General features: G+C 41.3%; 2 protein-coding genes across 5 annotated transcripts; both read right to left on the minus strand.

The window, feature by feature from the left end:
* Positions 1-5,659: 5,659 nt before the first annotated feature.
* kctd1 (potassium channel tetramerization domain containing 1) lies at positions 5,660-22,350 on the minus strand. Of its 3 annotated transcripts, none has more exons than XM_078173376.1 (5): positions 22,208-22,350; positions 14,067-14,245; positions 12,938-13,082; positions 10,258-10,563; positions 5,660-6,874 (listed from the first exon to the last, which is right to left on the minus strand). In XM_078173376.1, the coding sequence occupies exons 1-5, from the start codon at positions 22,229-22,231 to the stop codon at positions 6,713-6,715; spliced, it is 816 nt and encodes a 271-aa protein (XP_078029502.1). In that variant the 5' UTR covers positions 22,232-22,350; the 3' UTR covers positions 5,660-6,712. The 3 variants fall into 3 exon arrangements, with proteins under 3 accessions (XP_078029502.1, XP_033492133.1, XP_033492132.2); XM_033636242.2 differs by lacking the exon at positions 22,208-22,350 and adding an exon at positions 19,867-20,335; XM_033636241.2 differs by lacking the exon at positions 22,208-22,350 and adding an exon at positions 15,056-15,809.
* Positions 22,351-27,794: 5,444 nt separating this feature from the next.
* On the minus strand, positions 27,795-33,220 carry LOC117263252 (aquaporin-4-like). 2 transcript variants are annotated; one of them, XM_033636476.2, is made up of 5 exons: positions 33,092-33,220; positions 32,071-32,488; positions 31,819-31,983; positions 31,037-31,117; positions 27,795-28,935 (listed from the first exon to the last, which is right to left on the minus strand). In XM_033636476.2, exons 1-5 carry the CDS (start codon positions 33,181-33,183, stop codon positions 28,684-28,686), a joined length of 1,008 nt encoding a protein of 335 aa, XP_033492367.1. In that variant the 5' UTR covers positions 33,184-33,220; the 3' UTR covers positions 27,795-28,683. The 2 variants fall into 2 exon arrangements, with proteins under 2 accessions (XP_033492367.1, XP_033492368.1); XM_033636477.2 differs by lacking the exon at positions 33,092-33,220 and adding an exon at positions 32,945-33,085.
* Between the last annotated feature and the right edge of the window lie 38,869 nt (positions 33,221-72,089).

The following is a 72,089-nucleotide window of genomic DNA, read 5'->3' on the forward strand; positions in this document are numbered from 1 at the left end:
TCAGAGATCCAGTGTTTTTGGGGCTCAACCCTCACAAAAGACTAAAAGTTAGGTGATCTCAGGTTCTGCTGCATCAATTTTGACAACAACCTTCTTTTTTAACAACACATTCTCGCTCCAACCTCGTCACATATTGGCGTTTGGCCATGGACTTTCCACATCCACTTATGGTGTGCAAGGTACCCTGGGTGTGTTGGTTGTTGCCGTGTAAAGTTCTGCCTATTACATGCATCGTCTTCTTTCTAAAAACACTTACATTTTCACAGGAAATTTACCGTTACATACAGTCTCTTTCAAAATAAACACACTACGTCAGTACAGCAGTGCAAATTAACATTTTATTTTTCAAACAACGAACGCACATGGTTGGGTTTAGGAAAAAAGGAACAGGGTTTGGCTTTATAATTTTACATGAGGTGAACACTGCTCTTCCAGGTCACCCCAACTTTCGTTCTTGTCCAGCCGTGTTTGCCCCTGACGCCACCAAGCGGCGTTTAACTATAACAGCGACCGGCCTCTTATCATGCCAACATTAAAGGACGCATTTTCCGTCAGTGTCTGACACCACAAGTCACTGCCCAGGCACTGGATTTTGACAACTTTGGAGTGAGACCGGGTTGTTTTTAAATATGTGAAAGTGCAGCACTTAATCTCTTGACTACTCATTTAAAATTTACATTATTAAAAGTGTTGCGGTGGTCAGACTTTTGAGTCACAGAAACTATATTTCAGAATTAGGCATACATGCACTTGTGAATGATATAAGGTTATTTTTGGCTTTTGTCACGAGCCATCCACCTCCATCGTTGCTTCACTGTCCAAGAAACTGCATTGCTGCCAGGGTATCTCGAATGGCCGAACTGACAAAACCACCACGGACGTTATCAAAGCTTGCTGGGTTACAATCTGTTATACATTAAAAGTGGATTATTACAAGTTGCCTTGGGCTCCTACAGAATAGAAAACTTGGGGGATGTTAAGGATTATGCGTTAATGTGGTGCTGCAGAAACAAAAGGAGCAGGGGTTTCACTTTTGCATGCAGCTTTCCTCTCCAACAAGTTCAAGCCAAAGAACCCATCAACGCAGGTGCTGAGCTCCACTTTTTTGTATTTAGATTTGCTCCATTTTACATTAAGACTTGAATTTCTATAACTCAAGCAAAGCCACTGTGACATATTATTACACTAGCGAGTGTCCATTTGAGATATTATCCTACCAGCGATTGTCCATCTAAGAACATTTAAAGCCCCAAAGACTGTGCAGGCATTCATCACACAGATGAACTAATTTCTCCAGTAGAAATAATGGCTAGAAATATGTGGCCATTATATTATAATAAAGGTATTTATGAGCCTTCAATCTCGCAGCCTCACTATGAGATATCTTTGAAAATTTGAAATCAGCTCCCGAGGCTTCAGGAGGGGGAGGAGAGAAGGGAGAGAGGGTGAGAGAGGGAGAGAAAGAGAGAGAAACGGCAAGGGAGAGATGTGGGAGTTGTGTTTTGCTTTTTCGCCACGGGTTACATTTATAATTATCTTGCTGGCATAAAATGGCCAAGGGGCTTTTTCAATAAAGGTAGGAGGCACCTACAGTACAGAATATTACCTACAGATCAACACAGAACAAGAGACAGGACTGCGGATAGAATAAGACTGAATCAAGAGTACAAAGTACATCATCTAATAAGTGTATTTAGTCAGGACATTCATTAGGAACAGTAGCCACTGCTTGCATGGCGCCATAGAAGTGAGCACTGTGAGGGCTGATGATTTGAAGACGAGGTGAATGAGTCCATCCACTGACCTTCACTTGTAGTGAGTAAGCAGAGCCTGCGGAGTGAGGGAAAGATGGCCACGGCCACTTTCTCCAGGCCCTACTCTGCCTTTTGATGACTGGAAATAATCACTAGAGAGAAAGCGAGTGAGAGAGACATGATCACAGACTCAACACAGAAGAGAGGAGGATCTCAAATTGCTTTATTCTCCTCAAAACCCCCTGTCCTCTAAAGGACTGGAAGACAGCTTCTTAATACCATTCATCTTTTCTCCAACCGACTGTGTCCGGAGAGGAGGATATCTCTAATTCCTTTTCAAGTCAGTCTGAATCCAGGAAGTGAGAAAAGATAGGGCTGGACGGGGTCTCATTATACTCAGGCTGCCCCACAGGTAACAAACTTAAAAATCACATGGGGTGCATAAAAAGTACAGCTGGATTTCAAACTGAACACATGTTCAGTCTCTGTCTTACAGCAGCCAAATAGTATTTTATTTTGGGAGAACAATGACTGTTTTTTTACTCATCCATTGAAGTTGAGTCATAGACCGTAAAAATAATGAACGTAGCCACCGTGACATCACCCACTGGTTTGTGGACTCGAGTTTTGCACGCACAAGTTTGGCATTTTGGCTGTAGTGTGACGCCCCTCCCACTGTCTTTGAGAATGTTCCAGCCAGCCTCATCAGGCAGTTGGCTGACATGGGAGGGTCGTTGCCTTGATTAGGCTCACCTGGGCTTTCAGGCTATAAAAGCTGCCTCATGTGTTCACTTGGCCTGACATCCACTGGGCATCATTGCTTTTGGTTTGCACCTTCAGCACCTCCACAGCACACCTGACACACACCCATGCATGGCTTCCATAACTGACTTTGCTGACCTACACACTCCATTGGTTATTTAAGTTAGTTTTAGTTTAATAAATTCTGCTTGTTTTAACTAAATCTGTTGTGTGGACTCCCTACCTGTCACATTCACTGAGACAGTTTGTGAGAGTAGCCATCTTGGAGCAACAAATGACCATAATTGGACGAGAGGGTGAAGCTGTGGCGGAGTGAGGGATGTATATACACGACTCGCGGCAGTATTTTGAATTTGAGTGCAGTAACCATTTTGGCCACATTCTTACATACAGCGCCTTTAAGCCTTAATAATATTTAAACAGTTGAGTTATGTAAAAATTCACCCCTCTTGCAGTTGTAACGAATGCTAAAATTAGCTAAAAGGACCAAAACTATTTTTGGCACCAGGCTGTAAACATGTTTATTTCCGTTTTAAAGGCACTGTATGTAAGAATGTGGCCAAAACAGTTACTGCACTCAAATTCAAAATACTGCAGCGAGTCGTGTCTGCCCCCCCTCCCCTACAGATTCAAGGTTGCTGGACAGCGGCACGCTGGAGACTGATTTGTTACTTTAACTGATGCTGAGACTCTACTGACTGTGTGACTGGTAGACGGCGGTGGGTGGCGCAACAGGCCAAAACACAAATTCAAAACATAAACATGATTTGCGGACCGTAAAATATTTTTTTAAATGCGAATATTCTGGCCATACTATTGTTGTCGGTGAGATCAGTATGCTATATTAACATTATTCCTTAGTCTCTGTGACATATTAGGATAATTTTATGACTGTTTGCTTTAGATTTCTTACATATAGCTCCTTTAAAGTTGGGCATTTTAAAATAATGGTCTATGGGGACTGACGCTGTTTTGGAGCCAGCCTCAAGTGGCCAGTTGAGGAACTACAGTTTTTGGCACTTGTTCCTTGGCTTCATTTTTCAGGCCCAGACGTAGCTGCTTGGGTTCATGCAGCTAAACCAACTTTCTACCCAGGTATACTACATTCGTACCTTAAGCATTTAATTCTTAAAATCTTAATGATATACATAATAGGAAGTGTTTTACATCTTAGGAGATGAGCTTAGGCCTAATTGCATACTTGCCAAGAGCTGAGGAGATAAGAGGTTTGTTATCACTGTACAATAAATACAAAGCCAGTAGCCTGTTAGCTTAGCTTAGCACAAAGACCTTAAACAAGGGGAAACAGCTAGCCTGTCTCTGTCCAAAGTTAACAACACCTACCTACCAGCACCTATAAAGCTCACTTGTTATGCACAAAAACCAAAGTGTTAAATGACAGACTTTGGTTTTACAGTATTTGTGCTAAGCTAAGCTAACAGGCTGCTGACTGTGGCTATTTTTTGTACAGAAACACTTTGCAAGAAAATGAATGAGGTTTTTTTCCATATTTGTGGCAGCATAGCTCAAAAAAATCAAGACAACTGTTCAGTTTATGATAAAAGCACCAAATTTGGTACATGTATACCTTATTGCACGTAGAAGACACCTGGATACTGGGGCATCATGGCGGCAAATTCAAATATGACCACCACCTGAAAACAGTTTTGGCCATAACTCTTGAACCAGTTGAGCTATAAGCTTGGTGTTTATTTCATGTTTTTTGACCACAAGAAATACATTGGAATGCTTATTTTTATGATTGGATGCATCTGGACCACTAATTTGCATATTTCCAAGATGGCGGCCATCTAAAATAAGCTTTTTAAAAAAAATGCTTTTAGCAAACTTGGTGTCTATTTAATATTTTTAACATTAGAAACACAATGGAATACTCAGATTCATGAGTTATTTTTAAATCACATTATATTTTATTTATGCTCTCTTATTTGCATAATGCCAATATGGCCACTATCCCACACACATTTTCACCCAGATTCAGTTGTAAGGATGATTTTTTTCCATATTGTGATTCCATGCCCCCTGCTGTGCCAAACAGCATTGGAAAAACTCAGATTTTTAACATGAAACTGCTTTATTCAGTGTTTTTACTGGCTTTAATCACCTGGTTGGTCTGTTATGGCAAAGAGGACACCTCTGTGGATAATTCGGCTTTCCCTAAAAACCTCCTGAGCAGTTAATGCTGAAGGAATCCTATATGTAAGAAACTGACTGCAATGATGGCATTGCTCCGTCTTTACTTTTTGATTGAGAGAGCAGGAAATTACATAATGACAGTGACATGTTTTAAACGTTTATCGGGTTGTATTTTCCTCATTTGAAATGATCAACAGGCTGCTGAGAATTTGCTGAAAGTCTGAAGAAATGGCTGATGATGTTGTATAGATTGAATATTAGAATTGTGTTTCAATTTTTTTTTAAATCGATCCATCAGTTATATTTATCGCCTCTAGCACTTGAATGCTGAGTTGAACTTTTATCTTAAGTCTGGTAACTGTAATAGTTTTAGCAGAGCGTTGATGTGTTTGATGCCTGCTCCATGAATAATTTGATTTTATGATTGAAAGCAAAGCATTGCTGTGTACCACTCACAGTTGCACCTCTAGCCTATGAGAATAACAGTCAGTCAAAAGGGAATCTAGGGCAAAGAGGCCTTGAAGGGGACACATATAGCATAAACCGTAGATAGCCAAAGAAAGTGGAGATTCTGCCAAAAGGGATGAAGACAAGACGACAGGGCTCCGTGTGGGATTTCACTTTGGATTTTGGCCCTGCAGGGATATGTGGAAGCACAACTGACAGGACTTGCGTGGAGAAGTCGGCTCCATTCAATATAACTAAGTAAAGAATGCCCCATGTAGTCACTGATGCACCAGCATAAATCCTCCAAGGTACAATATTGCCTTGGCAAAGTTAGCTTCACCTCTCTGGTTGTAGAGAGCTAAAACACTACATAATGTAAAAGATTCTTGTTTGCCTCTGAACACACACAGGATGCTGGAGAGAATCTTAAGAGGTAGGATAGATGCAGTAAATTCAAATTTAAGGAATTACCATTTAGCTGTGCAGACGTGTGAAGCCAGTCCCTACAGCCATGTAAAAACAGCGAACAGACACCATGACAACTTTAGTTGAGATTTATTTCACATGTTTTGCTACATTCCTCTTTACTCAAATCTAGGGAGCGTAGGTGGGTCAGTCATCTTAGAAATACTTTATATCCAACTTCATATCAATATGTGCTACAAGTAAAAGTGATCTTGGAGTGGGTAGTACAATAAGCCTTAATCTGTTCAGTCATGTCTGAGGCAACAAATTTGCTTTAAAAAGATTCAATGTAAAAAACACAAACACATATACAATGAAAAAATTTACAGGTCATGACTCAGAGGAATATTATGATCCAATTAAATAATTCCCAAGGTAGCACACAGGGGTTAGTAGTTCATACTCCCTGATGAAGCAAATGTGACATAATAATTTACTAAATTATTTTCTGTACTGCTGCATATAGGATGGCCTTTGATGCTTAATTTTGATGAGACTAATAATGTCAACTATATGTCATGGCATAATCCAATAAAATAACTTCCATTAAAGTAAAAAACACTTCATTGGTATCACAATATTCAACATCATGTGAAAAAAGATGCTTTGTTGAAACTAACTGTTTATGACAACTGAGACATTCTGTACTGTAAGCAACACATTAGTGACCTTTTTACAGCAAGGGACTAAAAACAGACTGCCAATTTGCCAGTGAGACATCAAAATCAAATCACTGGTGACAAGCTATGCAACATACTACATGAGCTATATTTGTTTTTAATTTATATGGGTATAGTAGAAATCATATTCAACCTAATGTAGGCTCCAAGTTTTAAAACAAACTTTGCTTGGGGATCCAGCGTATATAAATCCTTTTTTAATTGTTTTACGGGGGCTAGACATTCACAAATGTCCTTGCAATCTCAAACTTATCAAATGTCTTGTATCTTCTTATGGCAAAAAAATCTCCTGTTGCACCTCATTTTTATTCTCTAGATGGTTCTCAAGTTTAAGAAAACAAAAACATCAACAAGGAAACGAAGAAAAACAGAGTCCACAGAGCTCTGCAGCATCGAGCGTTTGGCTGCCACAGAAAAGTCTAGCACCTCCTGCTGCTCGGGAGGTTTCTAGTCCAGCTGCTCCTGCTTTATCCTGTTTGAATTGGATCCTCGCTGACTCGTCCTCCTCAGTTCCCTCCTCAGGACGTACTCGCTGAATTGGGATGAGTCCACGCCTCCGCCGCAGGAGCCGGCGATCTCGAAGCCGCGTTGTTGGAGGCGCTCTAGAACCTGGAAGGGGTGGAACGGGATAGAAGGAGGAAGATGTCAGTGGCAAAACAGGACATCAGTCACAGAGGGGAAACCATCATTAGCATTCTTTACCAGCAGGCAATGCTCACTCATACAGTATATCTTTCATAGTCAGTGCCAACCTGGTCAAGATGCCTGATAAATCATTCCTGGAGGTCTACCAGTCCCCATGAGTTATGATGCTAAAACATTAATGTGACCTTTAACCTTTTGTTTACTGCTGCAAAACCTGAAAGCACATCATCGTCCGAAACTCTTCTAGTTACATGCTGCCGAGTTAGTGCTAGGTCTGGCATTGGAAACAGCTCTGGGAGTAAGCTGCAACATACGGCCTGTGACGGGAATTTGGATGAGACTTTCACAAGACTTTCACAAAACCAAGAGCCTCTCGTTTTGCCTCATGCCTCATTTTCATTGTTTTCTGGTGTACATGTGTGTTTGCCTGCATGTGTGTGTAGCTGTTCCTGATCACGCAGCCTTGCAGACATCTACAGACCGTGTCCAGGGGGGCTGTAGGATCACATTCCATCGAAGAGGCCCCAGGGAGCTGTGAGGCTTTCTCTCTGCCACTTGGCTCAGTGCGGGCTGCTCAGCAAAACCCCCTCTCCCCATTTCTCCCCCAGCCCCCAGGCCCAAGCCTCCGCCAAAACTACAAAGGTCCCCCTACTGCTGGCAGCTCTCTCTGCCCCCCTTCCTTCTCTCAAAACCCCCGCCCTGCCTCCATTAGCCGCAGATACAGCATCCACCGCCGGCGTGCTTTAATAACCAAACAGGATTATGGGCCCTGCCTGGGGACAACCTGCCAGGGAGCATGCTCACTCTCTTGCTTGCTCTCCACGACTCACACACTTCAGAGACGGGTTTGTTTGTGTGTTTTTTGGGAGGGAGATGGAGATTTGACTTCCTCAGATGGAGACACAGTCCAAATCATTGTGAAATCTTTTCAAATATGCCTCTCCTCCATCCTTTATTGATGCGTATCTGAGGATTTTGCCATCAATGAATTAGTGGAATATCAATATATAATCAGGGAAATACAATATTGCCAAATACATGCTGAATATAAAAGAGGATTTTAACACATTTTTCAGTGTGTAGAAGTTTTCTTTTAAAGTCTTGTTTTACTCTTACAATATGGTTTTGCTTAGAACTTATTATGCTTCAGAATGGATCACAAATCTTTCTATACAGTATATAAAAGGACATCTTTGCAGTGGCGCCCCCAGGAAATTTTTATAAGGTTGGCCAAGAGGGGCCACTGAAAATCTAGGAGCGGCACACCAAAACCAAAAACAATAACTGACTTTCAGGAATTCTATTACTCTGTTGAAGTTGTTGGAAACTTTGCCAATATAAGAGTAAAGGAATCGCATACTGATATACATTGGTTTCTTACTTTAAAGTTAATGTTACTAACTATCTCATGTGCAAAGACTAATGTCAGTACAGTTAACATTTTGAGTTGCGCAAAACTCCTGTGGTAATGTGCTATCTCTACAACTCATTGTTTATCAAATAGGCTGGTTGTCCTTTTCCTTAAAATATACAGCTTTAGTTTGAAGGAGTACATTGACTATACAGAACATTTATTGTGAAAAGGCCTTCTCAAGTTTAGGGCTTACTCGTGGTTACCCATAGAACCTATTTTGAAAACCATGCCTGTTGTTCCCTGGCCAAAATTTGACCCAATTTTGGAGCATTTTTTAGCCCCCTTCCCAACAAGTTATACCGACAAAGTTGGTACCAATGGATGCCTTAGTTTGTCTAGTTTCACCTGATACCACTACCTTGACACCTAGAAAATAATTGCGCCACAGACTCTTAAAGGAAATGACCACTTTAGAATGAAAATACAGACAGTACTTACTCACCCTCATGGCGACAAGAAGTCCAGTGTAGTTTTTTAATCCACAAAACTCGTTCAGGGTATCGGAGGATAACAGCTAGCCGAGAACAAGAACATCTCTGAACATTCTTAAGTCTCGCGCGAGTTGCCATGTAAACACAGCATGCCTGCAGGCTAACTGACCACGGTGAGAAATGATGCTATAAAAGTGGAGTAAATTACGTCTTTTCAAGTCAGTTTTGCGTGCCGCGGCTTCAGGACACTTGGATTATGACGGACGAGCCGTTCTGACGTTTTTGAAATGCATTAGCGGAGTTTTATTACATTTTTTAAATTACTTTGGACGTGGGTTCCATGCACTGCAAGTGTATGGAAAAATCCGGCTAGCTGTTATCCTCCGATACTCCGAACGAGTTGTGTGGATTAAAAAACTACACTGGACTTCTTGTATGTACTGTCTGTATTTTCATTCTAAAGTGGTCATTTCCACTGTATCTTTGGATAACTAAATTTCAAGTCATAGTTTTGCTCCCCTTGAACTCTTCCAACACCTTAAAGATGTCAAAGTACGTCTTTAAACAACAGAAAAAGTCTTGTGGGTTTGCAGAACTACTATTTGGTAAGAAACCGTACTAAAGCTGTGTTCTACTTATTTGTTTCTTGGACACTACAGACCAAAATGTGTAGCTGCTTGGCTTTATTTTATTTTAAATTGAGCATTGATCCAACAATCGCCTAAGACACTCTGGGGAATCATCTTATGTCTGCTTAAGTGTTTCACTGCATTCTGAATTGCCCACTTCCTCTTTCTGTCTGCCAGTTTCCCCCCAGTTTGCACATTCATGTGAGTCTCCAACATGATTCAATGTGTCGGCTATTCCTTCACTTAATGGGTTGAAATCCACCATTAATCCATTTACTATCCTTTCTCTGCAGGTTGGCACTGATCCCAACTTCAGAGGGAAACTTTAAAACAGTCAAAATGTCTTACGGACTTAACTGTAAATGCTTTTCATCCACATGGAACACAGAGGAGCAATGGGTACAATATAGGGACTATATTATGAGTGTTGCAAAGGGATGCATAATATTAAAGCTGACCATCTACCAACTCCAGAGCCGAAGTCGAAATCATTATTCCGGTCAGATCCCAGAAAAGTAAAGATGGTGGTAGAGTTGTGTAATGATGGCTTGCTAAATTGATGCTTTGATGAACTCATCAAAGGGCTCATTTTTCCACGAGGCTGTTCTTGTGACTCGATTAGATTAAAAAAGATAAGAATTTGCAATCAGACATCAGTAAAATTCCAAAAGTCTACAGTATAACAGCAGATGAAAAAAAAGCTGAATGAACAGATCATCACCTCAGCCAACTCCTTGGGCATACGACTGAATGTAAAAATATAGAGAAACATACTTTAGCTAATCTTTGAGTGTGTATACTTATAGAAGCATGCTGAATAAAACTCTCAGGATAAGAGACAACACACCCACAGCAGCCCACAGTTCCCATTACCTGGACAGAGTTGAGGTGGCAGTACCCATTGAGTGGGAAACGGATGACATGCGTGGAGTCATGGTTCCAGCCGGCATTGACAGAGTTGCACATGACATCGCCAATTTCCGGAAACACGTCTTCAATCAGGGCCTTGTCGCCGCTGAGCGTAATCCTCTCGCCCAGGTCAGGTGCAACACGCACCACCAAGCACTCGCAGGGACGCGACACCCGGCCCAGCTCTTGGTCCTGGCGCCAGCGCTCCAGCTCAGCAAGCATGGGCTGCAACTGGAAGTATCGCGCCTCCTCATACAGCAGACTGTAGTCCTGTAGGAGACGGGGCAAAGGATATTATGTATATTATCTTGCATGTGCTGTTTGATATGGCAGTTCTGTTTATGTTAGCTCTGATTGTACCAGGTTAAAGGGTAACTGTGGACCCTATTTTATAATGTTTTTGTATCTAAGTAACTCATGGGAATGACAGTTTTTGAGATCAGCCCAGTATTGAGCAAGGTCTTTGCAGCTGGATGCAGCAAAACAAGCTGCAATATAACATTAATGGGCAATTAACGCTTTTCTTTTACCACTGACAGGCTCAGATTATCATTCTAAGTGTCTGACAACATTATGGAAAGGACCCCTACAGAGATAGACCTTGTTGCTGAAGAGTAAGATTCTTTTGTTTAACTAGAAAGTACCCAGAAATCGCTCTCACCAAACCCACCAGACTCCATTTAGATAAACTGTAATTTTATCACCATACAACACACCTCATTCAAGGTTGACAGAAAACAAAATAAAACGCTCAAAAGCCATCTTGATTCATGTCTTCACTGTTCCAACACTCTCCAACTCTGGTTTGGTCAAATAAACCCTTAACTCATCCAGTTAGATGTCAAAGCATGCTCGCTATGCACACGCTAAAATTACTGTTTTTTTAAATGGGGTCTGGTGGGTTTGGCGATGGCAATTTCAGGGCTGTTTCTACTTAAACAAAAAGGATCTTACTCTTTAATAAAAAGGTCTATCTTTGTAGGGACCATTTCCAGAATGTTGCCAGACACTTAGAATAATAATCTGAGCCTGTCAGTGGCAAAAATTAGCACTTTTAGTGGACGGAAATTGAAGGTGCACAAATGCCCCTCGTGGTTACATTATAGCCTGTTTTGCGACTGCTGACTGCTCTCACTCAGTACAGGACAAACATGTCCAAGCTGTCGTTCCCATTAGTTACTTAGACACAAAAACATGAGAAAATGGGGTCCAGGTTGAAAAATACCCAAGTTACCCTTTAAGTAACAAGTCTTGAATGTTAAACAGCAAGACTTGTTACCCTTTAAGTAACAAGTCTTGCTGTTTAACATTCATCCAGTTACTTTTGTTAAACCTGACACTTTAAGGAGCAAATGTTAATGCAGTGAATTACTGGATATATCTATCACACAAAAACGACGAGTCTAAAGATTTACAGGCAGTTAAAATGTTGCATACTGTAGTACAAAATCAGAGTGCGAACAGTTTGTGACTCATGCTGGGTCACAAGGTCAACACTGCAAAGATCATGATTAGCAAAAACCTTTCCAACATAGGCACTGTAGTATGAATGTTTTATTTACGGATACTTAATATCCCAACAGTCTATAATCTCTCCTGTTTGTTTTATTTTTGTTACATAAAGCTCATAAACTCCCTCAAGCTATCATGCAGAAAGCATTTGATGTATACCGTACAGAGATACTTAAGGTAGACTAAACTCAACTGGAGGAAGCTGGTAGACTAAATGCAGCACACAGTATATCTCGCTTGTACTCGAGAGCAAAACAACCGAAAAACAGACTAAGCTAATCAGTTTACGGTTATGATTTTCTTTCTAATGTGGATCCAAACCAAAAAAGAAACTTGAAAACCACCGTTCTACATGAATGAGCAATAAACCCAAGCGAAGACACCATTCAGCAAAAATTACAAAAGCTCCAGTGTGGAGGAGATATAGTGCGACATGTAACACAGGGTTGCGTGGGGTAGAGGAGCAGATCCTTTACCCGCAGGACTGCAGGGCCTAAATCTCACCACGTTCGAGTTTTCTCATGCTCCTCTCAAAATCTACTCAATGTGAATGTGGCCTTAGCTTGAACTTGAGCCTGTCTTTTGTCTTTGCTTATTTTAGCTGACATACTTTCCGCTGATTGAGTCACACTGTGGACAGTCCATCAGATAATGTGGTTATTTGTTTTCTCCCAGGGCAAGTTAAGTAATTACTGACTAAATGACACATAAGAGTAAAAAAAAAAGGAATGTTAATGTGTCACATACAGTGAGACTCACCCTGGATGGACTCTTGGCTTGAGAACACAGAGCGCTGATGAAATCAAGCACATGCAATGTGGTCGTGGGCGCCAGAGCATTTATTTATTTGTCTTGATGCAAGCTTATTGTTTTCCTTACATATCTCAAGAGAATCTTTGGCCATGGAGAGCTGGAGGGGACCAAATTGCGTCTCGTGATGAGTAAATGCATTGTGCTTGAGCTTTGTTTGCCCTGATACTCTGTCTCCAGCATGGGAACCGTTTTAAGCGATTCAAGGAGGACCAGCGACCAAAGGCATTCCACGGCCTTAGCATTCATTGTGTGGGCTAAGTTGTAGGACTGCTGACTGGCTGATGGGACTTTACAGTTTCTAGGATGGACATCCACTCACTTTGAAGTCGTCTGGGATGAGGAGCTTGGACGTCCTGAGGAAGTTGAGGATGTAGCGGAACATGTGTCCATCCCTGTCAATGAAGTAGTGCTGCTTCAGGCTGTCCAGGACTATAGGCTCTGTGCCATCAAAGAGACGACCAATTCTACCCAGAGAGAAGGGAGGGGTGGGGGGTGAGGCAGAAAGGGAGGGAAGGAGGGAGTGAGGGAGGGAGGGGGACAACATGTCAACATTTCCAATCTTACATTCCTTGACTTTTGCGTGCAAAAGCTCGAAACATGAGTTCTGAACTAATAATATGCACAATCAATATACTACTCTCGAGCTCATGTTCCTTGCACCTTGAATGGTGGGAGACAAGGAGGAGAGGAGAAAGGAAAAACATTATACAGTGAAGCAAGAGCATGTGCAAAGGGATGTGACTCACTCATTTTCTCAAGCTCTGAAATGTTTTTCACACCTTCGCACTGACATGCACACATTACTGAGCTCGATACACGCATCAGGAAAGAAGGAAAGAAAGAAAGAGATTAAAAACAGAGGTGGTCTTGAAAAGGTCAGGGCCAGCTGGTAGTTGGTTGCCCGAGGCAGGGTGCCAGTCACCCTCGGGCCTGAGCTCGCAGCGACAGTGCGGCCTCCCAGCCTCCAGATGGCCCCATGCCCTTTGGCCCTTTACTGCTGCTGTGACATCTGTCAGAATAACCAAGTTGCTTTTGTCTGTGCACTGCATTCTGCACTCCTACAAATTGTTTATCGCCCAAAATAACTGTGGGCTTCACTTACACAGGGAGACATTGTGCGATACTATCTGATAAATCCAACTGATGCTGCAGATTTTTTTGGAGGGGATAGAAGGATAGAAGGAGTAAACATTTATACTCCTGTCAAGTGCATCCGCGAGATGTTTCTGTGATTTGACGGGATGTGACATTTGACTGTTTAATGTCACGGGATGACATTAAACATTAAACAGGATGACATTCTGACGCTGATAAATCTGGCTGGAAAATAAACTCCCTGTAAGACACTGAATCTTCTGCGATCTTGTCCCTTGTTTTTCGAGCAAAATACTACACCCAAAACCTCCATCACACGCTTGAAATACAGAAGCGTGGTGGAGCAGACTCACCGGGATTCTGGGAATTTTGTTAAGGTGGCCAGACTGCTGGTGTACATGTGTCCGCCCACATCAATGTGCACAGGGGCGTTGGACTTGGTGAGCTGTGCAGGTGTTGGGATGCCCTGGTTGCTCAAGGGAGACACTGGTGACCGTGTGATCATGGGCCTGGACATGCTGGAGCGATTATCCTGTTGGACACAACACAAGGAGGAAAATATTACAAAGGAAGATGTTTTTTCTTCTGCATATCATATAAAAAATGCACGATTACAACCACAGGCGGCTGGAAAATTAAGATTTAGCTCATTTAAATTTGTAAAAAAAATAATTAAACACAGCAATATTTCGGCACAACATGACACACTCCACAGTCAGGGAATGAAAGAGAAGATTTTCGTCTCTGCAAGTTAGAGCAGCCTGACCTTGACCTGAATGTTGCCACAATCCACAAGCATCCACTCCTGTGGGCCATAATCTCCAAAACCAAATTAATTTGGAGCATCAATCTCATAGTCTTGGAAAATGAGCAATAATGACTCTCGATTTGAACACTGTAATAGGATTTGGAGAAATTGTCGCCTGTTAACCTACAAACACCATTAAGGAGACAATTTGTGTTAAGCTCTCAGAAGGAAATTACTTCAGTTCACCCCCCAAAAGTTTCAGACCCCGAGTGCAGATGGAAGAAAATAGCCCAGTGTAGTGCCTGTGACGTCTCAATTACTGCGGATTATTACAGAATGAGATAATACAAGCATTTTCTGGATATGATTAAAACTGGTTTAAGAGTAAATTAAAACAGGAAACAGAGGAAACAGTGCGTACGTGATATTCAAATAACGTGACAATAGTGCGCACTCGTTTAAGGACATCTATTCACACGCTGCGTTCAAGAAAACCTAAGTGTGTGTCACTTTGCTCCTGCAGCAGTGAAAGTGACAGTCCGACCCCAGTCTCTTTTATTTAACCCCACACATTATCGGACTTTGCGTGTTTACCTGCGCCGGCATCACTGTGTTTGGAGAGGAAGTCACCGAATGGTCATTTTGCTTGAGAGATGCTGCGGGAACCGGCTCTCCTCTGACTGCGAACATCAGTGAGGGCTCCCTGCACTCCGCCGCTCGGATCGGCAGCCGTTTGAGGGAAGCGTGCAAGGACTCATCCACAGAACTGATTGGACGCGGTCGCTTTCTCGCTTTCTGATGCGTTAAGTCCATGATGTCCGTCTCGTCCATTACAGCGCAGACGTCGAGGTGAGCAGATAGGACGCGGTCGGCTTTTTTCCAACGCACCTGCCAAATGTGGAGAGGCGTGAAAAACGGGATAGCGAGCACACCGGGGGAAGAGCGGCGCCGTGGCTGTCACACGGAGCAGCTTCTTTGCAATGGCTGGGAGAAGTCAAAGCCCCCGACAACATTAGCATTGTAGCGCCCGCGGCTCTTTTGGGCTGTCGCTGTTTCAGTGGCAGGTATCTGCGTCGCATTTTCACAATAAAACAAATCTTGCACAGGGGGAAAAAGGGAAAACACCGTCTGGGTGTGCGTGTAGGGTCAAGGCGCACATCTGGACCTGCCACAGCTGGCCTTTGCCCCCTTTTGGAGCAGTGTTTCTGCGCGCGGTCACCCTCCTCCTGATGCTGCTGCCCATTGTTCAGCTTTTTCGTGTGTGTCTGCGGGTCAAACCCTCCTTCAACACAACAAAGTCCAAAGTTCAGTGAAAAAAACTCAAGTGATGACCAACCCACTCAACCACCTGGACATAAAGCCCCTATATAGCTCCCTCCACCCACAAACACACATCACTCACAAGCACCTGACTGATCCTGGTCTTTCCAATCACACAAAAGCAGCCAGTCATTGCATTTTCAGCAACATTGTTAATATAATCTTTTTATTATCTGTGCATTTATCATTTGTGTGACCGCATGTGCACAAGCACCACAACATCCCTCCAAAAACAGCAGTGTGTCCCTCACAGAAGACACTTGAAGCATCTTTTTGATCAGCCTCTCATTGGCCGCCCGCCTCACAAACATCAGAGTTACTGTGTGATGACTGCAGTGTGTAAACACCACCTCCGCTGACCACATCAGCATTGCAAAACCACCACGCTAATGATCATGGAGTATAAAAACCACACCACAACATGTCCAATTGCTGTTAAAAGTACTGCCACAGCACTCTCCTGGGCTGTTTTTTTCTTCATAGAAAATGCAGGGAATCCACAAATTTTAATAACATTCAGATTAAAATTAATTAGTTCAACCACTGGCCTTAAAACATCCACATTCCTGCTTCTCATTGGCAGTGTGAGTTTCACACCTAGATACCCAATTAGCAATTAAGCTTGCCTTTGAGTGTAGGCCTCCAATGCGGTGTGTGATCCTGGTCTGATTTGCATGCCGCTTGTGCACGCGCTGATAAGCGCAGGCAGCAGCCATACATAGTTTTAAAATTCAACTCCAGAATCCCTCGCAGAAGGCAAAGGGGCCTGCAGGGCAAAAGAGAGAGAAATCACATGGCTGCTCTTCAAAAGGGGACCTGTGTAAGGCAGCCGGCAAAGTGCGTGGGATCACACTCAGAATGCAGGTAATTTGTTCCCTGACTAATTTGTGGAGATGGTGGTGTGTGTGTGTGTGTGTGAGAGTGAGTGAGTGTGAGAGCGAGTGTGTGCCTGTGGAGAGTAAGTTCTGAAAACAGCTTGGTGGAATTGGATTTCCTCAAAGCCTTGTCATCGCAAAGGTGGATTGAGTGTAAAATCTGTAAGGCATTATGGAAAATTGCAGGGGAGAGAGAAGAGAGAGTGAAAGAGAACGGGTGGTTGGGTGGGTGGCGAAGGGGGGGGTAGCGGGTTGTGGGAATGAGCTCTTATATCACAAAATCACTCTGAGTTGTTGGAAGTAAAGATACACATGTTTCGGACCTTTTCTTGGACCAACATCCACGTCACATTTCTGGCTTTTTACACCTAAGTCTCAAGGACAGTTCAAAGGTCACCACATCCTCACAATCCATCACTCAGCACATGATGGCCATGATGGCCAATCAGTGACACTCACAAATCAGCCGTCAGCTTCACGATGCGCACTCAAGATCCTCCACACCTGCACTCTTCCTACAGTACCTGTTGCCATTTTGAATTTGGCACAGTGCTACAAAAGTCTCCCGTGTTTGTAGATGTGTTCCCAAACTTTCCAGCCTTTCTGAAACAAGTCGAAACGCATGTGTTTGGGGAATTTGCTCGTTTACCCAGCTTGTGTCATTTTGTTGCACCACAGTATGCACAAACAAATCTAAAACAGGCACAGTGCATCAAAAGCCCGGAGTATTTGGGCTGCTCCAGTTACCCCTGTTGTTTTTTTCCATCACTGGCCTCAAGTCTTTCAAGCCGTTTATGCAAAATCATCATCTTCTTTACATCTCAAGGAGCAAACACACACCGTATAGCTCCCTTTTCAACCTCTTAAAAAAAGCCAACGCGGGGTATATTACCCACAAATGCTCCTTAAACTTTAGGAAACAAGTGCCTGTCTGCCATTGCAATAATCAAAGGGCCTGTTGGGATCAACATCAGCAACAAACTCATTTTCCATCCCACAATGCAGCTCTTCAGTGTTTCGACATATCGCACAAGACACAATTAGCATTTCAGATCAGAGCATTAACATTCAGTTCGAGGCAGGCAGACTGGTATTTACATAATCTGGATGGGTTGTCTCTGCTTCGTTGCCCGTGGCCATTTGTTTCAAATGTCCACACACAGACAACTACAGACTTTGGGTTCACTTCAGTCACTGCTGGCTGCAAAGGCAACAAAATAACAGGTAGTGAGGCGGTAACAGAACGCTTGGGGTAAACAGGATATGGTTGTCTGGTCAGGTGTGTGTCACTGGATTTTTTTAAGTGGTCATTAGGCATTGTGAGGCAAAGCGCCCAGGCAACGTTTTAATAAAACGTCAGACAGTGACATCAAAGCAGGTATTTAGATGAGAACAGAGATATAAAACCTCACAAATCACAACTACATGCAAATAGCATGTTTCTCAGTCACAGCAGTATGTGTGTAAGTTTGTGGCGACAACTAAAGAAGTGTGTTCAGTGTGAGAACTACTTTGGTGTTTAGTGAAAGGATGAAGAGGCGGCCTTGCAGTAAAAAAAAGTTACCAGAGCAAAGAGACCTTGCTGACCTGCTCCGGAGCTACGAGAAATTTGATTTTCTGGATAAGCTACTTTTTTTTTTTAACCTGGAAAGTAAAGGTAGCAAATAAAGGGAAATAAGGCCTCTGGATCTGGTTATCCAATCTGTGTTTCAGAACTGGAGTCACTCTGGTAACAGTAACTAAAAAAGGCAATCTGAGCTGATACACAGTTTCAGATTTGACATCCAAGCAGCAACTCAAAAAAACACATTCCCTGACTTTTATCACCAGCACAGCTACTTGTCTCCCTCAACATTTGTGGAGTTACTGTAGCAGTCGTCAGCGTGACATCACAGATAAGGAAGTGTGATCAGGGCTCGGTTGCCGCAGGCTGTTGGAGACAGTGGTGCATGTTCAGTGGCAACCTGTCCCAGGGCAAAGGAGTGGCACAGCCTTAATATGAAATATAACAACAGTATTTCTCTCCGAGGGGTTCTGTTGAGCAGGTAAAGCACCTCTAACTTCAAACTGAAATGTGGACTTTCTTTTTAAGTATTTATCTTCTGCCGGATCAGTGTGTTTAAGTGTAATCTTAGTGGGAAACAGATGTACAGATGCTGTATACAGTAAAGTAGTGGGGTTTTGTCATTACAGCGCCATCAAGTGATCAGACCTGACAACCCAACATCTCAATCTTATTCTGTTTATTCATGCGCCCTCTGAAACTGGTGAAACTGGCTTTCACTGCAGGTGACCTAAACGTCAGAGGGGTTTGTTTATGATGTTACATTTAATAAATGTTGTTTAAAGTCTGCCTGCAGTACAGTGAGAAAGATTTGAGTGACTGAACCTATTTTTTGTGTAGGATGTAAAATATAATATCACAGTATAAACTTTATGAACATCAGCAGATGTTGATTCACACAATACATGCTCCCATGGGTGAACTAGGTCAGGATTATTACTTAGCAAACTATATTTGCCGATTCGCAGTCGGACCTTGGAGTTGATTACGCACGGCGCGGTCAGAGAGCCAAGAGAGGAGAGGACAAAATTCGCTCCTATTTTTGTCTCCGTTTACATAAATATGATTCTCTTAACACGGTTACGGCTTGTATTAAAGGATGATTCACAGATTCTGCATTGACGTGTGTAAAAGGTACATCCTGTCTTACAGAATAAGAAAAAAACGCCTGCGGCAAAATTACTCCACAATGGCGTCTTTCATTAGAAGATCTGGGGCAGCCAGGAAATAGAACTGTTTCGCGACAAAAACTGGCTTCAGAAAACACTTCATGGACACGACGGAGGCAGGTTTGAGTAAGTTAGGAGCAAGTTGTGGAGCCCCAGCGACACGGAGACGGCGATGTGTTCGAAGCTCGAAACGCGCCAGGAGCGAATTCACACGGTGGACAAGTGGAGTGTTTGCTCGACAAGATCGCAGTCTAATCCGCTGTTCGTTTACACCAGATGCACCAAAGCTTCTCATACGATAGCCACGCAAATACATTTGTACAGTAACCGAGGAACAATAGCCAGGAAGTGGTTAAATATTTTTTAAAGAACTGTACCGCTCGAATCGCTTGGCACATGCGTAAAAGCTGCTGCGCCTCAATGTCCCAGTCCACCCAGCCTCGGAAATAATAGCAAACCAAATAAATCTCCGCTTACCTGAAACATAGAGCGGCATAAAGTAGCTTTTTATGCACCTTTTCCCTCCGATTTGGCCCACGATCTGCTTCTCTTCCTACACCAGTGAGAAATGCAATAGCTTGGCTAAGGTAGACAGAACAAAATACAGAGAATACTTGCTCCAGGGCTCCGAAACCCCTCAAGGCAAAGATCAGGATACAATTAGCTCATGTCTCTGCCCCAGTCTAAACCAATCTGCAGAATAAAACTCCCAGCAAAGGAAGAGATCACAGCGGCAGTGCCTCAGTCTTTGTTGAGTTTATGTTTTTATAAAATCAAATAAAGAAATCTTTTTTTTTCTGCATTTACAACACCCTCACTCCTCCTGCCTCCAACTTGCCTATTGCCTCCCTCTCGCAGAGAAGCTGATTTTAATCGTTATGATTAGTTTTGATGTAACGTTCCCCCGGGCGATTGCTACAAATGGATGGAGTGTTTCTTTGCCAGGGAGGAAAAGCAGCAGATGATGATAATTATATAGATTGTTGGTAGAGTCCTTTGATTCCCCCCCCCCTACCCCTCAAACATCTAACCTATCTTGTGTGCGTCTTTAACACATGCCATCCACGCAGCATGTGCATCGGACAACTTGTTGATTAGCCTGGAAATCAACTTATTAATTTAATGGAATGTGGTTAATGAAATTCCCACTCCTTTGTAATCTTTTCGGTCTCTTTTCCTCCCTTTGGACAACCTCCAAATGACGTAGTTGTATAAATAAGCACTTGCAGCTTGCCTTGCCCCAATCAAGTCTGAATCAGTGCCTGAGGGTGATGTGCGAGCTCATTTCAAATGTTCAACCATGCATGATTTCAGGAAGATTGAGGCACTTCTGAGGCTTTTAGATTTACTTGGGGAATGCAGTCTGCAAAGGAAGTGCATGTTTAAAGTCAGTCCTATTGTGAAATCCCTTCATGTGAACGTGCATGATTATTCCGCCTGACTCCAGAGTGCTACTTTGCGCACATCTGGATTTAGGATTGACAGTTATTTCTATACATTCTCAACACTTATCCCCACACATACGCAGTGGACTGAAGCTGAAAATGCCCGCTCTTGCGCCCCCTACTGTCGAGAGCATTCACTTTTTTAACAGCAGCTATGAGAGCAAATGAATCCTGCCATGTTATTGTAACACTACCCAACTTTAAAAGCAGGAAAACAAAAGAGAGACAACATCCATTTGAGGCAAATATTTACAAACAGGCTGTGTATCTTAATGTCCATCCAAGTTTGTTCTCAAGTTTGAGCAACAGTGGAATACGAGTGCCACGTGAGGGACCCAGTGACTGATGGATGCGAGCATACAAACAAAAGCATTTTCCAGTTCTCCTCATCAAAAGAGTTTCCCTCTCACAGCATCTTTTGTAGATGATGAACAGAATTGCTTTTTGAGGGAAGGCCAGCTATCCCTTCCATCCGATCCAAGGGCCATTAAACTTTCCACTTTTTTGACCAGTGTGTCCCACAGGAAAACAAACACAGGATTAAAGTGTTACAATGAAGTTATTTGCCCTGGAGGTTACTGGCTGGCGCAGGATACACCATGCCCCAACTATCATCCCACACGCACACACACACATTTTTATGCCATTAGTCTGACAAACTATAGTGAACGGAGAGCGCCCCCAGGCCTTAAAATCCCATGCGTTACCCATTTTACACACAAATGGAGCCCATTCATAATGGGATCCTCTCACTTCAGTATTCAAAATATGCATCAGATGTTGTTGAAACTAACCAGCGGAGATCTTTCGATACATGTGGTGTTTGATACCGAAAAACAAAGCCATTGTTCTAATGCCGCTGCATGTGGAAGGGTTAGTATTTTCCTTGGATCCAGACCTAAGTGCTACAGCAGCAACAGCAGGCAAGCGCTGGCTGGCTGCACCATATTTTGGTGGACAAATTATCCAGATTGGTTGCAGATGTGAGCTTGCCCCAAACAGAAACTGCCTTGCCTGAATGACATCATAGGGATATTAATGCATACACAGGAGAGAGGGGAGAGGAACCTTGGAAAACTTATGCTGCTGGCTGGAATTCTGAGAAACTGACACACACATACACTTATAGAAATTACTTTGGTTATAAATCTTTTCTGTCACAACTTAATTTGACATTTAAAGCAAATGAACAGTTCATAAACAATAAAACACATTCTCTCCCAGCTCACTTCATCACTTTCAGCGACATCCTAACGTAGTCTGGTATGAAAAGGAGCTTAGGTGGCACTAAACGTTAAAGGGACACTTAACCAATTTTAAACCAGCTTTGTATCACAACAATGTGCATAGTATTGTGGTAATCTTGATCTTACCAGCGCCCAGATCTCCCTGCTCATCTCTCAACTCAAATCGTCACGCAGTGGATTTTCACTGGCTCTAGAGCTACAGATTGGACTTCATTTTTGTGTGCCCGCCACCACGGACACAAAGAGTATACAGAAGTGGTTCAAATCTCTCAAACTCAGACCAAACTCAGATCAGACGGTAAAACTAAGCAGTGCTGATGAAATATTAACCAAGACTCTGTTACTGCGTTGCCTATTTCTCACCCAAAATTTTTCAGACACATATTTTAGCTTACTGTTTAACTGTAATTTGACATCATGTGTTACTAGCCAGCTGCCGTATTGTTTCCATTTTTAAAATATTCCTTGATTTGAGAAACAAAGGTACATTATGTACAAATAAAACTGCATACCAGGGAAGGAAAAAAACAAAATTAAAGAAAAAGTAAAGCAAGCAAGACTCAGCTTTCAGGGGGTGCCGGAGCCTCTCACAGCCCCAAGTGCACCGATTACCCCTGCCATCACTGTTGTTCCTTTTTTCTGATGTTGCTGTCGCTCGGGAATACTACATCTATCACCACTGCCTTCTTCTGTTGTCTGTCTGTCAACACAATGTCTGGTTTGTTAGCCATCACCAGTTTGTCAGTCTGGATCTGGAAGTCCCGCAGTACTGAGCTCGGTCATTCTCCACCACCTTAGGAGGTGTCTTCCATTGTGACCTTTGGACCTCCAGCCCATACTGCAGATGTTCCTGTACACTATGCCAGCCACCTGGTTATGGCGTCCCATGTACACTGTTCCTGTCTGCATCTTACGCCCTGCTACTATGTGCTGAGTCATATATATATAGTTTCTTCCTCTAATTCACAGAGCCATATTGCTCCTTGTAGAAAAACAGCCAAGCTCACATTACACCAGCAGGAGCAATTTTTGGTCCGGTGTGGCGCAGTGCATCCTGGTAGTTGTAGGTTTTCTACCTCTTGATCAAAAGCAAATGCTGCAGCCCTTTTTCTCAGTTTCCTCAGGTCATGTAGCACCAATTTGAAAAGTATTTGTCTTTCAACTGCACAGACAGCCTAGTTTTATTGAAAGATAATCTTTCCAGCAGTAAAATACTTCTTTAAACAGATAATATATTGGTGTATAACACACATCACTGAGTCCATTTGCTGACTTTATGACTCGTCTTTTCTTGCGCTCCTGTTAGACAGCACTTCCTGTACTTGTCACTGAAGTGGCTGCTATTTAGCAAAAGTTATATCATTTCACTTCAGAGCCTGAATTCAACACAGTTCAAATACTGAAAGGAAGGTTTTATCATCATATTTTTAGCAGTAGTTTGGACTTAAGGGCATCTGAATGTGTATTTTAATATAGTAAGATACTGCTTTGCTCCAGACACCTTTATGACCTTCATTTGTTGCATAATATCTACATGGCTAAACAGGGTGAACTCCCGTTGCACCTACTGATTGACATCAGTCCTCCTGGTCCCCGCAAACCAGCCAGCGTGGACTAAGAGAGATGTTGGTTTCGCCTCAGACCATGTTAATAACTGCTGCTATACTCACCACACCCCTCTAATGGCCTGTGGTTATGTAAGGGAGTGGGATGGATAAGGGAAAGTGCTGAAGCTGCTCCAGAGCCTGACTCAATCTGCCCTGCAGGGTTGCACAGTTTTAGGCCAGAACTGTTCATCAAATATTATCTTTGGCACAATGAAATTTAGCTCTGGAGAATGACTCTGTTGCTGCAATGTAGTCCAAGTCCTACCATCCAGCACGGCCTTGGAAAGCTAAATATTAACAATGATAATTATATTACAGAGGAGCTTCATTGTTCAGTTAAGACAATCAACCAGCCTGTGTGCTGTAGTTGTGTCTTTCTTCATGTTGTACTCCAGAAACTTCCAATATGCAAACTCTGTGGAGCTGTGCATGTACATGTCTGTGACTCACCGTTACAGTGGGGTTATTACAGCTTACAAAGCCAGCATGGTGCACATGTCAGACTCTGTTCCGCTCATGAAACAGCTGCCAAAATTGATCACAAATCATGATTTTTTATACAGATAAGTGACTGTTTTCTGTAGCTAAGAAAAAAGGAGGATCTCCTTTTGTATGGGATCACTTGCAGCCCCGTTTGTTGACTTACCTCTCAGCCCCAAATACACCCATCCCACCCACAGTGGACAGAGGAGTCAGTGACACCACTATGAGGGGAAGAGAGACAAGAGGAGGGGGCTGCTTGGGTAATGCTGGGAGGCTCTAATAAAATGTAATCCTATTATATGGTTCCCACTAGAGGGCAACAATAATAAAGGTTTCCCTAATAACACGAGCAGACCAAACCCAAATGGAAAACAGCTCCTCCGGTCAAGTCCCACACTTGTACATATATCCTCTCATTAACCCAATTGCTGTTGGGCCACATTACACCGACAGGCCTTCGAGATTTAGCCGTGATGGCGAGGCAAGAGTTAAGTCAAACAAATGTGTTTCATCAAACTGCAGTTTGGGCTTCTCTGCATAAAGGAATTGAAGGGGGGGGCGGGGGTTGTGAGGGAATGTGTGCGGGTGGGAAGTTAGAAGCAGAGCCCCCAGGAAACCAATCAGAACTTCTCCACCCGCCCTTCCTGTGTCAAAGCCACCGGGGTCTCAGGTGTGTGTTACATGAGCTAATACCTCCCAAACTTGATTGTTTGTGTTAGAGTAATCAGAGTTTTGCAAATTACCATTTTGGAAATGATAGTCCCATCATTGGTAAACAAAATCACAGTACAGTAGAGGAACAGCGCGAACTAGAAATCATGAGATAAGACTCTAAACCTCCAAATGATGATGAAGTTTAATTCTTCCTCAAATGAAGTGAAATATTCAGTAAAGATTAAAAAAGTTGGAATTTCATCACATCAGCTTCTTTACAAACTCTTTGCACGGGAGCAGCAGAAGTGACTTTCTTTGACTAGCATTAACAAGGAATGGCAATCTCCCTACTGCAAAAAGACGTAAACACAAACTCTCATATTTATATGATTTGATAATGTAATGAATGAGTTATTCGGCTTCCTAGCTGTCTTGCACAAACGCAGTGAAATATTTATCATAAGTGACAAGGTGAGTGAGAATATCAATCATATTCTCAAGACAGCTTGAGTTATTAAGTGAGCCAATGTAACAGTATTACAAAACCCAGAATAACAAAGTTATTTATCTCTCTCTCTGCATGTGTGTACATTTACTTGTGTATGTGTATGTGTGTGTGTGTGTGTGTGTGTGTGTGTTTATGTGTATGACAGCATCAGACACACACACACAGACAGAGAGAGAGAGAGAGAGAGTGAGTCGCATGCCTTCCTGTTCCTGTACCACCCTCCAACCCCAGAGCCGCAGACTCAAGGCAGTTTCCAGAATCAAACAATTTCACGCAGCTACTGGAGGAGGAAATGAACTGAGCCCAGAGCAATAATAAAATTATACAAATGTTATTACAGACTCGCCTGCTACTGTCCTACTTTAATTCAAATTTGGGCACTCCAGGCGGTGCTGGTGGCAGAGACCTTCCTGAATAAATCAACATTAGCTTACGTCTAAATTATTAAGGAAGTGGGAGACTTTCTTGTTTATAGTATGAATTATTAAACAAGTGTTTAACGCTGTTTTTCTTCATGAATCCCCAAATATTAATTGCTAATGATCTTTAAGGTGTGTGTTTTATCTTTTGCCCCTTCTGTTGTATGCTGGGGAATTGAAAATCTGGATTCTCAAGTCGCAAGAAATCTGCCTGTTCCCAGTTAGATAAGCACAAGATGCACTTTGAGATATACTTTGCTGGCATCTGTATGATGTGCAAATGAAGCTCTGGTTATAACAATATTCTCATCATATAGGCATTGTTGGTATTTGCAGTGACTGTGAATGTAAATTAATGAATTACGGAGGCAGCCACTGTTAAGACTGTCCACGCATTATCAGCTCTCTGCTCAACATCTCGCCGATAAGCCGTGATGTTAACAAACAGACAGCTGAGAAAGTGCTGGTCTATCATTTGCTGTCACTTTTTATTTGCCTTTTCCTAATTGAGGTGTCTGCAGCAAGCCTTTGGAAGTTTGTCAGCACACAGAGAGGACATTTTCCTAGGATTTGATTGGCACTTTACAGAGTATGAAACACACCACATGGCATTTCAACAACACCTTGCTCTGTATGCACACAGAAGACACATATAAGTACTTTTAATTCATAACAAAACCAAACTCCCAGTCCAACAGAGACTGCTCTCCTCACCTGTCTTCCCTATTTAATCTTCAGATGAGCAAAGGCCGATAAATCAAAACGGAGTGAGCCCATTCCCCCATCGTCTGTCCCAAGAGGAAATAGTCAATGCATGAATATTAGATTTATGTACTCATTTATTTGGGCTATAAAGATGATTAAAGGGAGCTGAGAGGGTGCTGGCCTCGAGCCACTGAAGCCTTCAGGGATACAGGCTGCATGCCTCCAGGTAAAGGATAGTGCTGCTGAGAGAATCAGTGATGTCCATTTTCAACTCCAGTAGGCCTCGAAGAACAGCATTCGTTACCACCGACATCCTCACACCACTCAAACAACTGTCTGCGAGCTTTTTATACAGAAAAGTATCGAGCTGGAGTTTAATTCAGGCAGCCTGGGTGATAATAAGAATCCTCTCCAAAATTGTCAAAATGCTAAGAATACCAAGGCTGGAGAAAAAAAAGAAGTATTTCAGTGTGAGCTCAGCTCCTATTTGAGTACTGGGTTCCTGTTATAGGGCTATGCAACACTTAATCCTCCTGTGTAGTTCTGAATTAATGGCCTGGACCAATTTCAAATGAAATGCGGCTCAGACTTATGAATAAAACTGACTTGTGTCTACCCACGTTTGCAGTGTAACCTGTACATCCAAGGCTCTTGGCTGCCCTCCCCTGGAGAAATACAAATGGGAGCATCACTGCACAGTAGGTGATTCACACAGTGGCCAGTAGGTGATGCTGTTGTCACACATAAGGACAGCACTGACGAGGGTGAAATGGGGGGGGGGGGGGGGAGTTAGTCCATGTAGGAGTAAAAACAATTTTGATTTAGTATCTGGATTACACCAGCTTTCTAGCTTTGCAAACGCAATATAGTTGCAGCATGTAGACAACTTCAGTTGATGCGGCAGGATCAGTGGAGCTGATCATTTCCTCCACATTACAAAAAAATAGATTGAATTGCACCTGTTCTTTTAGAGAAGGAAATAAAGTGCAGACATAACAGATCACCTCTATTTCGTAGCACAAAGTGGTATCATTTCCTCTGCTCTCCGCTGATAGAATGAGATTACATGAAGCTATTCTCAGAGACTTAACTCACAAGGAGCACGCATCCTGGACATTTATCTGGCCATGGGGAGACATAATCTAAAGGTAGATGAGCCAATCCATCATTGATCTGAACCTTTCGTCTGCACAGTGCCCAGCTGCTGCTACCGGAAACAAGTGACTGTAGTGGAAAGCCTCACAGATACAGTCCACCAGATTGCTTATGGTTGTGAGGAAGGTGGAGGTTTGTGCAACCTGTTTGCATGTTTCAAAACTCCAAAAAGCAACCATAAATAAAGGCTTAGTAATACAAAACTTTATTATTACAACTTAATATCTCTTACATATTATAGCACTTCCAGTTTGTGAGCATAAAACAAATATTTGAACACAAAATCATAAAGATAGATCAGCCAAATATCTTCTCAATAACTTAAAAACGTGAGCATGAAATACAGCAGATCATACAGAGAAATAAGACGTGTTACAAGAACCAAATCTAGATCTACAAAATAGACATTTTCAAGAAAGTAGAAAAAAATAAAATCATTATGGACATAATAAAAGTGGAGAGAGACTTTTACAGAGTGTTTCCAGATGAATGAACTGTTGTTTCCCTGACTAATGCACTGAAAATAGAGAGCACTGTAATACAACTCTGTAATAAAGCCTGTCAGAGCTGCCTTACATTGCATGGGACCTGTAATGTCCTTAATGATTACAAGGAAAATCTCCCCCTGTTATTACATATACAGTACATGGACCAAATGTGATGCTAATCCAAAAATAACAAGCCTGCGTTTTCTTCTTCACTTCTCCAATTCAGCGTGATGACCCCACATAATTGGTTGACCCCACACATATTTCCCTAACACAACGTATCGCGGGCTGTCATCCTGCAGCATGCAGTGTGCGCTGCATGCCAACACTGCTACAAAAATCGTTGAGGCAGGGCCTCGGGAGGAGTATTGACCAGGTTGTAGATGTTTGTGGGCTTGAGCCATAACATCATATTAGCTTTATGACAATGAGAGTAATTCAGCCTTAGTGGGAAGCCTCGTGGACAGAAATCATATTCTGCTTTGGAGGAGGGGGGCGGGGGACAAGCTTAAGATGGATACCCCGAAGTTTTGATTGTCATTCTGTGCTATAGATTGGTCTCCATTTCCAGTGCACTTGATAGTCATACTGAGGACAACACTTCCCCCGTCGAGTCCTGGAAAGCTTCCTTTTTCTCGGCTTTCTCCATATCGACGGTGTGGATGGATCCAGGCTTGATGGCAACGTCGTCTGACTCCACCTCCCTGTATTTTCCTGACGGGTCCTTTTGGAAGACCTGCTTCAGCTTCTTCTTCATCTCAGGGTCAGGGCAGTACAGGTACTCATACAGGCCAGCAGCCAGGATGGCACCCAGGATTGGTCCCACCCAGTACACCTAAAATACAAATAAACAAATTAATTAGTCAGCAGATGTGGGAAGACTTTGTTTTGCAAGTCACAAGCAAGACACACGTCTTCACACTCAAGTCCCGAGTCAAGACAGGCATGTCCAGAGTCAAGTCCCGAATCCTAACCTTTGAGTTTCAAGTCCTAAACAAGTCATAATGCACTCTTCACCAACTGTGATGCCATTTAAACAACAAAATAATAATATATTAAATGTACACATATCGCAAATGTTTTTTAAAATTTGTATTTATTTGTTAAAACAACTTCCATCTATAATTTCAACACGTTCTCACTTCGACCTTGACACACATTGACGTCTGGTCATGGACCTTCCATGTCCTGATACGACGTGAAAGGTACCCTGGGTGCATTGGTTGTTGATGTTCTGGGACGCCGTGTCAAGTTCTGCCTGTTACATGCATTGCCTTCATTCAAAATACACTTCCTTTTTCACAGGACATTTACCTTTACATATAGTCTCTTTCAAAATAAACACACTACATCAGTACAACAACACAAATTGACGTGTCTTTCCGTCCAACAACTTACGCACTTGGTTAGGTTGAGGAAAAAAGAACAGGGTTTGGCTTTATAATCTTACGAGACACGAACACCGCTCTCCCAGGTGACAGTCGGTGTTTGTTGGACTCATCCACCACCCCTCCCACCTGCCCTACTTGGACTTTCAACCGCCTTAACTTTCGTTCTTGTTGCGCTGACCGGCCGCGTATCATGCCGATGTTAAAGGACGGCTTTTTTTGACAGTGTCTGGTGCCACAAGTCACTGCCCAAGCGTCGGATTTCGACGACTTTGGAGTGAGACCGTGTTGGTAATTTATGACCCACACATTTTGCATATTGCAATTTGTTCTTTGTTGACTACCTGTAGTTTTTGTATGCAAACTAATTATCTTTGGCATCATTTTGTCCAACTGTTAATTCTTCATGGTTCTCTCCTGCAGCTTGAATGGATGTGTGTTGGCTTGTTGGGAGCGCATAGCGTTAACATTTGTTGATTCAGTAAATAAAGGAAAACAAATTGAGTTGTATTACGCTTTTCAAATAACATACCTCTTCATCTTTGGGCTTGGGGGAAGGTATCAAGTATTTTTCAAGTCCAAAGGCTCGAGTCTAAGTGAAATCATGAGTCACTGCTGTTTGAGTCCAAGACAAGCTGCAAGTGATCAAATTCGTAAGTGAATTCTGACTTGACTCTACGTCATGTGACTGGAGTTCACACGTCTGTTAATCAGCGCCCATGGGAGAAATTTTATTACTGTCGACAACATGCCGCACTGGCATCGCTACCAGTACTGTCAGACTGTCCTGCCTGGTTACGCTACAGCTTGGGAAAATAGGGTCAACCTTAATCAGAAGCAGGTAGATCGGTGTCCAAGAGAGGACACTTCTGAATATGATACCAGCCACAGTGACAGTTAGTGACAGTGTTATACCCGAGCACATCACCCAATACGCACGCACACAACACTGAAACCATGCTGTCTGCAAATAGCTCAGTGAAAATAATTGCCAGGATACAAAAAAAATCATGTGATTTTACACCGTTTCCAGTGACATCTCATTATGTAGCTGGAGGACAGAATGCTGTACCGTGCATTTGTGATTTGACGGCGCTTCTTTTGTTGCATGAAGTCATGAATTCAAGGCCCATATGCTAGTCTTTAAACCACCTCACCGGGTTTTTCTCTTTGCATTCACTGATATAAGTGAAAGACCATTCTTTGATTGTATTTTTAGGTGACAGCTGTTTTTGCTGTTCTGGCAGTGGTGCTGAAAATGTGACCTTACCAGGTTTCAACCTGGCATACTAGCCTGTACTGTGGTAGAGCTTGCCCTCTTCAGGACAACATCATTAGCAGCTGCAAATGATTTCAGAGCATTTTGGCACGGTACCATGACACAACATTTGAATCAGTGCGCTGATTTATAATACCGCAGAAGAGCTGATTTATTATACTTGATTGATAGTAGAAACTGACCCAGCAACTATCAAGAGTAACTGGGTAATATTTTGGCCATGCAAAGTCCCAGAAGAAAAATTATCCTCTTAGTGAAGTATCTCTTACCCAGTGATGCTCGAAGTTAAGTGTGACCAGCGCAGGTGCAAAGGATCGAGCAGGGTTCATGCTGGCTCCTGTATAAGGGATCTAAAAGACACAAAATGACATTGTTTTCAGTCTAAATGATAAAACATCACACGTTTGTATAAAGCCATCCTATGAGATATGCTTTTAGGTGTGATACTGTCTTACTTTGACTCACAGAACATGCTGTATACTGCAGAAAAATACATCTAATGCAAGTCATGATATGCATTTGCTAAACAGACCCAGGGAGAGATCAGTTGAGCAGCGCGAGAGAGATAACATCTATTTCCCTGTGCATTCATTTGCTCTGCAGGGTTCAGGGAGCCCCGAGAGATTGGTTGCTATGCGATGGCAGCCTCCAATAAAGATGTGCACGTGGGTGTGAATCAGTGAGACGCGTACAATATCACACATTGAAGAACAGATGCTTTGATGCACCTGCTCTTTCTCAAGAAGCATCACTGCTCCAGCTTTCAGCGCACACTGAAGGGGGGCTCACACTTGGAAGTAGTCTTTGTTCTGCAATACTTTAATGTGGTGTGTTGAATTTGAGAAGATTTCGAGATGAGTCCTTTGAATTAGTGTTTCAGGATTGGGAGCACAGGAGGTGTCCGCTGATATGTAGATGCGGTGGCAGAGGATTTCTAAGGTTGGTGTGTTTATAGAACAGTTTGAATATAAAGTTTGTGTAACTGTATGTAATGTAGTTGGCCACTCTCTTGCTGGAGTTTTTGAAACCTAAACTACTGGAGGGTACTTACCGCAAATAAGTGGCCAATAGCGACAGCAAAGCCGATAGCAAGGCCAGCAGAGCCTCCTAGGTCTGAGCGGTTGGGATCACAGGTGGCGAAGACAGTGAAGACCAGTTCGAACGTGATAAGGAGCTCCACAAGAAGGCCGTGTCCTAATGAGATGTTGGAGTTCACCTTGGAAAAAGAAGATTTTCCCAATGAATTTAACTGCAACGAAACGTACCATTCACACAAGTAAAACATGATCATGGTTCTTCTTACTGTAGTGACACCGAAGGACCCTCTGACAGCAGCAGGTGTGACTAGGTAGAGGATCCCAGCTCCTGTAATACCGCCCAGGCACTGAGCCACCACATAGAACACAGCCTTTGCCAGGCTCAGCTTTCTAGTCACAACCATAGCTGCAGTGACCGCCGGGTTAATGTGTCCGCCGCTGATGTGGCCAAAACATTGCACCATGGTGGCGATGCTCAGGCCAAAGCAAAGGGAGATAAGGACTAGGTCAGCTGGGGGAGGTTTCTCCTCCCCGGCAGCCCAGTTGATGGTGGAGCCCAGACCGAGAAGGACAAAGATGAGAGTGGCCAGGTATTCTCCAGACACAGCCCTCCAGAAGTCCTTGGTCCAGATCCCTTTAAATGCCACCATTATGCTGTGACAGTTACACCAGGACAGGAACCTCCTGGCAAAAAGAATAATGAGCAGAATGATTAGCCTACTTATGTATTCCTGGTGTGTGCATGTGGCTGGAAATGTACTGAACCCTATCAGCATGGCCGCCTCTGGGCACAACATTTATAACTCCACTAGGGATTTAAGCCAGTGACTTTCCATCACAAAATGCCATACAGAGCATTCTTTAAACATTGTATACAGGGGCAAATTATCACACTTACAGTCACAGCGTACAGCGTTAAACTGCTGTTACTCATTGCACTGTAACCAGGATGCAGTAAAAATGAACATCTCTTGATTATTAATGATAAAGGGAACATGATTTACATTCACTGACTCATCTGTTAAGTCACTGCACATTGAGACAAATACTGAAAATAAAATATTAGTAAACCTCCAAGCCAACAAAGCTGCACTGACACTTCAGTCATTTGTTTTCCTAGGTCTAAAAGCTAAAACTTACCCAATGCAATAATGTGCTCTCCCTCTCTCTGTCCCCGTTGTGTGTGATGTATTCTCATTCATAAGTCCTGAGTTATTCAACCAGCAGACACATCTCCCCCTTCATCACAACTACAAGTTGAAATGGCCGTGACCCTGAAGTACTTACAGGAAAGCAGCAGGCAGTGTGAGTGCAGGAGGAGAGCAGAGAGCAGGTCTGTCAGACGAACATGATCCACACATTGTGCCCCGGGATTGCATCCAGCAGCTTTATTAAGTTACTAGCTGGGCATCACCTCACGGGAATTAAACAGCCTGCACAGGGGGAGGAGTTGTGAGATTTGCTTGCTGTGCAAACAGTGGCACTGTTGCACAAAGTGTGGCCACACAGTGACTCAGTCAGCCTCAGCATCTTAGTCATATCAGAGCTTTGAAAACACGCTGGAGTGAGCACAATATTTACAAAACCAAGTACACATTAAAGGACCGTTTTGTCAATTTCAAAACATACTGACCATTTCTACTAACTCTATTTGAAACATCTTTTTTTTTTTTCCTTAAAAAAAAGGTCATCCTACATTACATTGTTAATTTACAAATAAAGGTTCACTTACCTTTCCGGAAATTTTCAACTTTTCTTTGTTTAGGTAAAATGCTATTAATAAGCTGATGGCACACTAAAAATGTGAGTGAATTCCACCAGAGATAAAAACTCATTATTATACCATCCTCATCTAAGAAAACTCCGACCAATCATTGCATTCGGACCGAATGCAATGATTGGTCGAGCGTCCTGTCTGTCTTCCCCACATGGAGGCCTCCGACTGACGTAACCCCTCGCGTAACATCCAACATACTGTAGCATAGCCTCTGAAACATTAACGTTATCTTCCTTGTGCGTTTCCACTTACTAGTAACGTTAGCGCTACTATCTAACGTTATTACTATCTGCACTGTAACCTTATTCTAAAACTCATCAGTCATCACTGACTCCGGTTGAGTTTTAAAACTCCGGGGTTGCCTTTGACTGTCTTGGTTGTAACGTTACACTTGCTCTCCTCTTCCGTGTATCTAACGTTACCTTGTCAACACGTCTATCATAGACGTAATGAGGACGTAATGGAGGAAGGGGAGTTGCAGGAGGAGGGGGATGGGACTTTGGAGGGAGGTGGGAGTTGTGGATGTTCAAACTTTTTCTAAGTGCTGTGTGAAATGCAAAAAAGGTAAGAGTAGCTTTAAATGTTAATAAATTATAATTTTACTATATTATAACATAACATAAAACTCTGAAAGAGATTGTTCTAAATAACAAGTACTTTTACTTACATAAGCAAGTGGCCTAGGCTGTTGTGAGCATTTATACTTGTACAGTGGTGTGTCTGTGTCACTCTGCAGTTACACCTCCAAAACACTAGTCAGCGGTGGGGTTTCTGTGAAGTGCTGTAAAGTGTAATGATTCAAAACACACATTAAACACACATTAAACACACATTAAACATGGCTTAATAGCAACAATTTCAAACACAAGTACACAAATCAGCTTCACTATAACTTGCAGCATTCACAGACAAAGCACTTGTCTTTATCTGGACACATTTTCCCCACAGATACAACATGCTAATGTTTTTAGCACAAGCCTATGGCATTTTACATTGTATAAATTAGCCTAGCAGCTAGTAGACTTTTCCTCTACTCATATGAAGCCAGAGACAACAGCAACATTTAACAAAGGAAACATTACAAAATTTGGCTCCATTACAACTCACAATGTTCACTGACAAAACAACTGTCTAAACATGTTTTCCAAAGAAATACAACATGCTAATGTTATTAGCACAAGCCTATGGCATTTTACATTGTATGAATTAGCCTAGCGACGAGTGGAGATTTCCTCTGCTCATATGAAGCCAGGATAAATCACACACAAGATTTAAAAGGCTATTTTGTGGAGGCTTTACTGTCTTCACAATTTATTGTTTCTTGTCTGTGAAATTAAAGTAAATAAAAGCTTTGTTTCCACTGAGGGAAATGGTTTCAGCTTACAAAAACAGACAGGAGGTCTGCGTTGCTACGACGTGTAGTCACATTTCTAGGGAGCTGCATGTCAGGCTACGGCGTAGGGTACGACACAGGCTCCACACCAATGCAGACCCAACGTCATAGGTGCAGCGTGGATCGACGCAGAAGTATAAATCCTTCATACCTGCTAACTGTGCTAACAGCATGAACAATGACAACACTGCAGAGAGAGCTGAGCACTCGCTTTTCGCAATGCTTCCCATTATCATCGATAACTGCCATATTGGTTTCGCAGCAGCTGTTAGCTAGCCAGTGGAGTACACACATGCACTAACATGCAGGCACGGCCAGACCGTCTACCACAACAAAGGAAAAAAGATGCTCGGATTACAACACACACACACACACAGGGAGCATGACTTAATGCTCTGCTCAGGACGCCGTCACTCTACTATATCTTGACATAGCAAACAGCTGTTTGCTGCTATATTAATGTTCAGAATATCTTACAGAGGTCCTTAGGTACATTGGAGTGTATTTAAAGTGTGATATTGCTATAATTACTTAGGTGTAGGATCTTATTCCACCACTGGTAAAAATATATCTCGCTCTCACAGACACTCTGGTAAGAGTAAAATATTATTTTTGTTTTTATTCATTGAAGCAGCCAGGATAAAAAGAGCAGATTAATAAAATAAGTGCTGTGATTTGTCCTTTTGACTTAAGTCACCTTGTAGTTGAAAAAAAAAGCCAGCAGTCTTGTTATTGAGTAACAGGTAGGATATGAGGAGTAATGCCAACAAAGTCCTGGTTTACCATCCAGGTTTAGAGGGAAACCATAAACCTTACGTTTACGTCTGCGTTGAGAAATACGCAAATAAAATTCCACACTTCTATTTTATCTGGATCAAGTGGTTAAGTGTGTGTTTGCACAGTGGCAAACACACGCACACACTTTGTTTTTCTTCATCAGTTGTTCCATGATAAGCCTCCGCATAGACACGTGGCCTGTTCGGTATGAATGGAAAGATAAACATCTTCATGCTGATCAAACAGTATCCATGTGGGATGAATGCAAAGATCCTCCTTCCTTTTATACGTTCAACTGTTACTGTGACTTGTAAGAAAATAAATAAATAAATAAATAAATACATAGAATTAAAACAACAATATATTAAGAATGTCTTGAGAACAATAATTGCTAGAATTTCTAAACTTCATAACTTAAACATAAGTTATCTCCTCTCACAGAGGTTTTCTACTATCGCTCAAGGTGAAGCTCGTACAAGAAGGAACTCAAACCATGTCAGATGACTAAAAATAAAGTACAGTGCCATTTCTCTCCCCTTTTTTTGCCAGCTCAAGTGCCTAAATTGGCAATTGTAGAGTAACTGTCATAGGTGTAGATTTCGTGGTGGGGAAATTCACATGACATGAAAGTAGCAGACGACTTTCATTGTGACAAAATCAAAGACATTTATAGCATAAATTGATGCATAAAAATTAGTGTTTTGCGCTCAAAATTTTCTGGCAGATAACCCCAAAGCCCTCTGTGTTGTATATATGTCCGCCCCAATGTTGAAACAAACCCCACACCCTTGGTAACTGTAGCTGTAACAGTGCTGTAGCTGTATATTGTGGTTGGCCTTTTTCCCATTGGTTTTTGGGAAATAGGGGTCGCAACCTGTGAAAAGCTACATGACTTAAAATGTAAGAACTGCCCGATGTTGCAGAGAACATTTGAGGCCATGCCTCCCACAAAATCATAACATTCTCACCTCCTTCCTGTGTCTGAGGGGAAAAAATGTCTCCAGCTCCTTCAGAAAAAAAATGTCAAAAGTGTGAGAGCTGCCAAACTGAAACTATTTTTGGTGGAAGCACACTTTTTTTTTCCTTTTCTTCTTTTACACTTGCATGTATTTCACATGCCTCGCTGGATCACGACTTTTGCTCTGAGCCAACAAAAGACAATTCACTTGTAGAAGCCTGGAAATCTTAAATCTAAACCTCCAACCAGCTGTGGATTGACTCTTAATGGGATAATTAATGACTCTAAATCAGTGGTTCCCCACTGGTCCAGCCACAGTGTCCAGATTTGTCCTTAGTTCAAGGTCCACAAAGTTTAATATAATCAACGTAATTCATGTCGTCAAGCTAGTTTGCTGTCTCTGTTAAGTAGGTGTCTGTTATTAGCTCTCTCGACAGCAGGCACACCAAAGGGTAAGCCAAAATCTGAAGGCACACCTGTATATCTGAGCACAATAGCTTCTATAACTTTTGTTATCACTCTTATTACGACATAAGGCAACAAAAATAAGAAAAAATAAGACAGGTAGCTTCATTTTTTTCTCTTTTCTTTTGGTGGTAGGTTGTCTTCGCTGGTGCTTTTTTTGTAATTTGATCTGTACAATAAAGCGATCCATCCTTTTAAATGTCATCATCCCTCACACTGGCGGCCAATCAGGGCCTCTGTCCACGAACGGCGACAAATAGGTTCCGCATGAAGGTTTTTTAAGTTAAATTAAATTAAACTGCATTTTGTAAGCAGAGTTAAATCAGTCAATTAAAAATGCAATCATAACTCTTTGTATAGGCCAAGTTGAATATTGCAATAATAACGTGCCGTTATCACAAAATCCAACAGCAGATGTGAATGGGCATCACGGCAAACCATTTGAGAACCACTGCTCCACAGCATGAAACAGCATTTCAAAATAAAAGCTTGTGCCGCACTTCAAAATAAGGGGTGTTTTTTGCAAACTTGACAAGTTCACAATTCACTTGTGGTCCTTTCAGAATGGACCTGCGACCCACTTTTGGACCACGGCCCACCTTTTGGGAACCACTGCTTTAAATGACACAATCAAAAGATGCTTTATTTTGATTGGATTACATATCAAATTCAGGGAATATTCCAAAGTGAATTTGCCCCTGTGGTATCTTTCATTTTAAAAAGGCCTGCATGCTTCATAATAAAACAGCAAAGGACAGTTTTAACCAAACATATTTATGCACACATCATTTTGCCTTTCTCCCATTGACAGCCTACCACTGAATCAGCAATACCAATCTCTCTCAGCGACAACCTAAAATTATATTCCGTTTTAAATACTATCATTTCTGATGCCATAATTCAATCTGTAGCTCTCATCCTATTTCAATTTTTCTTTGATTGTAGACATTTGTCACTTCTATAATTACACAAACAACATATAGGCAACACAAAGGGTCTCTTGTGTGGACAAATCTACACTGTCACTGAAAGGAAGCAGGCATAATTTCTTCTGTCATAGCTCATATCTGTTGCAGCATTCTGCTCTAGCCTCTTCTTCATATCAGCAATTAACAAAAATGCATATTCTTCTCTTCATAACTGCAGGATCATTAAAAAATATCGAGCTGTTACATTCTGTGTTTATCAGATGGTCTGATAAGTAGATTCTGGGAAAGTTTGTAGTTGCATCTCAGAATAAACGATACATTCAATAATAAAACAGAACATACAGAACAGAGTGTCGATTGTTTTGGTTTCTTGTTTGACATCATGACACACTGAGGTTATCATGAGCTTGTTATATCTGTAAAACAGTGGCTTTAATGTGACTGAGATTACATGATGTTTTCATGACTTGGCTGTGTTGTTTGTCTGCACACTGATGACTCTAAATGAATAGTTTATCTCTTTTTTTATGTTTAAGGCTATGTGTCGATCTACACGATCTTCCTCATGCTGCCTTTAAAAGAGGAAAGCAGATTTAAACGGGTTTTTTTTGGAGCCTATCATGTGCAGACCTTCTCTGTGGCCTGCAGTGAAGTGTGGGAAACACATTTCGATACAACAACTGACCCAGATGTCGTCCTTTCAGGACCCAGACCTATAACTGATATGTGACTTGCTCTGTCATTTCAGTCACATTAACCTAACCATATAAAACCTCTGCTGGGAAGAGGAGATTATTTCCTTTTTGATGAAACCAGTATTGTTTTTGTAATCCAAATATCAACCAAAACACATTACATAATGACAGTCACTGAGCCAGGATTTTGAGAAAAAGGCCTTTAAACTTTGCAGTACGGTGGCCACAAAGATACAATGGAGTTGCCGTCCTAACTGGGAGTACATGTTGTATTTCAGGGGGCACCTTGGGGTGAAAGATACACAGAAAATCTCAGGGACACCTTTATTTTGTCACCAGTGTGGTAGGAAAACAAGCATACTGAACAACACAGCGTAGGAAGACGAACTGCAGTTGTAAGCATATTCAGTTAGCAATGGACTTCACACAACACGACATTCATTCGACCCTTACAGACTAAAGAAATATGAATAATTATAGAATGGACATATATTTGGACTCAAGGACCACTTCACAGGTAGGGAGTCAACACTAAACTGAACTGAGTGATTGAATTCTGGAGAATTTAACCAAGCTAATAATGTATAACATTTTGACTAAAGTTTAACGTTAAACATGAAGTTTTGATGTGCGATTCTAAGCTGCTCGGAGGTTTGAAATCAGACGAAAACCCACTGTCCCAGAACCTCCCTTGTTACTTTTAGCCTTTCATTTAGAAGGTCAGGGAGACATAGAGAAAGGAAGTGAGAGTGGCGCTGAGTAGGATCAGGGTGCAGCTGACAAGTGTTTGCAATGTGTCATCATGCTTTTACAAGCTTCAAATTGTATCTGAATTTGGGCATGACAATTTCATATTCTGAAAGCCAATACTCAAAACTGAACAAATAGCCTACTGCTCCACCTGGATATTTTTGCCTGGATGTGCGCACACTCTGTCCCTCTTCCTTTGGTTGTGTTGTTGGACATCTTGTCAGAGCCCCCATTGTTGAGAATGTTTTCCCAATCACTTCTTTAGTTACAGAATTAGCATGCAATAGGAAATAAATGTCTCATGCAAACCCCAATCTAAACAACTGGTAACAATTTGTCATGTAAATAATCTTTGCAACTTTAACTTGATAATATGTGAGCTCTATTTGCACATGCTTAACTCATGGCAGGAGCTTAGACTGGATTAAATAATGGACATAACTACCATGACGTCACCCACTGGTTTGTGGACGCTTGTTTCTAAGCTTCAAGTTCGGCATTTCAGCCGTCGCCATCTTGGTTTTTCGGAGCAAGACGTGTCCTTGTTTGGATGACAGGTTGGACCTGTGGAGGAGCGAGTGGTGGATCTGAATGAGAACCAGAGTCACTCAAAGTGACCACACCCTTAATTATGCATAACTTTAAGCCTTAATAAAATGAAAAAGGGTGAGTTATATAAAGACCCTCCCCGCCTATCTCATGCAGCTTTCATGTGGCGGCTGTGGCTCAGAGGTAGTGTGTGTCGTCCACCATTCGGAAGATTGGCAGTTCGATCCCGGCTCCTCCAGTCGGCATGTCAAAGTATCCTTGGGCAAGATACTGAACCCCAAATTGGTGGTGGTGGTGACATGTGTCATCAGTGTGTGTGAATAGTTGGTGAGTATCAGGTGGCACCATGTGTGGTAGCCTTGGCCACCAATGCGTGACTGTGTGTGAATGGGTGAATGTGACATGTAGTGTGCTTTGAGTGTTCGGCAGACTAGAAAAGCACTATACAAGTGCCATTTGTTGGAGAGGGAAATTAGCTGTAGAAAACCAGAATTGTTTTTGTATCAGGCTGTAAACATGTTTATCTATGCTGTAAAGTTGGGGACTGGCTGGCTTCTGGAGCTACCCTCAAGTGGCCATTCAAAGAACTGCAGTTATTGACACTCCTGTGTTGGCTTTATTGTTCTGCCCCGGAGGTTGCCGCTCTGGCAGGGTGACTCATTTCCTTTTGTTAAACTGCAATCAGATTAAACCTGGTTATCTAGTAGCAGGCACCACATTAAACTCAATCATGAAAAAAAAAAGGTTTACACAGCGAATATGTGCCTACGATGGAGAGGTGGGTTTAGTGTTACAGAGCCCTTGTTACTGATCAGTTACTGTGAAGCAAACACTTAAATATGAATCTTAACTTGAATTGTAAGTAAAAGAAAAACAATTTCTGCCCCAAAATGTCAGGATCCACCCTTATCTCTTTGTAAACTTGATGCTTGTGTGCCTGAGAGAATCCATTTATAGTCAGTGACCCAGGTGGCACATGTACAATCATTCACAAACACAATACATACTTTTTTTTTAATGACCAAACTCAATGATGCATTCAGTGACCATGTAAGTGACCTTGCTCTGAACAAGCATTCCCTGGAGTTTTCATGCGTTAATGGGTTTCATGTGTTAATATTTGTCTTCAAAATCCTTCATGCTCCTTTAGTCCAACACAATAGTTATGTTCACCATCAAGCAACAGGAAGGTCAAGAGGAGAGTGAGGCTGATTTGAGATTTTGAGATATGAGGATTGAAACTGCAAAGTATACTTTTGCCAGCATTTCTTATTATAAATAATATAAAAAGGGGTTTTCTTTTCCTTATGAGAATTATAAAGCAATTAAATTGATTGTACAAGGATTATCTTTCTTTCTTATCTATATTTATTTGACACTGAGGCACCGGCGCTCATGACGTAAATAAAATATGGTGACTTACGTTTGTTAGCACAAAAATATTCCACTCAAACATATCACTCATTCTGTATGTGTAACACCGTGTGTAAAACCTCAGTGACTTTTTCTTTCAGATGAATGGTTGACTGATTGGTTGTGCTGCTGCTACTTAACCTTTGCTCTGGATACTTCACCTGCTCTCCTTGGGACGGGCATGAAGGTGGTAGACGTTAACTTCTAGAATTTCAACGCGTGGAGGTGCAGCATGGATATCATGAATGCATACTGCAAACAACTGTGCATCACTGTCACATGATCCATCCTGTGATAGGAGTGAAATATTTTTGTCGTTTAAAGGTTAGATTTTGCAGTCTCGATTTGGATGTAAAGACATGCTGCTGGGGAAGAGGAGGAAGATATATCGTCGTCACTCGTCATGCTTCACCGATGCCAACGTGTATCCTCTTGCCATTCCAATCAAACACAAGAGAAGGGCAAAGTTTTCATGGAAGGAGGGGTCTCCTTTTTGCCTTCCTAAAATAAAAATGGCATCTTCGATAATTTTTATCCACTTTAGGGGTCAACTTAAAGGAACAGTTCAATCCAAAATCAAAATAACCTATTTTTCCTCCAATCAAGATTGTTTTAGTGTGAGTGTTGGAAATATCGGCTGTAGAGATGTCTGCCTTCTCTTAAGCATAATGCAGCTAATGGCACTTAGCTTTAGGTGCTCAAAGAGCTAAACACAACCCAACAAATTTGAAAAACTCAACAGCAATTTCTCTCTCTGAAAATAGTGATCCACTAACTCAAGATAATCCACAGACCTTGTTGTGAGCAGTTTCATGTCGGAACTATTTTCTCTCTACTGCACTATACACCTGCCAAATGTATCATCCTTTGGAAAGAGGGCATGCATCTGCTAGCTCATCTAGCATTACTGAGCTAACTACCATAACAGCTCAGCCGAGGAGGACACCATAATGTTTACAAATCACGCTGTCATAAGCACGAGCCTCTTGTCCATGAGTAGATGCACGCTTCCTTCCGCACAGTGACACGGTTGGTAGACAGAAAATAGTTCCTACATGAAACTGCTAACAACAAGGTCTGTGGATTATCTTGAGTGACCAGGTCATGATTTCTGGAAAGAGACATTACTTTCTTGGAGCACCTCAAGGCTAATACCATAGACGTCAGTGGTTCCCAACTGGTCAACTGGGGTCTAGATTTCTCCTTACTCATTAGCTCAAGGTCCACACAGTTTAATATTTTCAGCGTCATACTTGTGGTCTAGCTAGTTTGCTGTCTCTGTCAAGTAGTTGTCCGTTAGTCATTCACTCTACAGCAGGAAATGGCACTTCAAAATAAAAGCTCTGTGCCGGAAATTCACTGTACTTAGAAATAGTGTGTTTTTTACAAACTTGGCATGTTTTTGAGTCCCTTGCTGTCAGAATTCAGAATGGACCCGCAACCCACTTTTGGACCACGACCCACCAGTTGAGAACCACTGATCTACACAATGCTCTTTTATACCTAAATGACACAATAGATTTATTTCCACTGACCTCTAAAACATCCTTAAAATGACATATAATTACTATGACATATTATTACATCCTAACAGTTGCTGTTTAATCACGTTCTTAACATTTTGAAATGGTTGCTGTTAGGCTATAAAACTTCACGGTTGCCTTTAAAGGGATAGTGTACCCAAAAATGAAAATTCAGCCATTATCTACTCACCCATATGCCGAGGGAGGATCAGGTGAAGTTTTAGAGTCCTCACATCCCTTGCGGAGATCCCAGGGGAGAGGGGGTAGCAACACAACTGCACCTAATGGAGGCTGACGGCGCCCCAGATTCAAACATCCAAAAACACATAGGACACTTGGATAACTATGGACGAGCAGTATGGAGATATTTTGTGGTTTCAATTATGTGTTTTTGGACGTTGGACGTTGGATGGCGACTGTTAGGATGTAATAATATGTCATAGTAATTATATGTCATTTTAAGGATGTTTTAGAGGTCAGTGGAAATAAATCTTTTGTGTCATTTAGGTATAAAAGAGCATTGTGTAGATCAGTGGTTCTCAACTGGTGGGTCATGGTCCAAAAGTGGGTTGCGGGTCCATTCTGAATGGACAGCAAGGGACTCACAAACATGCCAAGTTTGTAAAAAACACACTGTTTCTAAGTACAGAATTTCCGGCACAGAGCTTTTATTTTGAAGTGCCATTTCCTGCTGTAGAGTGAATGACTAACAGACAACTACTTGACAGAGACAGCAAATTAGCTAGACCACAAGTATGACGCTGAAAATATTAAACTGTGTGGACCTTGAGCTAATGAGTAAGGAGAAATCTAGACCCCAGTTGACCAGTTGGGAACCACTGACGTCTATGGTATTAGCCTTGAGGTGCTCCAAGAAAGTAATGTCTCTTTCCAGAAATCATGACCTGGTCACTCAAGATAATCCACAGACCATGTTGTTAGCAGTTTCATGTAAGAACTATTTTCTGTCTACCAAACTGCACCCGCCAACCGTATCACTGACGGCGCCCCAGATTCAAACGTCCAAAAACAAATAGGACACTTGGATCACTACGGACAAGCAGTATGGAGATATTTTGTGGTTTCAATTATGTGTTTTTGGACGTTTGAATCTGGGGTGCCGTCAGCCTCCATTAGGTGGAGTTGTGTTGCTACCCCCTCTCCCCTTGGATCTCCGGAAGTGTTGTGAGGACTCTAAAACTTCACCTGATCCTCCCTCGGCATATGGGTGAGTAGATAATGGCTGAATTTTCATTTTTGGGTGCACTATCCCTTTAATCAACACAACTAGGGGGTTAAGTCTAGAAAAAGCATCATGGTGTGGCTTCAAGTACGGACTTTTGTGACTAAAGTGACACAACATATGTCACATGACAGATGATGTCAAGTGTTATGCTACACGTACTAGCATACTATGTTATCAAAAGACGTCAATGTTGACTTCGGGTCACAGACACTGGTCTCATGGATGAAAGGTCTGTACTTGTTTGACCCATCCACCAACCTTCCTGCCCACCTTTGAGGGACTGCTTCCATCTTAATGCAACAATACAAATACTGTAGTTTTACATACTACATTGCCTTATGTCCCCCTCTGCTCCCGTGATAATTACTACAGCCAACGGAGGGCACAGCCTTACAATAAACGCAAGTATGGGTCTCAGTAAGCTGTTGTCACAGTTGACCTATATGTCTGTTTTTTTGGTAAGACTGGCTGAAGGCAGACATCTGTACGGCTGATATCTCCAACACTTCACAACTCATGCCAAAATAATCTAGATAGATAAATAGCACTACAGGTAAGAGGAAAAATCTGCATTTTTAATTTTGGGGTGAGCTGCCCCTATAAGGTTTGGCACAATATAAAGTTTAATGTCAAACCAATCAGGAATTCAGGGTCATAAATTCTCCTCGGCAATCTCATCGCTTTCAAATTTAGACTTTCAGTTAAGAGAAACAAAAGGTCAACACCATTAACAAGACAGCAAACAGTAGCACCTTGTATCCACTAAACAATTAGACACAACCTGCACCATATGCATAATGTGACAATTATGCATGCGATACAGTTTTATTTACAATGGTAAATATGGCCACTAGGCTTGCTCATTTTACATTGAATAAATCTGCACACTATACAAACATGAATATTAATGAGCTACATAAATGGTTATAAAACACACTTTCAGTATCATGCGGAGTTCTTTTCCTTTATCCTGTTTCTATAGTTCCTCCGGGCGTCACACACATCAGAGGAGTCCCTTCTTTACTAATTAAAAGCTTGCCTTAATTCTTCAGATTTGCATGCGTTTAAATTACAGTTGAGTCGATTAATGTTTGTTGATACAGTGTGAGTTCTGTTTGATTAGAGAGCTGTCCTCCAGATCAGGCTGCTTGGTTTCAAGTGAAATCATTTGTTGAAACAGAATTCTTTATGTGTATTGAATAGTGCTTTGTTGACATGGCTCTGCTCACCTTTTCTGCTGCATAACACGTTTTGAATGGTGTTTTACAACAAATGCAATTAAAGTAAAGTGGAGAACAGCATTAACTTGCTACAGTCAAGATAAAGCAGAGTGCTTTTTACTGTAACTATCATAAAATCAAACCTTAGAAATGTGCTATGACAAATAGTCAAACAATGCAGTGTTAAAAAATACCCTGATTATATTTTTCAATAATCAATTCAGGCTGTGATTCTCAGGATCCACCAAACCCAGCATAATCACACTGTCTCTGGTAACAAACATGTTTTCCTTGCTGAGTAATACCGCCATGCTTCGTTAGACACGAGCTACCGCCTTTGTTAGCGCTGCTCCACGCCAAGTTTTCTACATGCCACAGTGAAGAGAATCCCAACATTGTTATATAATCTATAGGCCTGACAGGGAGCCAAATCAGTGACCTCCTCTTGAAAGACAGGACACGTTAAAGGTTTGATTCTCATTGAAGTAAATGAACCAAATGAGAACAATCTGCCCGTGAAAGCTCGTTTAACCTTTGACACAGAGAGAAAAAACAAGCAGCTAACTGTAAGAGCTGCTCATGGTGCAGTCATGCGTGAGGATGGCACAACTAGCATGTGAGGGCTTGTTTTTAATTATTTTATCATCTGAAATCAGTGCTCGCAAATCGCTTTTGAGAAAAGGGCCCCAGGTTTGTGATGGCACAACAGACCTGTAAGTGAATGCAGAAGTTACATGTTGTGACTCGAGTTCTATGATCACCAGTAGAGCCTTTTAATGAGTGACTCTACTATATGTTACAGTTACTTAAGATTTAATGGATGTGAAGCAGGGTTGTTGCTGCCTTTTTATAGTTGCAGAACCCTTGGGCTGAATGGGATCATGACACACATACAGTAGGCAATATATAAGTACATGCATTCATAGCCCATAGAGCTCCATTAAGAGCCTACTTTGATCTTACAGCTAGAGTTACAGTATTAATCATTCTGTTTGTGCCTTGATCTGATCTGAAAGTTTGCTTTTGACTTCTGATTTTTACGGTGGCCAACAAGGGCGAACTTGCTACAATGGCCCAAAGCAAGCTGCAGAAATGTGCTGCAGCTTCAATTCAAAAACATGTATGAAAAGCCAAAACAAATACAGCTCACTCTGACCTCATCACATATCGACGCTTGGTCGTGGACTTTCCACGTCTACATATGATGTGCAAGGTACCCTGGGTGTGTCTGTCTTGATGTTCTGGGCACCTTGTCATCGTCAGCCTGTTACATGCATTGTGTCTTTTCAAAATACATTTCCATTTTCACAGGAAATGTACAGTTTGCATATAGTGTCTTTCAAAATAAAGGTACTAGGTCGGTACAACACTAATTGCCGCTTTTTTGCTTCAACAACAAATGCATCTGGTTACGTTCAGCCGACGCGCACATGGTAAGGTTTAGGCAACGAGCACGTCTTTAGGTTGAGAAAAAAAAACAGCGTTTGGCTTTACATTCATATGGGAAGCGAATGATTAACTAAACCTACTTGCACTTTCCACTCCCTTAACTTTCATAGTTGTTCAGCTATGTTTCCCCCTGCTGTTGTCAAGCAGTGTTACACACTGATGGCACCAGGCTGCATATACGACATGTACGACATCTATTGCACGTCTGTCCGTCCTGGAAGAGGGATCCCTCCTCAGTTGCTCTTCCTGGGGTTTCTATGGATTTTTTCCCCCGTTAAAGGGTTTTTGGGGGAGTTTTTCCTTATCCACTGTGAGGGTCCTAAAGACAGAGGGATATCGTATGCTGTAAAGCCCTGTGAGGCAAATTGTGATTTGTGATATTGGGCTTTATAAATAAAATTGATTGATTGATTGATTGATTGATTGATATCGTGCCAACATGAAAGGACATCTTTTTTCTTCTGTGTCTGACGCAGAAGTCACTGCCTGTGTGCTGGTATTCAATGACTTCGGGATTTTCGACCTGAGAGAGAGAACAAGCAAGAGAGAAGTGGAAAGAAAAGTGATGGTTTTATTTTTTATATTTGGCCTTAGTTAGTTTCTTAGTGTTCCCCCTAGAGACCTGGAGAATTTCCATTGTAAATTCATTCATTCATTTCCGTAACCACTTATCCTCTTGAGGGTCACAGGGGGGCTGGAGCCTATCTTAGCTGACACTTGGCAAGAGGCAGGGTACACCCTGGACAGGTCCAGACTATCACAGGGCTGACACAGAGAGACAGACAACCATTCACACTCACATTCACACCTACGGACAATTTAGAGTCACCAATTAACCTGCATGTCTTTGGACTGTGGGAGGGAGCTGGAGTACCCGGAGGAAACCCACGCTAACACAGGGAGAACATGCAAACTCTGCACAGAAGGGCTCCCCCACCCTGGGCTTGAACTAGGAAACCTCTTGCTCCGAACCATTGCACCACCGTGCTGCCAGATTTCCATGGTGTTGACTGGATATGCAGAGTTTTTCTGTTGCATTTGTTTTTAACATTTGCTTGTTTTGGCTTTGTATCATTTCAATATTTGCAGCATATTTGTTGTTAATGTATTTGTTTTTTCAATTGCAGCACATTTCCATTGTTGTATCCAATTTTTGTATTTTTGAATTGGCATTGTTTCTGAAGCTGCGGCACAAATCTCAGAATAATTTTGGACTTATGACTGCATCCAAAAGTATGTTAAGTTTTCATGTCCTGTCTACAGACTAAATTTAAGTTGCCATATCAATGTCAACGACCATTAAAAAAAGCTGGCAGTGGGGCAGAGGGATCCCCTGTTTAAATACAGTAACTCCGGATACGATATAACCATTAATCACTTAGCGCACAAAGTTCAGGTTGTGTGTAAAAGTAAAAGCTTGGTGACAGCGTCCTTAGTGCCACCAGTTTAATAACAGACACAAAGTTGGACAGCAGAGCTCTGACAGCAAATGCAATACATCATCATCTTCTCTAATATGGAATATAACTGTCAACCAACTATACATATAAAATATAAACAGCAAAATGAATTAAAATATGAATTAAAATTCCTTCAACTGTGTCCATTGCAATAAGCATCAGTAAGGAAAGTTAAACAGCAACGAAATACATCTTGATAATAAGTTATTGAGAGTTCATCGATTCATTAATCATTAATTAAGTGTTTTATTATGATTATAGCAGCCCAAGATTTCTTCCCAGTGGAACTGCAGCATGTATTTAATGCACTCTTTAAAACAGAGTAAGCTGTCAGCGCTCTTCTCACTCTTTTTCTCATCCTATACACTCACACTGCAAGCATCACTGCACCACATTATGTTGCTGCTACTCCTGTAGTATTTAATCAGCCCCACCTCGAGGCCCTAACTCTAGTTTTCCTGCAGGGGAAGATTTTGTTATCATCATTCCCCATCTCCCCGTGTGCAGCCTCCAGTGTGTGCCGCAGGGCGTGATGACACAAAGCCTAAATGCTGAACATTGACTGCATATACTCTGTTTTCACATATCAATAAAACTTTTCCCCGTGAGTCGGCCGCCCAAAATGTAATTAGTTCCAGTAGCTGGCAGTCTGAGCAAATCCTATGGTCCGGTAAACACACACACTTTGTCTTTCTTTCACTCTCCCTTTCTCTCTGTGTTGCTCCCTGTCTGTCTCTCAGAGGCACTCAAAAGACCTTGAGATTAAAGTGCTGTTGGACAAAAACAACTTGACAAGATCCCAATGTTTTCTGCTGTGGGGAGAGGGCACATTCCATGTAAGCTTCATTACTCCTATTCAATCATCCAGGGAGTATACTCAGATTTTCTACTTGGGCTAACTTGAGCAAAAGGCATCATTACTGCTGTGGAACAAATGCAGGGCTAAAAAACCAATGTATCTTTTTTATGCAGGTCATGTGTTTTTTTTAACTTTTAAAATAGGAAAATGTCCCTTAAACATACCTGAAGATATCATACCTAAAGGAAAAGGACAGCTGTGTCAAGTGTCAGCGATTCAACAAGCACCTCAGTGTGATTAGCGCATTTATAATGATAAAAAAGATATGACTATGTTTGACCTGGCAGTGTGTTGTGGGAGCTCTTTTGAGTGAAGGCACACAACTTTGCCTCCCTGCACTTCCCCACAGTGCCAGGGAGTCCCCCCCCTAGTGGAGAATCCTGGTCGTAAATCATTCCAGCATTCCCAGATGAGGAACAGTCCGACCATTGTGCTCACTGATAGGCGCAGCCATCCCAGGGCTGGAGAGGCTCAGCCTAATTTACAGAGCATTAACATGCAAACTATATGTGCACAGATGCAACCATTGATGGCTGAGGGGGCTCTGCCTGTAATCCCACACACAGAACAGATAACTATTGTCCTCTGTCCTGTATCGTCGTAGTCTTGCCGTCTCCACCATGTTGCTGATATGCAGGACAGGGAATGTTTCAGCTTGATATGCACTTACAGGAAATGGCCCTGGTGGAATTTAGCTCAATTTGCACTGTAAGGGAATAAAACGCTATTTCATTTAAGAAGACTGAAATCCAAAATATCATTTTTTAAAAATAATTCTCAGTTATAATATTTACCTCATAGATCGTTTGACCTGGATAACACTCCACAGTCATGCCATGTGACATACCTCATGTCATGAGGGGCCTTTATGGGAAAATCGCATCATCTTCAGCACAAGTCATCACCTGCTGGGGATTTAATTTTAAAGCTCCCATCTCTCCCTCTCTCCCTCTCTGTCTCACTCATTGTTTTTGACTTCAAAGAGATTCAGTGTCTTGATAAAAATGTTCCATTGCTAATACTGTCACAGAGCTGCAGAGATATGTATATTTAAAAAAATGTATGTAAACATTAAGACAACAAATGGAGGGCTCCAGATATACAGAAACTACCAACACCCAGAGAACAGCAACATTTCCGCATGATCACTCAGCTGAGAAATGGCAAACAAGTGGACTCTCTAACACACACACACACACACACACACACAAAGAAAATGTGTAAAAATGACATGCTGGCAACACAAAAACAGTGCCAATGCAAAGTCAGTGAGGATCTGTTGTCGTGGTGGAAACACAAATTAAATGTAAAAAGGCAAAGTAGTCCACATAAGATGAATGGAAGGAGTGAGACCACTATTCATGTCTCGTGTGAAACCAAATGAATTAGAACAGAACATCGTTTATTTGTCATTGTCATATGTACAACGAAATTAAAGTGCCACCTTGTCAGTGCATCAACTCTCTCAAACTATATCATATAACACCATAAGCAGCATTAAAAAGAAGACAGCTGAATGTCAACGTAGTTCACGTAGTTATCCTCATACAACGGTTCACATTATGCCAAACTAATTAGTGCTCCACAAACGATGTTACGTTCTTAGCGTAAAGTTACGTAGGTTAGGTTTAGACAAGAATATTACCTTGGTTAGCTTGAGGTGCATTACATTTTGTAGGAAAAATACGAACCGTGCATGACAACAGCCTATGTTAACTGACTTTGAACATATTTGTCCCCCTGTCCTCTACCACTGAAACTGGTCTGCAGTCCATTTTGTACGGGAGTAAGTTAGTCAGTCACAGGTAGACTGACTCAGTTTGCGTCTGAACACCTGGTGGAATGTGGCTTGACGAGGCTGGCTGCTGCCACTGGCATCAGAGTCTGTGCTAGCTCGAACCTCCAGGTTTGCTGCTAAATGCTTTGCGTTGAGGTGATATCTTAGGCGGGAGTTCTCCAATAGTATGAAAATTCAGTGAAGAGTTCCATTTGGGCATTTTTTAAATGTAAATGTTCATTTATATTGCCAAGCAGCATCGCCTCATCTACCTCCATCATGTCACCAAGTCACTGTGGCCTTCAGTGACACTCTGGGTCAAAGGGGATCACCAAACATGATTAATCAGCGTTATTTTTCTGTGATTAACCAATTGAAATTAACGCGTTAATAGTATGCAACTATGCAAAGTCTTAAAGTTTATATTACTAACGTCCCGTATGTAGATATTTTTTACCGAAACCAATGCTGTGTCTCAAATCACATACTTCCGTTAGTACACTTCCATGTAGTATACTATGTGCACTATGTACTTATTGGCGTAGTGCACAAATTTCGACAGGGTAGTGTTGTCTCAAATCAAACACTTACCAGAAATGACAACAAATTTCGACCTCCTCTTCTTCTTTTAATGCCTAATGTAACCAGCCAGTGGAGCATTACTGCCAGCATTTGCCCACAACGTCAAAATGTCCAGCTGTTAGCTAGCTAGCTAGCAAACTAGCATTAGCTTTCTGGTTATCAATCAGAAACAGACTGCTAAATTAACCCAATAAACATACTGCTGGCTTATATCCGACAACAGTATAGTGGTGCTTAGTGCAAACAAACACATGAATAATTTACATTTGAACAATGCAGTGACGTTCACGGTCACACAGTCCTCGGCCGCCATTTCCAGTCAAAAGTGGTTCCTCCCCTTCCGCTACGTAGTCAAGATGGCGACCATTGAGGGCGAGAAGTGTCCATAGTTCCACACTCAACTTCTTGACCGTTTTGAGTGCACCATCCGGGTACTCATAGTGCACTGCATTCTTCCATACTTCTCAGTGTGAACGCACTTATGCACTCACAATATTAAGTGTAAGTACAGAAGTATGCGATTTGAGACACAGCACTAGTAAACGGCGACTGTTTCACAAAGTTAATCACGTGGATGATGTGTTTAAAAATGCGACCGTTCATAGGAGTCTTTGCACTGGCTTTATTTTCATGTTGCTAGCATGTAGCTTTAGCATATTTCGTGCCTACCACCATGTAATGCTTTGTTGAGTGGGCATGTCCATTCCACATATTCATGTGAGACTGTGTTGCACATTTTCACACTGAGTTTCACCCCCATGTTGTATATTCTACAAGATGTGACAAACATGCACAGTGGCAAGATTTTAATATCCTGTCAGATAGAATTGCATTGCACAGTCATTTTAAACTGAGGGATGACCTGTCTACCTCAGTATGCCGTGTCTTCATTTCAGTCCACTTGTGAACTGAGTGTGCCATCTGGGCCCCTGCTCTTCCTGGAAAAACACCAGTCTCGCCAAGGTTGTCCCTGTTCTCTCAAGATCAGTTTGTAATCCACCGCCCAGTGAGCAAAGATCGTAAATATCTTGCTATCACAGCAACTAAGCACCGCTGAGTGAGTTTGTCTACATCTTACCCTTTTTGATTCAGCAGAGGGCAGGGACATCAGAGGAGAACAAACTGTTCAGGGGCCAATGTGAGTAAATACTGATACTGGAGTTTCAGACAGTATCCACAGACAGTATCGTAGAACATCCGGCCTCTTGTTACATCCCACCAAGGAATTTGGGCTTCTAACTTTCCAGTATGACACTTCCTGTGATTGATGTTCACAGTATTTCTAAATGAGGATATGTCACAACTGGTGACTGTAAGGCCATGTGTTTCCTGAGCAACAAATAGCCATTTGGAGCAGCAGAGTGTGATGGGGAGGGACTGATCTTTCTATAACATACTGTCTGAAAAGAGCAGTGAAGAAACGTATCCAGGTCCTTCAGTTAAGTGAAAGCACTGCAGTGTAAAAATACTCAGTTAAGGGGAAAAGTTCTGCTGACTATTTTACATATGGTTCAGTAGTTTAGTTTCCAGAGTCAGGGGTAGTGAGATGATTATGGGGTAGGAATGTAGACATTTGGATTCATATTTGAAGCTGTTATCTTTGCGTTTTGTGTGAAATGTTTAAGAGTTTCTTCTCTTTGAGCTTCTTGGTGTTATTGTTATTCTGGTCCTTTACCTGCATGTGCATGTTTCTCCTTTTGTCCTTGTGCTATATTAGAAAAAAAAGAAGTTAACAACAACCTGTTCTCTTTGAGAGTGCTGACTAATTAAAAGGCTTTCTGCCTGTTAGGCCAACTTAGGACACAGAGCAGCCACTGAGTGAACACTGCGACAAAGCCCCGTTCTTTATTGCAAAGCAGGCTCAAGGCCATGCGCATTTTGAAACCCATCTTAAAGCACAGAGAAAATAGCAAAATAGAAAAGTAGCTTTTTTTGTGGATGTCAGGTTTTAAATGATGTATTATAATGCTAAGATGGGGGTTGATGTCAAGCAAAAAACATGAAAAACACAGGACCGGAGAAGAGCTTTCAGTGTCTGTGTCTGCTCGGTGCCTTAGATTAGGTTTTATTTTCAGCATCGCCGGATTCAAATTGATATTCATCATCCGGTTCACAATTCGAAGGTGTCGTAATTAGACCACTTAACCATATGCGGAGGCTAAACACTTCCCCTTATATATTGACATCCTGTTGTTCAGAGTCGCTCACGAATGATTTTCTTTATGACACCTTTACAGATGGCAGAAACAATCATATCGTAGCTTGTTATTCACAGTTTCTTTTGTTGTTTTCAACATCAAAGTGCAATGGTTCTGAGTGACTGGTGGGCTCAACCAAAAACAAAGAAAACAATCAGTTCCTTTTTGCCCTGCAACCACAAACGGTTTCTACCAATCCTGCCTGCCTGTCCACATGTGCGGTCTGTGCCAGTTACACCACAATTCAACAGCTGATTTGACAAGGCCTGTAAAAAAATGACATAAATTATATTGCTGCAACACCAAGACAGACAAAGTTAAGATGCTAAGCTGCTCTCTACATCAACTTTATAAGGTAATGATACTGTGAGCCAATATTGTGATTACAGCTTATTGTGCTGCCCACAAGTGAACAAAGAAACCAATGAATGCAAGTGTAACTAAAGGAGATTGGTCTTTAAAATGCTTGTTTCCCTATATGCAAAGCTCTAAAACTGCTACATCACTATCATTGCTCCCATTACTTTAAACCTAGAACTGCAGCAGAGCACCCAGAGTTTTACAACTGGTTTGTCATATATAGATGCAACTGCTCACCATAAACCTGCACCAGAAACACATAAAAAAGGTGCCCATCACAACGTTAAACTTTGGCAAATAGATGTTATAGATAAATGGCTGAATGTTGTAACTGGTGTTTGGTCGCTATACTTGTCAAGAAATGCTTAAGGAAAACCACAGTGTACACAGGCTCCAAAAACACTTGTGTATGTGTCATTCTGACACATGTAGACAGAATGAACACAGTCTTTCTCATTACCAAGCCTTCGTGGAGACAAGCTGTCAGGTTGAAACCCACAGGAGCCTACTGCAGATGCTGCAAACCATCAGCCTCAACTCTCAAAGCGAAGGAAATGGGATGTCTGCTAGCATCAGCATTAGAGGAGGAAAAGAAAATATTTACGGGGAAAGCATTCAAACTGAATTTTTGATTATAAACCAGCTCTTCCACAAGGTGTTAGTCCGTTGGGTTCAGTTTGAGTTTACAATCTGCTGTCAGTGCTGCCAGTGGAGAGATTTAACTATCTCACTAATACGGCCACACTCAGAACAAGATATCTGGATGTCTCAATAGCACACCATCAGTTTGCATCGCCACTATCCATCACTGATGAGGAGAAAAAAACAACTTTGGTGCTACACTTATTGAAAAATTAGAGACAGAGAAATCCACCAAGACGTCCGCTGACAACTCCTGTATCGACCAATGTGATCAATATGTTATTATTATGAGTTATAGAGCTCGCCTCCCCGTAGATATTGATCCACGTGTCAAGATGCTCTTGTTGAGACCAAGGTCAGCCAATTATATGCAAATCTGTGTGAATAATGTGGAAATGTGACAATACAGAAACAAGAGCTATGTGGTCTAATCAAGACCATGATCATCCAGGAGCATTAATCACAATAGATCAGCCCAAACACCAACAGCTTTAATGTCAACTAACTAGATATAAACAATGTTTATACTACGCTAATATTTAATCCACATACCACAGACAATTCATGTTTTACTCTACAGAACGTTGCCCTTATCAAGGCTGCAACAGGAAACACTTGTCAGTTGATAAGACTAATAATGTTGCTTTGTCGCATCTGTCGTATGAAAAAATCATGATAAACTGTGTGAGAAAGAAAGGAGCCAAATCAGCAGCTTCAACAGCGAACAAGATGGTGTACCTGCGAACGACAAGGGCAGCAACCCTGCATTCATGTGGTGTCAGAATATCCGATAAAATGAGTTCTCAGCTTGGACAGTTCACGTGAGTGTCTCCTGAAGATGGAACAACGACTCGAAAAGTTGGGAAAGATTCCGATACAAGGTTTGTCAAGTTGATGTCATATACGCAGAAACATTTATTAACATATTGCATGTACATTTTTTACTCACATGTAAACATGGTATTAGGGTGCAACTGTTGCTGTCCACGTAGAGTGAGGTAGATTAGTTAGAAAAGTTATTTATTAGCATTTAAAAAAAAAAAAACTTGACATCATCATCATATCATTTTATGTATCTTACTTATTACAAAGCTCATGTGCTGATGATGTTTATTTCTTTTTTTTAAATGAGAAATTACGTGAATACGTGTGTCACCTGGTGATACGTCAGAATAACAAACCAATGATATACAATGATAAACAGAAATAGATAACAACAACAATTATGGTCCAGGTTTGAATTTTAAAGTATGTTATTATAATTTTGGTGCCGTAGAAAAATATCTATTTATTAGCGTTAGTCAAGCAAAGGAATATCTTAGTAGTAGTAGTTTAAAGGCTCATTTATACTCCCTTTACGTACGAAAACAGATAGGCACATTTCAAATGTTGTAAATGTCACTGCCCTCATACTTCCATGTGTCCTTTATGTTGGAATAGATACAGCCAGTAGACGGCACTAGAGGGAAGAGTCAAAAGTTTCACATGACAGCAAACAGGGCAACAGCGTATGTCGTAATATTGTACCTTTAAATGGAGGCAGTGCTGTAGACAGAGATGATCTGTGTGATTATAAACATCCCAACATATGGACGGAGAATTCCTTTCACTTCATTACTGATTTGGTTCGTTCCGCCATTATTTAATTTTTTTGTTGTCTCCTAAAATCACATCTCACTTGAATCAATCTCTGGTGATACTGCTTTGTTTTGTCCATATCCCTGAGGGCTCATTTATGCTCGGCGTAAGATATGGAGTCTTCCGTCTGTACTCTGCATTAACTTCTTCTGTATTTGTGCATGTTTACTAAAAGCTCACGGATATGGGCAAAACAGAGCAGTACCACCGGAGATCTTGGAGGCAGTGTACTGTAGTTAAAATGAGATCGGACTGTAAGAGACGATGAAGAAATTTAAATAATGGTGGAACGGAACAAATTGCTAATTTATAATATTATATAGTGAAATTAGTGAAAAGAATTCTCTGTCCACATGTCAGGATGTATAAAACAGTTGCACTGACCACCATTGTCTACAACACTGCCTCCATTTAAGGTACAATATTACGGCCTTCCCTACCATCGCCTCGTTTGTTGTTGCGTGAAGCTTTCGACTCTGCCCTCCAGAGCTATCTATTGGCTGTAACTATGCTATCATAGAGGACGCATGAAAGTATGCATGCAGTGATGTGTACAGTGTTTTATGTGGTGTAATGTAATCAGTTTGTCATTTGACCTGTGACCTGCTCAGTTTGGTTCCGGGTTGCAAGCTGCAGAGTTAGCTAGGAGATGACGGACAGTCATTTATTGCATGTGTATTACCTGCCAGTTGCTCAAGGAAATGTCCTAAACGTTCGACTCAAAGAAGTCATTGTTGTCTGAGAAAGAACCCAACACAACATTTGACACGGATGTATTTATTTTTCATATGTAAAGAGAGTATAAATGAGTCTTAAGCTTTCAGAAAACCTGAACAAACTGTACTGGTGCAGCAACAAGTCTGGGACAAAATAACTTTATAATATAAAGCTTTAAGTCAAGTTAAGTCAAACTTTATTTGTAGAGCACATTTAAAAGCAACCACATTTGACCAAAGTGCTGAACAGGCACAAAATACCAAAACAGATAAAAACAGAAACAAACAGCAATAAAGTGCCAAGCTTAAATCTATCGTATGCCAGTAAGGAGAAGTGGGTCTTCAGCAGTAACCTAAAGGTTTCTGTAGTCTGAGCAGTTTTTATTTGAATAGGTAGATTGTTCCAGAGTTTAGGGGCAACCACCGCAAAGACTCGGTCACCACTGTTTATGTGTCTGCTCCTGGGAACAACCAGGAACATCTGGTCAGTCGACCTCAGTGCTCTAGACCGTTTAAACCTTAAAAAGAATCAATAAAATCTTAGAATCAATCCTTGAGCAGACAGGAAGCCAGATGAGGGAGGCTAATACTTTTCTTATTCCAGCTAGAAGATGAGCGGCTGCATTTTGTACTAACTGCAGAGGATGTAGTGACGACTGATCAACACCCACATACAAGGAATTACAATTGTCTAGCTGAGAGGTAGTAAAAACATTTCAAACTCTCAACATCTTTAAGGGAGAGATAGGCCTAAGTTACCTTGGCTTAACTGGAAAAAGCTAGTTTTGACAACTGAACTAATTTGTTTATCAAACGTCAAACTGTTTCACCGTACTTGGATTGCAACATTAATCTTCACTGGGATGTTAAATGCTCACATCTTCTTGTTTTTCCCCCACATTTACACTAAAAAAGTACATTTTGTATTTATTTATTTATTTATAAATAAACAGCATAAATCAATACAAACCAATTATGTCAGGGGATCAGAACAGAACATTAACAGATATATATCAGGTCATGGGATGTTATACAGGGTGCACAATGTGAGTGTTTCATCCGAGGTGCACCTGAATGCAGCACTCAGCTGACAATGCGGAAGAGATTTAACTCGTCATTATACGTCACAGGTTAATTGGCTGTAGCAGAGATATTGGATGAAGCGAACAATGTTACAGTTGTTGCAGATGAAGCAACTCTGCGGAGAAAAATTGTGTTTGTAAATCAATGTCCACGCTAAGAGAACCTGCTGATGAAAGTGAGAAAGTTTCAGTGGTATTTTTGGAATGCTATAATTGCAGAGCAACAAGAAATTAAGGCCACCCAAATTTGAGAACACATGATGTGAGATGAAATTCCAAATAGATGTGGGGTTTTTCAAATATTTTTTGATCCAATTTATCTTGAAGGTATTATTAAGTGCACCAAAATCAATAAAATTCAAACCACCTTTGTCATAGGAGTTTAAAGTGACAGATTTTCTTAAGTAGTGGGTTTTGTTTTTCCATAAAAAATTGTGTAACATTTTATCAATTGATTTGCAAGTTGTGTTATCAACATGTAAAGACTGAGCAGCATAGGTTAGACGTGTGATTCCCTCTGCCTTTGAAAGCAGAACTCTTCCCTTGAAAGACAAGTCTCTCTGCAGCCAGTGGTTAAGGATTTTTTGGGTTTTTTCTATAATAGCAGTGAAGTTTACAGAGCATCTGGATTGCCCATTTTTAGTGATCTGAATACCAAGGTATGTTACAGAGTTTCTCACAGGAATTCCATGAATTGAGGCCACCAAACAGTCTTTAACAGGCAGAAGTTCGCATTTATTAAGATTAAGGGAAAGTCCGGAGGCTTTCGAAAAGGACTGGATACTGTTGATTGCCACTGATACTTGCGAAGCATCCTTGAGAAAGAGAGCAGTGTCATCTGCTAGTTGACTTATGAATATTTCTCTGTTAGCGACAACCATACCCTTTAATGAACTGTAACATTGTTTACAAAAACAAATCAATTTTTTTGGATAAATGGTTTAACAACGGAATTGTTTTGGTTAGTCAATTGTTCAAAAAAGACGGACTGTTGTATAATTACTCTGAATTTCTTATGAGATATAATGTACCAATAACACCTAGAGAATTTTCAGTGGTATTTGACGCTATTCCTTCTGGCCTGTACATGTTATTCAGGTACTCTGACAGCTCTCCTCCCTTATCATTCAATCCTCCTGATGTGTCACAGTCTTCTCTCGGTAGTGTTTGCTTTTCATCTGGTAAGCTTCTGAACCCCAGAATAAGAGCCATGTTTCAGGATGGCCAAGTTTCCGTCCCACCAGCGACATTTTATTGGGCCAATTTCGTGTCTGATATTGAGTGGAAAAAAGTTTGGACGTTACCACAAGATTTTTTTTAACAAACAAAGTCAAAGAGATCTCATTTAAATTGATACACAAATTCTACCCTACAAAACAATATTTATCAAAATTTAAGAATGGTATAGATGTTAATTGTTCTTTCTGCCAAAAGCATCCTGAAACATGCACTCACTTATTTTGGTCATGTGAATTCACTTATAAATTCTGGAGGGACTTCCACAAGTTTATTGCTGTCTTTTCTGATTTTCACCTTTACTATAAGAATGTTATTTTTGGTTTTAATAATTTTATTCACAAGGATAGTGATGCTTTCTTTTTTATAAATGTGTTTTTATTTTTTGCAAAATGTCACATACACAAGTGCAAATTCATCAACAGAAAGCCTGATCTCTTTTTACTTAAAAAAGAATTTGAACAATATTTGAGGACAATCTCTTCATCGAAAAACACAAAGGCTTTAAAGACTATCAACATTTGCAAGTCGCTAAATTTGTTTACATGAGATATGGTCTCGCATACGTAATTACTTTCCTACTTATTCTCTGCTTTTTTTTTTTTTTCATTATATTTTACATTTGTCTCTTGTCCTTTTTCTTTTTCCAGTATGTTCTTGGAATGTCTCACCTTTATCTGTATTTTGCTCCTGTTTTGCTCTGTTTAATTGTACTTACCAAAGATTTAATAAAGGAGGAAAAAAAAAAAAAAAAAAAAAGATATTGGATGAAGCGAGATACCCAACTCAGCTCACTTCCTGATTCAGTGACATCAGCGCCACGCCCCCGTAGGAGACTTGCGGCAGCTCTGAATGTATTGTCGTCAATGAGGAAAATGAACGTGATCACAATTTATGATCAGTTCTTTAGCCCTGTAGTCACTAAAGTAAATATTGGGTTCATTTTCCACAAGCCACACATCTTACCAACATTCTGACGCTAAAGCTGCATTTTTCATACGCACAGATCAAGAGAAAGTTAATTTTGTTTGAGCCCTGTCCATCTCAGAAAACAAGTTCTCGCGAGATCTCGTGATCTTGATAAACAGACGGTAAAATCACAGTTAGCTTACAAACAGTTATTTACCGCTAGTAATAAATAAAAAATGCCCAAGCTTTGTGCAACAATAGGCTGCAATAATAGGAAGAATGTATTTTCATTCCACCTGCTTCTCGATCCGCATACACAGACATCCACAGAGCCTCTGTTCAACACGGTGGTGGTGGAGGGGGGGGGGGGGGGGGGGGGGAGTGGGGGGGGTGATGTTGAGGGAGAACAGGCTCTGATTGGAGGCTAACAAGCTAATTGCTAAAATGGTTCACTTTTACCTTCAGTGAGATGTGTGACAGAGCCTCTCTCAGCTTAACATGTCTTACACGTTTTTAGAAGCACAGTGAAGTGAAGTTTATGTTACATAAAACAAACTGTTTGGGGTTCCCATCTTTAATAATATGGCATTTCTGGAGGCGGAACTAATGGCTGACGATGTTCTGTTCAGCACTTCATAATTAATCAACACCTTGCAAGCTTAAAGCTAAGGAAGTGTATCATAAGATAAGCTTTCAAGCTAAGTTTAAATGTTAGCTCAAGCACATAAATTAAAACACTGAAGAAATAAGACAAGGACTTTTATTTAGTAAACAGCCTGTAGGGTATGTTTGAGTTAAAGTTCATTTATATACTGTAAAAATAGGCACTTAGCCTAGCCTAGCCTAGCCTAGCTTAGCTTAGCCTAGCTTAGCTACAAGCTAATGAAGGCTAGCTTGGATTAATTACACTAGTTTATCATGTAATAAGTGTAATAAGTGTATGAGTATGCTGTTACCACTATGTTTTCTATGATATGTTTCTACTTTATAATTCATAGTATGCTATATGAGTGTATATAGTTAATAATTTAAGCTAACGTTACCCCTGTGTAGGTGAACAAACTATTAAGCTGCAAGTTATGCAGTGACCTGTGGGTGTTAGCAACTGGATGCTCTGTATGATATGTGTTAGCTCAATATGCTACCTAGGGGCATTAATTGTAAATACATACACACATGCATTTCATTTTATTGATTAATTTTAATTTTCTCCTCCAGCCCAGCTCTTATGGATTGGACTGTTTTTAACCATGACCTCGGAGCCACAGTGTTTTCTGCATTGAGAATTAACAACTGAAGAAGTTGAACCTGAAGCAGATTGAGGAGGATTTTACTTTGTAAAAGACTCACAGAATGACATCCAGACAGGTGAGTGCACTCCTATGTGTTGTGCAAACACTGTGCAGCTCTGTTGTTGCTTTAATATTTGTATTTGTGTCTGCAGCTGCTGTGGAGTTTGAATTGTTTATGCCAGGTTTATGCATGTTTGTGTTGTCAGCTTGGTGATGTGTCATTCTGCTTTTGATTCTGTAGGGATTGTCAGGGTATTTAATTTATGTGGCTTAATATTGCTTGTTGCACCTGCAGTAGTGTTCATAGACTTTATTTCATCTTGGTTAGTTTAATTGTCTGATCTTTGGCCTCTTGAGGAAAGCAGTTGTATATTTATATTTGATAATTATTGTTATGCACAAACTGCAAAGTGCCACCTTTAGAAATGTATTGCTGGTTTGGACATAAGGGCTTGACTCTGTTTTATTGCTCTATTTATTTTATAGCTTAAAGGTGTTTTTAACAGTTTTATATATCATTACTTTTACTTGAGTGTAGTGTTCTAGTACTCTCTCCATCCCTGCTTGTCACTGAGCAAAACATCTTAAAGGGCATTAAAGCTAAGAAGGAAGAGAATCACTTATTTACACCAGAAGTGTTGTGAGGTAGCACTGCGCCAAAGCCCCAAACACTCTCTTTATTCCTCTGCCTTCATCCACTTTGAGTCTGAAATGTCACACTAGCTCTCAAATTACCAGAGCCAGCAGATAGAGGAAACGCCAAACACCCTTTAGTGTTATCCACACTCGCTGCTCCATCCTGCTGGGCTGATCACCGGGGTAAAAGGAACCCCCTGTAAGAAAACATCAACTCCTTCTTTGAGAGCCGAATCACAAATCGCAGGCACTACACAGCACCACCTAATGATGCTGTCAATTGATTTTCGTTATGTATTGTGTAAGGGTTTTCAAGAAGGGCAAATTCTAAGGGTGGGTGCGATAACATTGGGAAAGCTGAAGTAGTTGTTACACAGAATGAGGACCATTCACGCTGATTGTAAAGATTACAATCAGCAGAGGCTCTCGGACAATAAATAAGACCATGTGCTTTAGACAATGTGTTTTCAGTGATAGAGGCTTTTGTCTGCGTTCTGCTGCTTTGGCATGAAAGGTTCTTCTCTTTCTTGTATTTTACTCTAAAATCTCCCGTCAAGTGTCCCTAACAAGACAGGAGTAATAAAACTTGTGGCAGCTCCTGTTCCCACCAATTAAATAAAATATTTTGATTCACTTTGCATAGTATTCATTGATGCAGCCCTTTGTTAGTGTACTTCCACTGATAAATTAGTCTCTGGTGAATAGCCATTGAGCATTGCTTCTTTTAGCCTCACTGCCAAGCACGTCCTTTTCATTGCACTCTGTACACCCATCCACTCTTAGATGGACACTTGCTCACCAGCTCAGCGCTGGTAACATTTTATTCCTCTTCATTTTCCAAAAATAGACTGACGTTGGAGTTGGGCCCACAAGAAGAAACATATCACTTGCTCATTTCATCTGTCACCTTGCTGACAGAATGTAGAGCCGCCTGGTGGTCTAAAAGACAGATTGACGGCTTTGCATGAACTGCCCACAGGGCAACAGATGTCCCGAGCTCCAGACTATCAAGCCGCTGATTAAACAACAGAAAACACCAAAGGCAAAGTAACTAGAAAGAGTAAGAAAATGGACCAGGAAACATCTGTTTGTTAAAAGGGCAAAGATCAACTCACTAATTATGGGGTGTACTACTGAGTCAGTGAAAAAGCCTCTCTCAAAAGTCTGAGAAAATAGCTGATGATATCATCTTATGTAGCCCAGCTGGGGCTTAACATTTAACAGAGAGCCTGCCATTGTGTTGCATTAATTAAGATGAAGTCTAACTATAACATTCGACTGGAATATTATAAATAGGTGCATGAGTTGCAAACATAAACATTATAGTGGCATTGTAAAACTGGAAAACAGTCCAAATGAGTGATACAGCATATCTGAATCCGTCTCTCACCTTATTTTTTTATTTCAGCATAACACTTGGCACATTCTGTAAGGCCGTACACATGGTGTGCAGCAAACATGGAGTGCATATTTGCATTCTGCGTGTTGTCTTTAAACACATAGCCTACCAGTTTATGTGTAGTATATGGAGTGTGCATGCAGGGTTTGTGTTTGCATACATTGTTTACACTATAGATTTATAGCCCCAGGTCAGGATTCAGGATAAAATACACGCCTGGCAACACATCTATTGTAATATGGCTAGAGCTTATGATCTAATATGTATTATTATATGTCAATAACTGCCAGATAGGAAAAACTAAATGTCAATGCATTTAGATCAGGATTAAAGTTTCAGTCGTCAAAAAAAATCTACTTAAAACATGATACTTAAGAAACAATCCTGAAATTATGTACATGAATACCTTTGTGTAGGCTTTGAGTCTATTTCGTAGTTGATAAAAAAGTGATCAAAGATCCAGCATACACTTTACATATTGAGTATTGTCCCCCTCTCTCACTACAACATGCCTGTAGAATAACCCTGCCGAGCCATCTTGAAGTGATGCAGGTGCTCCGTGGTGCCTCAGGATGGTGCCAGTGTGCTTTGAAACACACAGACCTCCGCCACCTACAGATCCCACACAGACCCACGGCTTTACATACTGAGTGACACCTCCAGTGGCATTATATAATAATAACTTAATGGTGGATGTACTGTCACAGTATGAGCTCCCTGTCAGCTGAAGCTGAAGCTATTCATATTTCCATCATTCTTATCCCTCTAATAACACGATGACGGCTTTGCAGTCGTGTCAGAATCTCAGCTTGTGATATTTCAGACAATCACTGTCTGTACGCTAATTCTGTGAAGGCTTAATGCATAAAGTAATGGCTCGGGAATGGTAATAGTACTAGTAAAGCGCAGTAAACTGGCTTAATGAGGTAGTTGGGAGTCGGGGGGCACTTAAGAGACAGGAAGTGTTCACCATTTCATAAGACTGGTGCAGCCTGTAATGCGTCATCTCTTGTTACAGGACATCTTGTTGATATTACTGTCATGTCTGTATGGTAAATAAAGTCTATAGCCAAATACTGGTTAGCTTAGCTTAGCACATAGACTGGGGACAAGGGGAAACAGCTAGCCTGGCTCTAAACAATGGTAACAAAATCTGCCTACAACACCACATTGCAGTGTTGTGAGGATTTGTGTGCTGGGCTATATCTTGGCCAGGCGCAGTCACTTCCTGCTGTCTGGTGTTCATCTTAAGTAACTGCGCTTAGCCAAGAAATACTCTGGCACATAAAGGACCATAACACATTTTAACACTTCTGTTGTTGTATGCATTAAGCAAAGAACATGCAATGTGCTGCTGAGCTTTTGAGCTGCCGCTAGGCAAATTTTGTTAGCTTTGGATGGAGGCAGGCTAGCTCTTTCCCCTGTTTCTAGTCTTTGTACTATGCTAACCGGCTGCTGGCTGTAACTTCATATTTGCTGCATTGCACAGAAATGAGAGTGGTATCAATCTTTTAATCCAGCTCTTGGTATGTAAGCAAATAATATTATGCTTCCCTAAATGTCAAACTATCCCTTTAACCTTAACCTTTAGTAGTAGTAAAAAATATCAGGCCCCAGAAAAAATACACTAAGTCTGTTTGACACCAGTAGAGGATGACCAAGCCTGAGAATCACAATTTAATCAGCTTTGTAATCCCGTGTGTCATTGGACACGACCTTAGAACCATCAATATAGCCAGTGATCAGAAGAGATTCAACCTCACCAGCTATGTCTTTATTTTAATATGATATTTTTACTTTTGTTTAACCATGTAACGCAGTACAAGGCTGCAGTAACTCATAAATTCAGATGTCTCTTTTCTCCTTTATGCCTGAGTTCAAACTGCATAATTGGTAGCCTACAGTGAATGTTTTGGAGAGCATGCATAGGAGGAATATTTCCCTGTGGTGACATATAGTTGATGCAGAACAAAAATGACATTTTCTTCCCCACATGGTTCAACTGCCAAATATAAAGCAGCAGAAAAGAACTTTTCTCTGCAGAGACAGCTCTCACAACATAGACTATAACACAAAAGGGTCTTCATGCTGTTTTCTCCAACATAGACACGAATACAGTGTGTTGGAGGCTACTCGGTGTGTGTGGTTATGGTCAAAAGTGAAAGCCAAAATATCCTCCAGACATCAGCATGGACGCATGTATCTGTGCCAGTTATATTTCAGCACATTTCCATACTCTCTGGTAGGAGACTCACTAATAACCTTTACAGGATATTGATATTTGTCGGGGGTATTTGTGCACACAGTAGGCTATGTTGTATGTGCTTGCATGGTGCTGAGTGATGGGGAAAGGTTGAATTGTGAATTTGAAATGGTGAAACTGCAAAAGTGGGCTGTTTTTGGAAAAAGGTGGAAGGTAGTTGTGTTTAAAGAAAGGGGGACTGAGGAATTGTTCCCTTGTGTAAGTGGATGTGACAGCTTCTCACCCAGGAGAGCACTTGTACTGAGCACACACTAGAGGCCAGCAGGGCCACCTGTCACACAGATCTGTGACTAAAGAACTCTATTAGCGAACAAGCACCCCGGGGTAACACACACACATACACACACACATGCACGCACGTACACATACACACGCGCACTATACACACACAAAATCAATATGCGAATGACTGAAAGGAGCCATAAACGTAGAGTGATTAGCTAAGAATACAATAAATATGTTGAAGGATAAGACAAGGCTTGATTGACAGTCCCATTTAATATTAATGCTCGTTTTAATGATCCCATTCTTTAGATTATATCTTCCTTGTCACTGTAGTCGGCAATAACATTGCTCAAAAGAACACATTTTCACTTTACGTGATTTAAAGAACACAGAGAGTGTGAGTGCCGATGAAACAAAATCCTCTTCTTTAGGACAGGTTAGGTGGTGCATGACCATGTTTCACTCTTTTCACACTCCACTCTGCATATGACAATTATCAAGATGGATTTGCACTAAACCATGTGTACTGCCGCGAACGCACAGTGTATTTGAAAAGATAAGTGGCGCTCAGTGTTGGAGTAAAAATGATTTATATTTCAAATGAGCGTCGAGCGGGGGTGAAAGACACACTGCAGGCTCGACTTGGCCTTTGCGCTCGCGTGCACACAACTTTTCCTTTCCGTTTTATTGTCTAAAATAATTACCTGTCAAACACTGTTTATACATAATATAGGTTACTTAATGTGCAGAGATACCCTTCTGGAATAGAATAGCCAGAGGAATTTTCCACACTGTCACTCTGTTGCGGTCAAAAAAAATAATCATATTTGACACCGCTGCATCCCCTGGAAAACCACGACAAGTTGGGCTGTCAGGGCTCTTTTGCTTGGTTCTTGTCCTTGAAGCCTTTTGTCATTTTTCAACTTCTTGCTTCCTCCCCCTCGGAGAGAGTAGGGGGTGATGTTTGATTTTTAAATGGCTGCTGGAATAATATCCATGAAATCAGGGATGATCGTTGCTGTCTCTCAAACCACTTCCTCCCCATTACCTCCCAATTGCAGGCTCTCACGTGACGCTGTCTAGCTGATCCAAGGAGAGAAATTCATTGGAACAGGTGGAGCTGTGGACCATATCCCATTAGTGAGCCTGCCAAGGGCCGGTCCCTGTAGGAGTAAACCCTCCTCTTCATGCACCATAGGCACACGCTACTGTATATAGACTTAAATTTATGGGCTAAAACCTGCTTCTCTGGCAAAAGTAGGGAGGGAATGATGAGCATATAGATCACAGATTTCATTACCTTTAATAAATCTGTAAAATACATGATATAAAACCCTTTTTCTGTGAGGAATGTACTTAGCCTGGAAACATCCAGAGAGCAGTCATTTGCAATGAAAGTCAGTGGCTGAAAATGTACTGTAGGCTTGTTGATGTGTGTGTTGCAGAGTGCATGTGAAGGGCGGACATGGCTCTGACTTTGGCTTTGACTGGCTCGGCTGTTAGCCCCTGGCTTCATGACTCTTCCCACATGGCAACACATTATGGCAACACTCTTGATTCTATACATAGTACAAGGAATAATGTCAAAACAAATGAGCGTAATTGTGCGCAGTGATCTTGTTTCTATTTTGTCTTTTCATGTTACAAGAAAATGAAATCTGCACTTCACACAAACAGAAAACACAGAGATGTTCTTTAAAAAAAATCATGATGGCATGTGTGCATATGAGATGTGACCTCTGTAAGACACGTGACTTGCTCAGATGAGTAAATGAAAGCTGAAGGAAAAACTTCTGTTTGAAGATTACATTTTTTCATGTACACTTGTACACTACAAAGTGTGAGGACAACTTATGTGGATATTCTTGAGTGTATTTGTTTCAGTTGCTATTATCCAATGTGAATTTAATCCATTAACACTGACCAATAGCTACCGATTATTATCTTGCCTATGAAGATACACATTTGATCAAACTGTAATATTTAATAGACTGTCAAAATTAAATGTTTGTGATGACTTTCAATTGCCTTATTTTTAATACTCCATGGTCTTTGTCCTCTAAATCAACAAAACAGTATAAAAAATGCTGTAATAATTTGACTCGATTTTTTTAAAGGGTTTTTGTTGTTGTTGAAGTGGCTAGTGCTAGCACTGGTTGTTCTGTCTCACTGAAATAAAAGCACCCATGTCCAGAGCAGTTGCTCACATGAGCTGCATCAAAGTGGAACAGTGAAGGAAGAACTAGCTTACCTAGCCTACTTCTGTATTTTCTTATCCTGCATTTCAGGATTCTACATCAACAAACTGAATATTTTTAGTTGGGGCTAACCTTTTAAAGCCCGAGATTCCAGCCCCTCAGTCGACTTAGATTGCTTCAAGTCGAGCAGTCAGGTTTGTTTCTTTTCTTTTTTTTTTTTCTAGTCAGTGTGCTGTACATTGTTAGCCTGAGGATGTTTTGGTCCCCATATTTCGCTGTGGGGTGAGCAATCTTGACTTTCATGTTACTGTTTGGTACGGGAAGTTGCAGACACATAGGCAGCGGCACAGAAGAAGAGAGGCTTTGCACCAGAAGGGTCTGTGATAAAATCTCTCTTCTGTTCAGAAATAGTGGATTTAAAGCTCACAGCAACTCAATACGACACAGTCTCTGGCTTTTGTTAGATGACTAGTGTCGGCAAAAAATGTTGTTGCACATTTCTGACCCGTTGTTGGTATAGTTAGCTTCTTTACTTCATTACGTGAATGCCTTCACCCTGAATGTCCTGCTGAGCCTGTTCAAACTTTAAAACTTTATATGGAAATTAGGGCTGCTCCATTATGGAAAAAATCATTTTTATTTTGGTCAAAATTGAAATCATGATTAAGTAAACGATTATGTTTTGACTTTGAAAACATGCTGTATTTATTATTTACTGCCCAAAATTCAACATACCATCACCGCCATCTTGGAAAGCCCATACAAGCCGATCAACGAATTCGAACAAGATTGGATGAGAGTTAGTGCGAGCGACAGGTGAGCGACGAGTGGATGGATCATCACAGACAGACAAAATGGTTCATGTGTGTGCTTATCTTGGCTGTGGGAAGAAGATGAAAAAGTACAACCCGGAGACCTTCCACAGACTTCAGTTCATGTTACGTCAAGCTCGTTATTCGACTTGTATTGACTTTCCAAGATGGCGGCGACGGGCAGTTTGGTCTAGGTCGGTAATACAGTTGTAAACAATCTTTTAAAATAAACTCTCTGATAACCTCAGAAGTTCTCCATGCTTTTGGTTTGATGTTTGGGCCTGGTGCAGTCGACCACCGAAGTGTGGGAGCTATAACTGGCAGTGGTTGTTGATATTTTGATATTTTGTTGATGACAAAATAAAATCTCCAGGCGTCTGTGATGGAAAATTAGGCTACCAAAAATCGTCAACCCTCGTTTTTATTAATTTTGAAATTGTTTGACCTCAAAATTGTAATCACGATCACCAGACAATTAATGGCACAGCCTTAATGGAAATAAGCAAACAGAAAACAAATTGTTGAATATTCGTATTAAATGGCCGAATCTGATTCACCTGGCATAATTCTGATTTGGGTACAGCCCTATTTTTAATACAGCACCTAAGCTTTAATTATTGATCCCACAAAGTGAGTGTTAAACTACACTAATATTAGAAGTGTCTTGTTTAGGTGTTGATATTTATAATAAAGTAACAATTTAAATGTAAGACGAGCAACTCAACCCAGTAATTAACTCAAATTAAGTTAGCTAGCGGCCTGTTAGCGCCTGTCTAGGGCTGCCAAATGAAAGTCAAAGACTCAAGTCATGAGTCAGAGACCCCTCAGTCGACTGAAAGTCTACAAGTCTTTTTTTTTTTTTCAGTCAGTATGCAGTGTAGTTTTGGGGCCATTTCGGTCCCCAGATGTAGCCGCAAAATGCACGCCCCTTGTTTTTACGTAGTTCTCCAGTATAGGCAGCTGCGGACTCAGACCCAGGGTGATTCTGAGTGAGACAGAGGCAGCTGCCCAGAGGAAGAGAGACTTCGAGATAGCGTTAACTTCTGCCTTCTGCTTCGAAGTAGCAAATTTACAGCTCACAGCAACGTAATTCAGTACAGTTTCTGTCTTGTGTTTGATATCAAGTGTCAGCAAAAACTGTCGTTGCACATTTCTGATGCATCTTTAGCGTAGTTAGGCTGCATTAGCTAGGATGGCTAACTTGGCCTGTTTAAACTCTCAAAGTCCATATGGGGAAAAAAGGAACGACAAGTCGCATATTTGTACCGAACAGCCAAATCTGATTCGACTGAGTTGGGTACAGCCCTAGTGGTTAGTTAATTTTCGCTATGCCAGTATGAGAGTATTAAATTATTGGGCTTTGAATGACAAGTCTTTGTATTAGTACTGGTTACCACATACTGGCTTTTTGGCATGTTTAGAATCTTGCAGAATTCAGTGACTGCTAAAAGGAGCACAATGGATGATGCCCCCCGCTATGGGGTTTGACCTGTGTGCACTGTCTAGGGCTGCAGTGGTTCATAATGTCTGCCGCCATTATGATGGATCGTTGTTGAATGTTGCAGCATATTTTCTCTGTGGGACCAATTCCTGATTTTTGCTGGTACAATTTTTCCTCATACTGCATTACATGGTGGTTCACCTATAAATATGTTGCTGTAACTTTTTAGTTTACACCTGGCATTGTGGAAATGCAGTGCCGCAGAGAGTTGGAGTATTTCAGGGTGGATTTCTACTCCTCTCCTGTTTGGCTGCAGCAACATCTAGTACCTAAACTCACTCTTTCCCGAGGTAATTTGACAACTTGTAGAGAGAGACGATAGTGGAGTGAGGGAGGAGGCAAAAGGTTCACGATTGAAGCAAACAGACGTGTTGCCATGGCACATAATGGTTAGAGTAGAGGATCCTGTCTCTTCAGGAAAAGCAATATCAGAGAGCCGAAGCACATTCAGTGCCGTGTTACTCTGTTGGGTTGTACACACTGATGCTGTTTATTTGGGTTAGCTAAGTATCCTGTTCCTCTTATGTCAGTTTCCTACTGGCTGGAGCTGAATGCTGTTGAAAGGCTATGAAAAATTTATCCAAGTCAGACTCCTGGGTCCCATGCTGAGCGGGAAAGCTGATTGAAGAAAAAGCAGTATAATTATCCTCATCAAGGGAAGAGCCTGTTCTGTATTTATATTCCAAAAAGCAGTCTCACTAAGCAGGTACCAATAATCCTCCTTTTCCCTTTACACTGTTGTCTTCCACCTTTTAACTTTACATATAAAGAAGAGCTTCTCTCACCTTGTATTCTTACCTCTCCAGTTGGAGTTTTCCACTGACACGTTGTAGTATATGGTATCATAATTGTAATGATAATAACTACATCACTTCACAAGTAAATGGGATAGAGTGTCCTTGAAGCACTTATGAACTGAAAGTGTTGCATTACTCTCTAGGGTGTAGTGGTGACTAAGGATTCAGTTCATGACTCTGAATGAAATGGGGAATGTCAGTATTATAATAAGAAAGTTCCATCTCATTTTACTTGACCTTTTGTTTGAATACTCCCTCTGAGTGTGTACTTTACAGCCAAATCGATATGTGCATCATGGTGCTCGGCCACTGGCTACAAATTGTGTTTAGCATATTATGTTATACAATTCACTAATTTGTTTACGTCTGCAGCGACCAGGTGAAATTATAGCAGTATATGGTATTTTAACCACATAAAAACTGAGGTTTTCCCCAGGCTGGCAAGGCAATCAATAAAGCTTGCAAATGTTCAGCAACAATACCAGAACTGCTTAAACCTACATAGATTATCTTAAACACAAGCTGACTGTGCTCAGAGTGAAATGTTTGAAGGTACAAA

The sequence above is a fragment of the Epinephelus lanceolatus genome, chromosome 12 (assembly GCF_041903045.1).
Source record: "Epinephelus lanceolatus isolate andai-2023 chromosome 12, ASM4190304v1, whole genome shotgun sequence".
Lineage (NCBI taxonomy): Eukaryota > Metazoa > Chordata > Actinopteri > Perciformes > Serranidae > Epinephelus > Epinephelus lanceolatus.

Bases quoted from the DNA above. Each gene is read 5' to 3' on its own strand.
- kctd1 (XM_033636241.2), bottom strand. From the start codon at position 15,292: ATGGACGAGACGGACATCATGGACTTAACGCATCAGAAAGCGAGAAAG. The intron at 10,564-12,937 runs GTGAGTGGATGT...CGTCTCCTACAG, and splicing joins TCATCCCAGACGACTTCAAA to GACTACAGTCTGCTGTATGA. The intron at 6,875-10,257 runs GTAATGGGAACT...CACCCCTTCCAG, and splicing joins GCCACCTCAACTCTGTCCAG to GTTCTAGAGCGCCTCCAACA.
- LOC117263252 (XM_033636476.2), bottom strand. From the start codon at position 33,183: ATGCAATCCCGGGGCACAATGTGTGGATCATGTTCGTCTGACAGACCT. The intron at 32,489-33,091 runs GTAAGTACTTCA...TCTTTTTGCCAG, and splicing joins ACACTGCCTGCTGCTTTCCT to GAGGTTCCTGTCCTGGTGTA. The intron at 31,984-32,070 runs GTAAGAAGAACC...TCTTTTTCCAAG, and splicing joins GGTCCTTCGGTGTCACTACA to GTGAACTCCAACATCTCATT.